Genomic DNA, 71,277 nt, shown 5'->3' with positions numbered 1-71,277 from the left:
GTCAGCAGCCAATCCGTCCTGAGGGGACATACCCTTGAGGATGCATTGGACAGCTGCAGTGTGTATCTGCTCAATACACAAGGAGGCGGTATTATTGTACTATGTCTCCACCAGAATAATGGGTGGAGACCTTGAGTGACAGCTAAGGGCTGGGGTACACCCTCAAAGGTCCTGATTGGCTGGCTGTCCTAGCAGTATGGGGAATGTAGTTATGGCTGGGATGGAGGGTTAGGGTTAGTTTCAGTGCATGTCTTACATTATTAGCTGTAAATACTTCCATGTGACAGCAGCTCCTCAGCAACTGAAACAAACCATAACAATCCATCTCAGCAAAACATCATCCCCCACGCTGCGAGTAGATTGTTGGCCGTCTAACAGCATTTCTGCCCCGGCCGCCATAAAGCTGTTACCGGCACCATGCAGAGAGCATCTCCCACTTCAGCTGCTATGAGCACCACGAGACGAGCCCCAGCCCTCCGGCGCAAAGCTCTTAACGGGCGCGTGGATCTCCATGCAGACAGCAGCAGCGCAGGACGATAAGGCCAGAGTGCTGAGCCAAGGATTGAAGGCAGGACAGACACTGCCAGGACCTAGCAGAGAGGCTGAGGACGATAGTGGCAGCGGAGAAGGCCGGAGTGGTGAGCCGAGGATTTGAACACCAACAGAGACCGGAGTGCTGAGTGCCAGGACCTAGCACTGCAGCCAATCGGGAACAGGGGGCATCACCTGACTGTCAAACAGCCTTACCCTTGGCAACACCCACCGCTTCCAGTGTCGACAAGATACACCAGTACCTAAGGCGGCAACCTATGGAGAACTTCCATTTCATATCAGTTTACTGTAGGATTTTGTTCTTTGTTATCAGCCATTTCAGGATAAAAAAAACAGCTTGTCTTACAAGATTTAAAGCAGACTTTAGGTTGAGACTTAAACAATCTGCTATGTCTCCTCTCTGATGTAGATTGTGACCTTGAATCCCACCATGTTCAGGGACAGCTGGCCTCGGACAACAAATGTGAGAAATGCTTTTAGAAGTCTAAGTTTAACCCTTCAAATACTAAAGAAAAGGGTCCTGGTCTGCAGGGGCATCCAAACTTTTCTCATTGAAGCTCAGTCACCTTGACAAGAGAGAACATGACCTTGGGTATAAGCAAGTGCAGAATATGAGGATGTTTCCTGAGGAGTTCGCAATATCTTATATAAGACATCCGGCACTTGAGTGTTCTCTTCTCATAGATTGGAGATGCCATAAATGTCTGATAGGTCTCACCTCTGCAATGGGGGTCCACTGAACCCACCCCAGTTCAGTTCAACAGCCACCAGTGCCAGGACTACAAAAACAGCTGAAATGACGGTTTCCGTAACATTTATTCACTGCTATGCAAATAAAGTCTATCTCCTATCTTGATAGTTTGTGACAATGTATCAGTTTTGGATAAAATGTATTAAGTGGGGACGCCCTGCTTGTCTTCTGCATCCTCCGCTGGCAGCACAAGGTGGTCGCTCATCTTGAGTGATCATCTTGGGCTGTAAATGACACAACGATTATTGCTAAAAAGTCGCTTAAGCAACAACTTTTGTGCTATAATCGTTGTGTCTAAATGGGCCTTAGAGAAACTTTTGATGATCAGATTGGGCTTCCCCCTTTCATACAGCATGCAAAGGAAGATTGATGGTTCCCCATCCTTATGAAACTGGTTTGGCCGTTGTGAAATCCTTCATTTATACATAAGGCCTCCTTCACCCCTGTGTTAAGGCCCTTTTACACGGGCCAATAAATCGTTCATCTGTGCATGCATTAGACGAAACAGCAATTGTTCTGATCGACGAATGAGAATTTGTTTGCTTCTCCTTCAGTTTATGCTTGCATAAAAACTGAAGGCCATTTGGCCCATGTAAACAGACATCTATGAATGACAGCCTGTTCATTGTGAATGGAAGCGGGCGGGCCAGAACGATCTCCGGCCCGCTCCACCTCCAGTCACACTGCGATGGTCACTCCTGTGTAAAAGCATTAATAATAATAATCTTTATTTGTATAGCGCCAACATATTCCGCAGCGCTTACATAGACAGGGGGAATACAGAAAGACAAAAGTACAAAAAATTATAGAACCACGGTTACATAGTAATCATTTGATGGAAACAGTAGGGGTGAGGGTCCTGCTCCAACGAGCTTACATACTACGGATAGTGGGCTGATACAGAAGGTAAAAGGGCTGGAGATGTGCACGGTATGGCGAAGTGGAGAGTGAGGGATGCTATACACATAGACAATGGTCAGACATTTCTCTGTGTGACGGCAGAAACGGTATGACTGCAGGAGCGGTTTATGATGGCTAGCAGGGATTGCAGTCAGTAGGTCAGGGAGCATGTTATCAGGCGGCGTACAAAGGGGTTTGTTTATGGAATGCGGTATTCCTCCCTGAAGAGGTGCGTTTTTAGAGCACGCCTGAAGTTCTGCGAGTCCTGGATTGGTCGCGTAGCCTTTGGTAATGCGTTCCAGAGGACTGGTGCTGCTCTGGAGAAGTCTTGGAGGCGGGAATGAGACGTTCGAATTAAAGGGGCGCTCAGTCTGATTTTGTCACCAGAGCGGAGAGACCGGGCTGGGTGATGGATTAAGATGAGGGAGGCAATATAGGGGCCGCTGCGCTGTGGAGGGCTTTGTAGATGAAGGTAGCGAGCTTAAATTGAATTCTGTATTTAACGGGCAGCCAGTGCAGTGACCGGCACAGGGCAGAGGCGTCCGAGTAGCGGCTGGACAGGAAGATGAGCCTGGCTGCTGCATTCAGGATGGATTGGAGAGAAGAGAGTCTGGTGTAAGGGAGGCCGATCAGCAACGAGGTGTAATAATCGAGCCGAGAGGATGAGGGCAACAGTAAGCGTTTTTAGCGCGTCCACAGTGAGAAAAGAGCGGATTCTTGCGATGTTCTTGAGGTGCAGCCGACATGTTCGGGCGAGAGATTGAATGTAGGGGGTAAATGATAGATCAGAGTCGAATATGACCCCAAGGCAGCGGGCATGTTGTGTAGGAGTTATGGTGGCACCACACACTGAGATGGAGATGTCAGGATGAGATCGGTTAGTGGAGGGCGGAAACACCAGTAAGTCAGTTTTAGAGAGGTTTAGTTTTAGGGACAGACAGTTGGTGATGTTTTGGAGGAAAGGTGCAGAGATGTCACGGGAAGAGGTGTATAGCTGGGTGTCATCAGCATAAGGTGGTATTGGTGGCCAAATCTCCTGATGTTTCGTCCAATAGGGGCTGTGTAAATAGAGAAAAGGAGGGGGCCGAGGACCGAGCCCTGGGGAACCCCAACAGCAAGGGGAAGAGGAGGGGAGGTAGAGCCAGCAAAGGAGACACTGAAAGAGCGGTCAGATAGGTAGGAGGAGAACCAGGAGAGAGCATTGAACAATCATCGCTGGGACGATCTGTTGGGCATCTATGCCCAACCGGTCATCTCATGTAAAAGGAAACCTCAGGGCTTTCCATCTGTCTATTCTGCTCTTGGAACAGAAAAGTAAAATAAGGCCAGTCTTACACATGCATTCAGAAAACGCCGTTTGAAATCGCAACATTTTTACTGCATTTATTGAGCTGCATTTTTTATACCAAGTCACAGCGTTTGACAGTGCTCTTTAACACACCCCATCATTGTGATGGGTGATGAGGTGCGGTAAAAGCGCTAAAACGCACGAAAATAGAACAGACAGTGCTCCAAAATCGCGTGTTCGAGTGCATGTCTGCGAGGCCCCATTGAAATCAATGGAGGCATTTTCCCGCAGTTAGCGGGGCGCTCAGGGCGGCGTGTCATTCTCAGTCACTTATACAGCGAATGTGAACTAACTGAACCATAAGTGAATGAGTCAACAACGATTTTCATGCTGCATAAAATGAACAGCGAACGAAAAGTGAGCGATTCCTGTTCGTTGTTTAGTCGATGGCTGGGTTCGCACTGAACGATTATTGTTCACTTTCACAAAATTGAATGATTTTTTGAATGATAATCATTCTGTGTAAATTTTGTGCTTTCAAACATGGCCGCTAGTCATTCAGTAAATGGAGATGGACCCCGCCAGAGATCTCTTCTGGCCACCATTTACTGCGAACAGGCAGCCATTCATAGATAAACAACTACCTGTTTATACTGCATGAGAACTCGCTCACTAGTTGCTTCATTCAATGAGCTGAAACACAGCAACTAGCGATTACTGGGCGATTTCTCGCTCTGCACCCTGTTGGGTCCTGGATTTACATGGAACAACTATTGCTGACAATCACTCATTTGGGCGATTTTTCGGCTGATCATTCTCCCGCAGGGTGCCCCTATAGATGTCAGATTGAGGCTACTTTCACACGACTGTATGCGTTTTTACGTTCGTGCCGTAAAATCGCATAAATGAAGAAGTCCCAATCTTAATTAGTGTATTTTTGGCCATTCACACGGGCGGCTGCAGCGTAATGGCAAAAAATACGAGATACCCCGAACGGCAGAAATCCCCCAAATAATTGCTAGTGCTTTAAATAGAGCAAGCTGTCTTCACTTTGGAGCGTCTTTTACATAAGATGTGAAGCGCTGAGCGGGACGTTAGCAGTGATCTGCCTGTCTAAACGTGCTGCATGAGCGTGAATAGCTAGCGGTGACGTCATCCGCTCATTTAGATGACACTCCTCCCGTGTAAACGTACTGTGATAGACATGATAATTATTTAGTATAAAATGTCTATCGCTATTTGTATATAACCCAAATGTATTTTGCTATTGTAATGACTTTTAGCTCAGGAGTTTAAAGGACACACACACAATCTAATCATAGTATTTGCTAGACAATGGATGTCTGATCTAATGTTAGTTAAGTACATAGAAGTTACACAAGTTGCACAACCAGTTTCTAAGAGTTAAAAGGCCATAGTGTGGGCAGAGAGGTGGGGGATTCTGTATGATCCGACAAATGAGAATCTTATATGTTACTGATGTAATCTGTTGCACGCCCATTGAAGGGCGGTTGTCATGTGTTATAATAAAAGGCTTGAGCCTCTACACATTGTAGAGACTCTCCCAGTTTTAGACCAACATTGGTGTCTGATTCTGGTTCGATGATGTGTGCACACGATACTCAATTTGGAAGCGACAAAATACCCCAAAAGCCTGCTGGAGAAATCATAATCCAGATCAGTGGCGTCCCTGGGTGGGCCGAGTTAAGAGATTTTGATTTCTTTCATTCTGGAAAAATACAGAGATCGGCAGACGGCACGCAGAACTCAGGGGCCCGAAAATCTACAGAACACGGTAAGATTGCTTTATGTAAATCTACCGATGTGATCTGGGTTCTGACTGCTTTTCTGCCTGTTCCTGATCCAGAGTGATAAATCAATGAAAGGCAGGTAATATAGTTCTTTCTTACTCGGAAAAAAGACCACCGTTTTAACCTGCTCAAGGGGTATTTTGTATGCTGTGTATATTATGTCTGAGACGGTTAAAAATTGTGTATGCAAGACCAAGAGACAAATTCTGTGAGGGTTAATGTGTCGGGAGGGCGGACTCGGCTGTTTAAGTCTGAGGGAACACGCCAGTGACACGTGCTCCTAGGTAAAACTAGTGTGAGGTTAGGAAGATTTATGATACGTATACTTAACTTTATGATTGAGCGTGTTATGTTCTCATATGTGGAAAGGTATATACGTATGAAGTATAGTCGTGCTTTGTGACGGCTGATTTCTCCAGAATATTATTGAGGTTTTGGTCATTGAAAATAATCGTCAGTCTCTGTGTATAGCTTAATGTCCTGTCTAGATCGTGTACAAGGAGTGCTCTTGGGGATTACTAGACGGTGGGTTGTTAAAAAAGGTAGATGAGATATATATATATACCTTGAGCCGTTGTGGGTATTCTCCAGTAATCCCGTCTGTCTGGTATTATAGAAAGAATGTGCAGTGTTTATTGTTGGGGGGAGGGCTGCTGATAAGAGTGAACAGAAAGCTTTTTCCAATTAACCCTTTCTGTTTACTTTGTCGTTCCCTGTGTTTTGTAGAATTAATGTGCATTATAATTCTGAGTGGGAAAGAGGTTATATGGGAAGGATTTGAAGAAAGCAGATTTTACAAGAGAAACAGTACTGTGTCCAGAAACTTAGAATAGAATAGAATAAGCAGGTAGCATAAAGTTGAGCAGATTGAGAAGGTTCAGGCATAGACGCAGGTTGTTTAGAGAATGGGGAGCAAAGTGAGCAAGGACAAAGGTCATAGAGCTTGTGATTTGGTTACTGAACAATGGGAAAGGATCAGGAAAAGTTGCAGAAAGAAATGCCAGGTTATAGACAGATAAGATAGATTGTAGAAAGTTTTCAGAAGATGAGCAGGAAGCCTAGCAGAAAGAAAGGTGTTTTTAGATTGCTAGGAGAAGGTATAATGTAGTTAAGAGATTGAAGAGGAGAAAGCATGTAGGGGGGTATGTGTATTGCTAATGAACAATGTAATGTCTTTGTGTTGACTACAGCCCCTCCCTGTAATGGCGGCCGTGCTTGCAATGTTTACAATCCAACATAGTGTGACTCTGCAGTAAATGTAGTGAGGCCTGCCCCCACCCTGAAGTTATTTCCCCCCATGTGCTCACTTTCAGGGTGTGTGATGTTACTTCCGGTCCCTCCCCATCCGGGGCAGGACCTGGCCCCGCCCCTTCCTCCTCCAGCGGCCATCTTGCCTCACCTGGAAGTGCTGCTACTCAGCAGCCATTTTGCCTCACCTGGGAGTGCTGCTGCCCCTGGCCCCGCCCGTTCCTCCGGCAGCCATTTTGCCTCACGTGGGAGATTTGTAGCCCCGCCCCTTTCTGCCTCTGGCGGCCATTTTGCTGCATTTGGGAGGTCTATATTCCCCAATGCCACTGTATCCAGTGCTAACATCATGATTGTCTGAAGTAAGGTTTTGTTTGACCAGACTTTGTTACACTCCAAGATGTGGCCACTTTGGATGTGTGATAAGTTCAGGGAAACAAACCTTTGTGGAGATGCAGCTTGGGACATAGTAGACGACTAAGCTGGTTTATAGTGCATGGAAGATTGGAGTTGATGCATGGGGGGCAGAGGCCGGGAATACATGACAGGGGACGCTCTCTCATGTTCCCAGGGGCTCTGTTTTCCACTGCCCGCTTCTCCAATGGATACTCAGACCGATGATGTTATGGAAGGCTCCTACAGATGGAATAATTTCCCTATAGTCACCCAGCAAACTTTTTCATGCAATTTGGTGAAGTAATTTTACTTTTAATGTGAAGAAAGAGGGACTGAATTGCCCAGAGTAGGATGTTAATTCATCCGTATTTTTTAGTTTTTCTTTAAGTCTTTTGTATATTCTAGTGTCAGTCTACACTGAAGCTATAATTATATTCCGACAGGAGAGTAAAAGCTAAACGCTGGCCATACCCTGAAATACTATTACACTGGGTGACGTAAAATTTTACTTGTGTTGCGCCCCCTTGTGTTAAAAAATGCTAACTGCGACCTGAAAAAAAAAAAAAAAAAAAAATTTTTTTAAGGAGATTTTCGCTCAGCCTTCGCTGCATACAATGTCACCTTGACCTACAAAGTGCTTGTTTTTGTGCCTCTTGGTTTACTAGTTTGAACGCAATGACTCTTTTTCCATTGAGTATTGCGGTTCAAAAGGGGGGAGGCATAGGTGATCTGGGTCATAGATGATCTAGGTGTTGTAGATCAGCTATTGGGTTTGAAAAAAAAAAAATAAAAATAAATGATTTTGTGCTACAAGATTCCGAGCCATGTGAAATAGAACATCAGCACGATTATTTAGTACTAATTCAGTAAGAAACTGCAGATATGCAAACAGTTACCAGGACCCCTGTTGATAATGCATATGTTGAGCTTTTTGCAGATGGTACCAGGGTGAGGATTGATGACTCCACATCGGATATGCAGTGGTCACACAACAAGATGTCCTAGAAGAGCTCTGCCTCCGCATGTCACAGTACAATAAGCGGAATTGAAGGCCCTCACTGAGGCGAGTAGAGTGGCGAGAGGTAAGACCGGCAACCCTTTACACTGACTCCTGGTATGCATTTGGCATAGCTCATGATTACGGCCCAATATGGAAGGCCAGACAGTTTTTTTACCTTAGCAGGACAACCAATTGAGAATGGTGCAACGGTACAGAGTCGCATGGAGGCCCTACTTCTACCTGACAAAGTTGAGAGTTTGCACCGATTCCTACACTGGAGAGGCGAGAGACGACACCCTCGCTGACAGCGCAGCAAAGGCAGCGGCCCTCAAGCCGTGGAAGAAAGAAGAAAGATACTGACAGCATGAGTCAGTGGTAAAAAAACTTTGGACATTGACAAAAATTTGGACTTTGATATGCTAAAGACTTTTACAGTTACCAGCCAGCAAGGAAGGAAAAAATAAATGGACTAATATGGGAGCAGCAGAAACAGGACAGCGTGTGGTGAACGGTCAACAGCACTTGCCCACCACAGTTCCTGTATCCCATGATGGCCCAGCTGATGGACGGAAAGACCCACCTAGTAAAGCAGTAATGACGACGACGCTTGAAAGAGGTTGGGCGACTTCTAGATTCTCTGTAGCTGCTGCATCATTTGTCCGGTTTAGCATGATCTATGCCATGGGTAAGTCAGGGCAGAAGTAAATTTGCCACACCACACTTGCCGGGACCACTCTACCCATTTCAGGGATTGCAAATTGACTACGTTCAGCTCCCCACTTGTTGGGAAGTATGACTACGTGCTTGTTGTTGTTGATGTCTTTGCAGGTTGGAGGCCGACCCTGTTACCAAGGTAAACAAGTAGGTAACCGCAAAGAAGCTCATGAACGAGGTAAACTGTGAATATGGGGTACCAGAGGTGATTCAGAGTCAGACAGAGGTATAAACTTCGCAGGTGAATGTAACATGTCATGTCTGCTCTGGGTGTATCCCAGGCCTTTTACATACTCTACCATCTTTAGAGTGGTGGAGAGACGTAGTGGCACGCTAAAAAGTAAGATACTTAAAAATGACGCCACTTTGGAAAGACTGTCATCCAATAGCCTTATACAGTGTTAGATATGAACCCAGGGGGGATTATACATTATCTCCCTACGAGATTGTTTGGGCTAGCCCCAAGGCTAGGTCTTTACTATCCTCAGTGGTTACAATTACAATCTGATGTGTTGACTGAGTATGTGATTTCCGTTGTTAAAGAACTAACCAAAGCCTATGCACAGGTGTTCTCTTCCAGACTCAGAGGCAGACACTGGGACACATATCTTGCAGCCTGGGGATTGGGTGTGCATCAAGAAGTTCCCCAGGAAGCACCCTCCTGAGCCCCGATTTGATGGCCCCTACCAGGTGCTTCTGACTACTGCCACAGCTGTGAAACTAGCCGAAAGACTTACATGGATCCATGCTTCATACTGTAAGAAAGCTTCAGATCCGGGAGACCAGTCTTAGTTGTGCCAAAGACGTTACTCTGGTTAGGGCTAGTGAGAGAGGAAGGTAGCAACTGGAATCCTTAGTCGGAAGAATATGGGGGTATGGTTACCTTCTAGTATAACTCGTCCAATGCTCAAGTAGCTGCATATTCCTTCAACTATTGTACTGTGGTCCCGTGTCTAGGCGCAAGATCCCACCGCAGGCCAGATTTAGCTCAGTCCAGCTGGTTATATGACTTATATACCCGGGGAATACAATATGTTTGCGCCACTGATAACGTCTGGGGAGAAGACTGCCGTTATTGGGGATTAGTGGGATGGAACGCAGGAACAGACTAGTCCTATAAACCGCGAAGTGCCTTAAATAAGAAAAATAGGAGCGGGAAATCCCTAATTAGTCGTATAACCCTCCTTGAGAATAATAAGGACAGCAGGTATTGGAAGGCTGAACTTAGTATGTTGCTTGGTTTTAATGTGGTTGTTACACTAACCATGGGAGATCCAAGCCCGGGGGACGGGGAGACTTATAGTCTGGGGACATACCGGTACGGGAGGACAGATCCCTTAGGGAAGTTTAAAATAAGGGATATGGTAGATGCAGCCGAATGGAAGCCTTTACTTAGTCCCGTGCCCATAATTAACCCCCTCCGCTGTAAGATAAAGACCTTGACGAACATGATGATCATAGCCGACCCTACCTTTTGAGGACACCTTGACAGTAGCGACTGGCTACTCTGACCAGAATCTCTGGTTGGAGTTGATGAGGTACAATGCTAACAGGAGCAACAAGTCTAACTGTTGCGTGTGCGGTAGTGCCCGACTACACTCGGGGATGGTCCCCCTAAATCTCCCTGTAGATGCTGAAGAGTGGTTTATTAGTCTCTTCACGAACATTTCCGCTAATTACACTGTCCGTGAGAAGTGGAAGAAGGAATACTCTATAACTACTTAAGTGTTTTGCACCGGAGAGAGTATTACTGACTACCCTGGAAACTACACCTGCCAGGTAATTAGGCAGGGTGGAGGGAGATTTTTGGGGAACTCACCAACGGGTATTGCTCCTCCTACAGTATGATAGGAGGGGAATAGATGCAGAATCAGGTCCAGTCCTTAGGAGACGTTTACTGGCTTTGTGGAGACATGAGGTAGAGGACCCGCCTGGAGGGTAATTGGACAGGGGAGTGTGCCTTAGTAAAGCCCTTATGCTCCTCCACATCCTGTCAGACACCAACGTTTCCCTTGTTTGAAAAAGATGAAGAGCCAGTTCCGATAATGCCAACCACATGCGCTACCAAAGAAAAAGGAGAAATGTACTAGTACTGTGCCTGCCCCGATCTCCTAAGATGGATTGTCAGTGGAATTCCCATTTGCCTAGGGATAGTGCAGAAGACCTTAGGTTCCGGCGAGGGCACACCCTGTGGGGTGTTAACTTGTACAGATAGAGGGTATGGATGCCCGGAAATGAGCCCAGGGAATCCATGGCCTCCCTCTGAGGTGAGGTAGGGATCCCCCCCTCCTAGGAGTAGGGACTTACGGGCAGTGGGAAAACCCTGACGCAAGGGTGAGGCGACTTGGACGTGTTCACCATTAGGACTATCTCCAGGAGGGACATTGGTGTGGGTGAAGATTAGGGAGTCCCACGCCGTGCGTACCTGTGTACGCTACTAGTATTGTAACATTATGCTAGAGCGAGAAGAGAGACCCCTGGTGGTAGTTTTGATCTACACGTGTACATTGACGTCATAGGATAGCCAAGGGGGGTACCTGACAAGTTTTAAAAATTAGAGACCAAGTTAAAACTAGATTCGAGTCCATTTTCCTGATCATTATGGTAAATAAACGTTGACTGGATTAATTATGTTTATTATAATTAGCAGTGGTTTATAAATTATACTAGAGACGCCTTATAGGGACTAGTCGACCAATAGGACCTGCCTCGACTATGACTTTTTTTAAAATAGAGTGGCCTTAGAGACGACTTTAGCTAAAAAGGGGAGTGTCTGAAAGATGATAGGGGAGACTTGTCATACCTACATCCTAGACGACACGTGACCTGCGGGTAAAGACGCAGTTGCTATTAAGAAGCTGACCACACTAACTAAAAAGAGCTAACTTTTGGGACCAGCACTCGCCATGGATGAGCGGGTGGTAAAGGATCCTGGCACAGACGGGCGTCGCTGTTGTATGTGAACTGATGGTTACCTTTTCTGTTCTAGTCTGCTGTGTTATCCCCTGTGTCAGAGAGACCTGTGAAACTGATGCTGGAAAAGCCGCTCCCACCATGAGTTTGCTGAATGCATCCCCAGAAGGAGTGGACAAGTCCTACACCCCCTTGAAGACCCTAAAACGAACCTTCAACGCGCTCCGGTTATAGGCTCATGCGCAGAAGACTGTGAAAATTAGATAAAGAATTAGAGGATAGACATTTTAAGGGGGGATTGTGATAGACATGATAATTATTTAGTATAAAATGTCTATCGCTATTTGTATATAACCCAAATGTATTTTGCTATTGTAATGACTTTTAGCTCAGGAGTTTAAAGGACACACACACAATCTAATCATAGTATTTGCTAGACAATGGATGTCTGATCTAATGTTAGTTAAGTACATAGAAGTTACACAAGTTGCACAACCAGTTTCTAAGAGTTAAAAGGCCATAGTGTCGTGTATATCCTGTGTTTAATACTGAGTGTTTGTCTAGCCCCCTTCCACTCCTCATCCTGAAGCTAGGTAAACAATGAGTCATCACTACACGGAGATGACTTCAGCTAGAGGACGAAGTCCATACCACCTCAACACTTGGAGGGGGTGGGCAGAGAGGTGGGGGATTCTGTATGATCCGACAAATGAGAATCTTATATGTTACTGATGTAATCTGTTGCACGCCCATTGAAGGGCGGTTGTCATGTGTTATAATAAAAGGCTTGAGCCTCTACACATTGTAGAGACTCTCCCAGTTTTAGACCAACATTGGTGTCTGATTCTGGTTCGATGATGTGTGCACACGATACTCAATTTGGAAGCGACAAAATACCCCAAAAGCCTGCTGGAGAAATCATAATCCAGATCAGTACCAGTAGCTGAGGGCAATGTTTTCCTATGTAGACCAGTGGATTAAATGGATGTAATAACAGAGCAGTAAGTCTGCCCCCCTCCCTGATGCAATAATCATAGGTAACACTGTAATACTAGCTGAGCCGGCCCCATTGCTGTGCTCTATATAGATAAGCAGTAGTAGTAGTCCTATCTTATACTATATAACCTCTCTATGTGCAAAAGTCACCCAATTGCTGCTGCTATCTTAAAGAAACAGTTCTAGGAAAACCGTGATGGCAGCTTTGACATAAACCTGGCAGGACCACCAGATAAGGCACGCTGCGGTTGTAAGCATAAAACGTGGCAACTATTAAATAACGCGCAGCAACAATATGGAAGTCAGAGCTGTGAAATGTGAGAAAAGGCGCAGAGTATGGGATCGCGTAAACGTGCAGCAAATTCGCAGTTGCAAGCATGTTCACTGCGTTTTTACGCATATCGGCAGCAGACAGTAGACAGAAAAATGGTAACATCACTTGAGCCTTCTTGCATATTTTTTCCATGGGTGAATTTAAAAAATGCAGTAAATAAGGCTAACTGCACAGGCGCGAGCGCGATATCGGGACGAGAAACGCAGACCGATATCGCGCTCGTCAACGTGTGTTTTACCGGCGGATGTAAGGGGATTTTCAGGCAAAAAAGCCTTGCATTGCTTCTGTGAAATTCATGCCCCATTAAGGCTGGGTTCACACGGGGCGGAATTGCCGCGGAAATTCCGTGTGGAATTGTGCCGCGACAAATCCGCATGTGGCCGCTAATCCCGGTATTAGCCAGCCATGTGGACGAGATTTCAAGGCAGAAATTTCATACGCCTGTGTGAATGAGCCCTAAGCGCTGATCTGTGACCTGTCTATAAAAACAACCTCTATAATCAGCGGCTCTGTATTGCACAATGTGCCAGATAAGCAGCTGGGTCCCTTTAAGAGTGAGGAGTGGGCGTGTCCTCAGCACATGCCTTCTTAAAGCGCCAGCTGCTGCAGTCAAAAGTCACAGGCAGCCTGCTCATCCTACAGGTACCAGGGGGCATCTCACCCTGCCAGTGCTCCCCTTCCCCGTCATGTACACCATCACCCGAGGACCCAGCAAGCTCACCACCCAGAGGAGAACAGGTAACCCTGTGTGTGCTGGCCCTCAAAATGTCACCCTTCATGTGTCTATTATCATGTTATTACACACTCTTGCAGTGATCAGAGGTGCAGCACCTTCTCCTTGAAGACTCCTCAGCATGCAGCTTAGTACCTCTCCCCTCTGTCTCATGTGTTACATAGTTGCTACTTTGTATTTGCAGTTTGTAATATTATATAATGTTACAATGTAAAGTTTTTCCATAATATTGCTCTTACTTTGTGTGCTTTCCAGGTCCTAAGCAGCAGATTGACTCTAAGCTGCAGGAACTGAAAGGCAAGCAGCAGCTGGTGATCCCCACCTTGTCCAACGGCTGGGAACCCCTTCCAAGGTCAGTATGTGTTTGGTTTTGGGACATTGCAATTTAGGGGTGACCTGAGGTGTCCCCAGCCTCCTCTTTAAACTGTGCACTCTGGAGAGGAAAGAGTTAACAGCGTATTTTACTAAGGATCCCATGTGGAAGAGCTGTGTTCCAGTCCTGTAAGATTTTCCGTGGATTAACCCCATCCTACACACAGCGCATGGCTCTTGTGGGATCGGAGTTGGCACCCATGCTACATTTACGTGGGGGTGAAAGGCAGCGGCGCTGCGTGACCTTGTGCAGAGGTTACCATGCGCACAGTGTCATTGTCACATGGTTTTACAGGGAGGCGGAGCTTTGAAGGTGGGAGAGACAGGGGCTGGGTTCTCTTAACCCTTCGCTCTCAATGCTGCTTGCAGGGTCACGTGTAGTAATAGAATACAGTTCTGGTAGTGAAGGAGGATCATGACTTTATACTGACACTGCCCAGGATCACATGACGATCCACTTCAGAGAATCCGGTCTCGTACGGGACAATTCCATAAAATTAAAGGAAAATCCAATGTTTCCATTGTTAAAGTATATAAATTGGCATGGGGGCCTTCTGTTATTAGGGGTACTCCAGAAACTAATGCCTTCTATCTTATTATGTTGGCACACAATGGCGGTATGGCGATAGAGTTTAAACCTTCTCGCCTATATCCGGTAAACCTTGTTGATGGTAGCAGAAGGGCGGTCTGACAAAACGGCATATGACATGGAGGTGCTGATAAAGCAAAAGTCTGTAATTGAATTCCTTCATGTGGAAAAAACTGCACCCACTGATATTCAGTGGTGCGTAGTGGGTGGCACATGGTGACAGGGACATGATTGACCTGCCACGTACCAGACGGCCATGCACAACTGTCATACCACGGAATGAAGAGCTTCTCGATCAGCTCATCCGCAAAAATCGGTGTACTAGGGAGTTCATTGGAAGCTCTTCACTTGGCGGTGTGACAGCTGTGCATGGCCGTCTGGAACGTGGCTTGTCTTTAATGCCACTATTGTAGCGTGACACCCACCGCCTCACTGTGCTAATTTTCCCTGTTTGGTATTGGTGAATGTGAGTGGGTGCTTCCCCCCCCCCCCCCCCCCCCCCCCCCCCCGGCACCCCCCGAATCTTTTTACCCGAGTACTGAAGTACTCGAAAATCGCAGTGCTCGATTGAGTAATTACTCGAAACGAGTAGGTTCGCTCATCTCTAACTGCTACCTCTTGTCTCACCTCTGTTGTTGCTTAGTTTACTACTGTATGTAATGTCTGGTCTTGTTTGTACATGTTCTGTGGGATATGTTGGCACTTTATAAATTACTTATTTCCATTTGCCTTCACTATCTGTTTGGCTCCTACTAAAAATAATTGGACACCTGAGCAAGAAAAAACAGTAGTATTTATTTCCATATGTTCATACTTAGTGGGCCTCCTTGGGCCCTAATGACATGGTATACCCTCCATGGCATACTTTCTACTAATGTACTTATAACAAGGAGCGTTGTCCTGTTGGAAGTATGGCCGACCCTTCCCAGAGTATTACCACATTGTCAGCAGCACATTATTGTCTAGTATGTCAGGGTCACCTCTGTGGTCATGGTTCTTGTCACTACAAACAACAGACCGAGACCATGCCACATAACACATCCCCAGAGTATAACGGAACCTCCACCTTAATTAACTGTTGGCATAACACACTCAGGCAGAAGCTATTCCCTAGGCTCCTCCACACTCCGGTACCTCCATCTGATGTGAAGATGGAGCATTCGCGATTTGTCACTATGGAATTTTCTTCCATTGCTCAACTGTCCTTGCACCATTTGTAGATGATCTAATGAATTGCGCTTCGTGCTGGACGGTTTCCGTGCAACAGTATAATCCATATATCCAATAGCGTGCAGTTCACAAACTATGTCTGACACCTCCAAGAGTCTGCATCCTATGTAGCATGGTTTAGGACAATAACTTAAAATGACTATTAATGAGAGCCTGTAATTAAAAAAAAAAAAAAAAACTATACGATTTTTGATTCCTAGTTTCTGCAGCTCTAAGCACTAACAATGGGGGAACGGCAGGGAAGGCCTGTATAAAACGACTCGGCGTGTCAGTTGCTTTGAGCCCATAAGCTTGGCTTATAGGGAGCTCACAGTAACTGACAGCCTTTTTAATTAACATCCACTTCTGAAAGCTTCCAGTTTATCTTGCTTTTCCAGAGATGACGTGTTCTGTGGGAAGGAATGCAGATGTTTCCGGCAGCAGTATTTCCTATCATTATACGATAGATATTTAATAACGTCTGATGCTGCGCAGTAGATCATGGAAAACGTTAGGGGAATGCCTTAACAATGCCAATACTCAAATACCTCACTAGACTATAGAGCTTTCATATCCTATGTTGTCCCCTTCCTAGAAGATACTGTCTGCATATGATATGTATTTTTTTTTTTTTTTTTCTTCTTGCAGTCCTTCTACTCCAAAGCTAGTTTTCAATCGTGTGAACGGCAAGCGTAGCGCATCCCTTAGCCCCACATCAGAAGAGGAAATCTACACACCGGCACACGAGGAGAACGTTCGCTTTGTATATCAGGGTAAGGCTAAGTGAAGTATAGGGTCTTGTTGGAAAAAGTATTTTCTCCTCTTCACAAAAACTCCACATTAAAGGGTTCTCCCAACTTTAGGGCTTATTTAGACGACCGTATATTGGCTGGGTTTTCACGCCGAGCCGATATACGGTGTCCTTGTCTGTAGGGGGGGGGGGGGAGGAGGGGGGAGGGAAGAGCCAGGAGTAGGAACTAAGGTTCTGCCCCCTGCCACTATTTGCAATAGGAGGGGGTGATATGGGGGCAGAGCTAAGTCCTGCTGCTTAGCTCCGCCCCCACCCCTCCCATTGCAAATAGTGGCGAGGGCGGGGAAGGGGCGGGAGCTCAGTTCCTGCACCTGGCTCTTCCATTTCTTACCCCTTTCCCTCTCAAGGTCTGCCTTTGATAGAAAGCTCAGACATACTCACTCACTCTCTAGATGTTGGCCTAATATAAACCTATTGTTGCTCTTTTTAGGTAATAAGCCTTCACAGAACTATGGAGTGTGAAAATGACCCATGTGATCACTCTGTACTAAATTTCATATGCAGATGGTATAAACTGCGTCTGCACATATATGTGTCAACATGACCACATCCAGCAATCCTAGAAAAAAAAAGAGAAACCGTTCGGTCTATTATGGCCAATGGAACACCTTTCCATTGGTCAGAACTGACCTCTTCACTAACCTATATATAACGATAATTATATAATTAACCTTCATTGTTAGAAATATGTGCACCCTCTGTTTAATGTGCCACACAGACGCTTAAGGATCAGTAAGTCCCAAATTCTGCTATTTGCATCAGAGAAGATGTGACTATGGGGTTCATCCACTGATTCTAATGTATACAGCCATCTGAACAGAAGCACTGGGAAATTTTTCATGAGCTCATACTAGTGACTCCAGGCAGTGGGGCTTCTGTGAGGAGAGGGGGCGGGGGAATCCTGTTTTTCAAGTTTTAGTGGGGGGGCTGTAGTCGGTGAGAAAAGTTTGTTAGTCCCGATTGTCTGCTACTACTGTACAGTTTTACCTTTTTGAGCCCTGAGCTGTATGGTTATGAGATCACAGCATGGCAAGCAATATTTCCATGGTCACAAAAAAAGTGGTGTCCAGTTTTTGTGACTGGCACATAACTGGCCGCTATGCAGAAGGGGTTCTTTCTAAAGATGCCCCTGTGCCAATGATGATTCGGAGACTAACTTCCAGTAGAATGGGGCTCACGTGCGTCGCACATAAGAAGCCGAGGATCTTGCTCCATTATGCATTTGCAGTGAAGTGGGGCATAATGTGCGCAGCTACAGATGCTCATGATGCGCCTGATGCTGCTGTCAGAGTTAGTTAGTTCTTTTTTTCTAGCTAATGATAAAACTGACGCTTTTCATGGGAGCGTCTTCCGAAAGGTAAACCCCAGCGGAATAATGTCATCGGTGGTGCTCGCAAATTCCACTTTTTCCTAATGTTAAACTTTTTTTGTGTGCCCTTTAGCCTGGCAGGAGGTGCAGCATCAGTTGGAGAAGCCAGAACTCAACGGTTGTCGACCCCAGCAATATCAAGATCACACGCCAAGTCCAACTCTTAAGAGTAAGAACCCAGAATGAATGTTTTCCTTACTTAGATGTAACTTAAAGGGGTATACTCCATGTTTTACTATGCATGACCTATCCTCAGGATAGGTAATCTATAGCAGATCCCATGCTGATCCTGCAGCAGGGCTGGCAGTGTAAAGGGTGGCTTAGCTTTACTCAAATTGATTTGACTGGGAGTTATCTATTATACTTCTGGCCCTAACCGTCATTGCGGACGTCTGGCGACCCTGGTCAGGACTAGAAGTGCAATGGATGCCTTCACTCCCATTAATTTTGATGGAAGTGAAGCCACCTATTACACTTCCAGCCCTGCTGCACTGACAGCAACTCGGATGATTGGAGGGGATCTCAAGCGGCGGGTCCCTATCAATGTAATATTGATGGCTTTCCTGAGGACAGGTCATCAATAGTAAAAACATGAGAAAACTCATATCATACATAAAGGAAGGCTTCTGATTGGTTGATCTAAAACCATCTCTTTGAAACCGCTACAAATGCAGATTTTTAATTCAAACCATAGGGGCTTTATAATAAATCTGGTAGTAAATAATAGTCTCCATACTGTCTGCACCTTTTTAAGGCTCATTTAGACGACCATATGCGTAAAATGCTGTGGCGGTCTCGCAGTACTTTACCAGTCTGTGTGATGCTGCGTATGGCAGCGAGCGCACTGCGCATGATCCTGAATCTTCACACAGGCGGTCATGCCCAGTATGAGCTTTTTTATTTTTTCTTCTTTAAATTCCCCACTCTGTTTCATAGTGGGGTCGCCTATGTATCGTCACCCATACGCAATGTATTGCATATGGACAGCACTGCATACGCTGCTCTTAGAAGAGAATAGGGGTCATGCTGCGTGGTATGTGAAGAAATCAAGCCTCCTGCAGTCTTTTTCTTGCGTGAACCTTCATGAAGTTTAATACGCTAATGTGAATGGCTCAATGAAAATCCATTTACTGTCATTGACTCCCTTCACCATGTATCACATGGCCTTATATCAGGTGCATAATACGCGATGCAAAAATACGGTCGTGTGAATGAGCCCTTATAGAAATGCTTTTGAAATAAGGTTTCATGTATAACCGGATTATCAAAATGGGATTGCATGTCTTTGGAAAGTTTCCTTAACGGGAAACAATCCTCTTGTCATAAAAGAGCTTAATGTGGCCCCTTCCTCCAGCTGCATGAAGAATACATCTATCAGCAAGTTGATAAGATGCTAATATAGGGTTTCTTCTCCATTCACATCCAAAGCTGAATTCAAAATCGCAGGTGATTTCCTGTTATAAAATAAGTCCATAGTTGTTTTTGGAGCTTCTGCAATCGCCTAAGCTATACGGTCCCATTGTCCGCTAGCAACCAGCGGAATCTTTATGTTCACCTTGGATGTGAATGGAGAATAAAGCTTGTAACGCCAATGCTAGTTCTTGCTAGCATCTCCTTTCCTTCAGAGCCATACGGTGACAGGCATCGGCTTAACAACACCTCTGACTGTCGTATACGAGCCTCCAGACATTCGCATGAATCCATCTAAATGGGAAGGAAGTGAATGTATTTGGTCTAAGCTGTGTAAGCCGATTAGTCATATGACGAAGAAACCTCCTGTAAATGGTCCGCCTAATCTGGAAAAGTGGCTCAGTCCTCAACATCCTGTCTCCCTTTACCACCCAGTCCCTCAACACCCTTGTTCACTGATCTTGGTAGCCATGACCACCAAAGGAAAGATGGCTGCACCACAGTGATGGCGGAGTACTATGCATTGAAATTATTAGCATCGTTTATACTAACTTATAGAATGCTGCATAGTAGAACCACGTAGAGATTTATTCTATGGCTCGCATTGGAGACCTAGAATGCTCCAAACACTGGTGGCTAGGGAAGTGCATGGGCTGCAGAAAAAGGCCCAAGTATTGTGAATGGCACAAAGGCCTTGTTACAGATTTCACACAAACTTCCAATGCAGGTTTGTTTCTTACGTTTATTCAATCACTGAAAGGGAACCTGTCATCAACTATGAGCGCCATAAGCTAAGTTATAGTGCTTACAGTTTATGAAGAGACCTCATGTCCCCTACTCACTTGATCCTCCTCCCCACTTCCCCCAATCCTTCCCCGCGGTTTCCCCCAACTTGACTTTTTTTCAGGAGGCTGTGTGCACTTTCTATAGAGATGAATGGGAGTGCATACAGTCTTCTAAGGCACACACAGATCTTCAATGCAGATATCCGCAGCGGGTGATCTTAGAAAAACATAATTTTTTAATGGCTTGTGGTTGATCGCGGATTGTGTGTTTTTTGATCGCGGATTGTGTGTTTATCTCCCATCAAGATGAATGGAGCCACATCTGCGTGGACTCTGCGATAAAATAGAGCATGCTGCAATTTTTAGATCCACACGGGGAATCCGCGAATCCTAAAAATCAGATCCGCAGGGTTTAATTCAGTTGCGGACGCCCCATTGTTTCCTATGGGAGGCTAGAGCTGCGGATAAAATCCACACGAGGACATTGGGCCCAAAAAGTCTCAATTTGCTCTGTACTGCCTTCGCCAGGAAACGCCACAGGAATGGGTGACCGGGTGAGTATGAAAAGGCTCATCGGGCTCCACATCACCTAAACTATAAGCACCATAACTTCGTTTATAGTCGATTTATACGTTTCTGTTAAAGAAAACTCCAGGTCTGTGAACTAGGACCACCAATTTATATGATGTTGGGGGTTTTCAATGCAGTGATAAACTGTGCTATGTTGGCATCAAACGTGCACACAGAGGAGATTGTAAAGAGGTGCATTATGTCTTCCATACTGCCTATCCTTATATACTCTGTACGCCGCCATACGGTGCCTCTACTAGAGGAGAATAGCTGTGTAATATGGTGCCTGATGGAGCGCATGTCAAACATTTGTTCATTTCAAGCGGAAAGCAACAGAAAGTCTCTGTATGAAATCGGATGCTTCCAGAGGTTCAGTAGGACCCCGTAGAATTCTATAGGTACCGCACTACAGCTCTGTACAAAGGCAGGCTTACATGAGCGTATTTAAATTGCGTTTTACATACGTATACTACGTGATACATCGCAGCCATTCTATGGCACTGCGTATATGCGGTGTTTATACGCAACGTTACTAAGTGACAAAGCGGGAAATAAAGAAAAATAAATGAATCCACGAAGACTACGCAGGACAGCGTACTTTACCAAACAATGGTAAAATGCCGCCTTATGCCACACGCTCGCATGAGCGCGGCCTTGGACCACCTTCACACTTGGCGTAAATGCTACGCACTTCTTGCAGCGGTTTTTGCTACAGAAATACCACAGCATATACAGTAAAGGCCACTTCGAGATTGCGCCCCCCCCCCCCCCCCATGAGACAGTCGTGCAGCAAGTACCAAGTGACATTGCATACTTGCTGCACACTGCCAATTGCCATGTACTATCGTGACGTGTATGTGCTTATAATACGTGTCAAGATAGAACATGCTGCAATCTTTATTGCACACAATGTTTGTGAGCAGCAATCTGGCAGGTTGCTACAGCGTATTATGCTTGCAAAACCCGCTGTCACCATACGTTCGTATGAAGGAGCCCTAAGGCGCATATATATATATATAATTCCAGTATGACGCTGCATTTGTAGTGAAGCACTGTATTCACCGGAGCGTGGCGTTACTCCTCACACACTTGTTTTGCTAGTTAACATGTAACCCTTTTTATTAATTAAACTGCCTTATACACATTTATCATGAAGGTGTTTTTGAGGATTCAGCAATGGTAAACTAGATTTTAGCTTCTTGTCCAAAGTCCATTAATCTGAGGCCGGAGGATGAGGCTCTTAAAGATGGGAACGAGCTGTAAGGCTGGTTTATTGGACATCGCTGTTTGGGTTTCTGTTCCTGCAGCTGTAATCGGTTCAATATTTTCTGTGCTCAAAACCTTTACGGTTTGTCTTGGGGCGGCGTGTCTGCAACAGATCCACAGCGCAACATCTATACGATTTGGTGCAGAATTCACCCCCTCATTTGAAGGGGAATCCGCACCAGAAATCCACTGCAGCTAATTGACATGCTGTGAATCTACATTTGCACTGTATCTCAATTTCTACACAGATTGCTTTTTTTTTTTTTTTTTTTGTGGATTTTCTCCACACTGTGTGAGCTTGAAAATCTCATTCACATTGCTGCCACGGTAAATACTGTGTTTTACTGTGCAAACAATAGGGCTGAGACTTCCAGAAATGTCATCCACACTCTGGGGGAAAAGTTTGTAACTTTAAATTGACCTGCGGTGCAGGATTGGATTTTTTTTTTGGTTAAATGGATTTTTACCCCTTCAAATCAGGGGGTGCAATCCTTAGTGAAGCCACTGCAGTGGAAAATGTCACTTCATGTGGACATGCCTTAAATACATATAGTTGTTGAAATTCCTCTGCATAGACAAAAGGATAATATTTTGGCTGCCTGCAGTCACCACTAGGGGGAGCTTACTGCATACTGAACTCAGTAAGACCGTATTCAGTAATATGCCCCTAGTGGTGACCTTAGAATGTTATCCTTAACAGTATGGAAGGGATTTGGAGCTCTGTTTCAGGAAACCAGAGTTCTTGATTACTATTGAGATTAATCAGTGCAGACTTGTAGGGAGAAACTTACGAATATAGTTTCCTGCAGCACACCCATTTATATATTCATTGCATCTTGCCTGCTCCATGCACAGACACAAATCTAAGATAGCTAGTGTAGATTTCTGGTATAATTTACACCAGTTTTCAAAGTAAATTATATATAAACGTGTTGGGCCAGAATAGCGACACCCTCTTCTAACAAGCCCTGCCCACTTTTAAAGAAAAGTAGCAAGGTTGACTCGGAAAACAGAAGTCCCAAATCTTGGGGCATGTGGGAGTTATGTCAAAATTTGTCACTCTTTCTACACCAGAATTCTGGAAGGCTCCATGAGATCTTCTATCAGAACATGGTGGCCCAGCAATAGAGCCACCATTCAAAAACATTGATTATGAGAAGTTCTGTATTTTGCATGGAGCCATCTTTTAAACTTTTGCTTTCTTGCCTCCTTTTACAGACTTTGTTCCCATCGACCTTGAGGACTGGTGGGCTGAACGGTTTCTGGCCAATATTGAGAACTGCGCTTGAAGACCCCCGAAGGAGGCGTCCCTATCTACAATACGCACAGTTTTTGCCCCTTGCAGTAGCATTCGATCAGTCTGTTCACACAATGGCGATGGATGCAGCAAGATGCTGTGCTGACTACGTGCCTTTCCTGGGACTGCATCTATGAGTTGTGCTCTACAAGGATTACAGTATTCAAGGTTACTTGAGAAAGCAAAGAACAACTAGATCCTGGCCTTGATGTCCTCCAAGTTTCATGGCTTACTATGGGAGGGGAGTATTATTAGACATACATGGCAAAATCCATCACTAAAGGGGAACAGAACACTAAGAAGGTGGTACTATGCACTACAGCAGTAACTGGCAGCCTGTGGCTCTTTACAACGTCCAGCAGGGGGATGCTGAGGGTTGTAGTTCCACAACAGCTGAAGAGCCACGGTCTATAACTGGAAAAGGCAATAGCGGTATAAACTTGACATTGAGTGATGCTCAGTCTGAACACGCACATTGATCCCCTCCCCAATTAACTCTGTTCGCAGCAAGCAATTCATTTCCCCTAATTGTTCTCCTGTTTGCGGCAATAGGGTACTGGGTCTCTTTCAGGAGTTGTGAACCGGTTTTGATACCCACAACTGGTCTCTCTCGTGTCTTGTCCTATTTTTTTGTATTAGAGGGATCTGTACAGAGCGGGAAATGTCTATTTTTCTAAATAAAGAATGTACTGTCTAAAATGTAAATTGGTGCAATTAAAATAAGAAATCTAAAGGACTTTCCTTTCCACGAATACTTCTCCCCAAGGGTCCCTGCTGTTAGCGTACAGTAACAAACTTTTGGCTGGTACTTATTACACTTACTCAGCATTAGCTCTAATATGGATCACTGAGCCTACAAGTCTATACATTACATACAATATATGTACATGCTACAACCATGTGCCCAATCCATTGTAACCCAGGGATGGGAGAGGTTCATTTTTTCTTTTTGCATGTAGATAAAAACATTTGGCGAGTTGCATGGTGCATCATCCTGCGTGATTTAAAATGAACGAACATACCTAAGTTTTGTTGTATTCATTTAAAATGCTGAGTGATATCCCAAATTATACTCCAGAGCTGCAGTCACTATTCTGCTGGTGGAGTCACTGTGTACATACATTACTTATCCTGTACTGATCCTGAGTTACAGCCTGTATTATACTCCAGAGCTGCAGTCACTATTCTGCTGGTGGAGTCACTGTGTACATACATTACTTATCCTGTACTGATCCTGAGTTACATCCTGTATTATACTCCAGAGCTGCACTCACTATTCTGGTGGAGTCACTTTGTACATACATTACTTATCCTGTATTGCTCCTGAGTTACATCCTGTATTATACTCTAGAGCTGCACTCACTATTCTGCTGGTGGAGTCACTGTGTACAGACATTACATAACCTGCACTGATTCTGAGTTACATCCTGTATTATACTGCAGAGCTGCACTCACTATTCAGCTGGTGGAGTCACTGTGTACATACATTTATCCTATACTGATCCTGAGTTACACCCTGTATTATACTCCAGAGCTGTACTTACTATTCTGCTGGTGGAGTCATTGTGTACATTACTGATCCCGAGTCACATCCTGTATTTTACTCTAGAGCTGCATTCACTATTCTGCTAGTTGATACTGGAAACAGTTGACAAATACTCCTAAAGGGACATTTCCCCGGAACAGTAAGGCCTCATGTCCACGGGGAAAATCAAATCTGCTCCGGATTTGTAACGCGGATTTGGGCCGCGGATGCAGTGCGGATGAGCTTAAAATAGTATTTTATTGCATGCGGATGACACGCGGATGCGTTTTTTTTCACGCGTGTATGCACGCGGATGGCATTTTTGCATCTGCGCGTGAAAAAAAATGCAAGGCCACTGAAAAAGAAGCCAAACTTGTAATCCGCATGCAGATTTCACGCACCCAAATAAATGGCATTTAACACCCGCAGCGGATTTCCCGCACCCCATAGAGATCAATGGGGCCATCCGGAGCGTGATCCGCACCTAAATGGAGCATGTCCATTTTTTTTCATGCTCCATGATTTTTCTAATTCACATTTATTGACCATCCGCGGGTATTTAGCTACCCGCGGGTGGTCAATGCATTCCTATGGGGCGCGGATCCGCGCGCGGGTGATCCGCTGCGGATTTTAATTATTATTTTCCCCGTGGACATGAGGCCTAATAGTTGCACCTAAATACAAAACTATAGTTTACTGATTATTGCCTTAACTAGCATTAAAAAAAACAAAACGCTGGATCGCTGACTTTTTGCTGAGTGTAAACAGTCCTGGCTCAGCGCCTCATGGGGGAGCAGTGAGCAGTAATCTGTCTCAATGCTCTGCACGAGTACGAACAACCCTAGCGGTGACGTCAGCGCTGGGGCAGTCGTTTAGCCGACAGTCGTGCCGTGTAAACCCAGCATAACACTGAAAAGAGGAGACTTCCCAGAATGCAAGCTCGATGCCGAAATAGGGGGAGCAAGGAATGCTGGGAACGATCAGCTCTGTACATTCAGCTATGGACAATATGGAAGCTCTCACACTAAAGCTATCTGCAATATTTTTTGCTACAGTACAGGCGCTGGTCTACCATGGACTAGGCAGAGGTTTTTTTCCCCCTCCTTTGCAATGAGTATCCTACACGAAAACCCCCAAAACATCCAATTGTTTTGTGTATACAGCTCTTCTGCAGACCTGTCTGTCGCCACAATTACAGACTACAAACAAACCCAAAATGTGGTCAGATCCACACAGTTACCCCTTCCCTCTGCTCAGGACTGACTACCAGGGGTTTTGTTTGTAGTCTGTAACCATAGAATCACATTAGTCTGCACCGACGTTGTATTCACAGAAACATAGGAGATTTTTGATCAAACCAATTGACCTCTAGGTGCTTCATCTTAATTTAAGAGCATTAATAGTTGCAAAAGTGTACGTACCCTTTAATACAACTTTATTTTCAGCCTGGAGCAAATGTGACCACTCACATTTTGCTAGTTAAAACTTGCTTGCCTGTCTCAATGGACTACAGCCAACATGTGAAGTGCCTGTCCTTGGCGTCAGGAACATCGGGATGGTCATGTTTATCCATAGAATAAAAGACAACGTCAGAGGCTTTCAAAACAGCAGCATAAATAAGATTTATTGAGTTTTTTACAATCAAATGTCTTGGAGCAGTCAAAATGTGTTCCAAGGACAAAAAGGGACCCGACGGAGCATCACACACATTGTTTCCCTGGCTGTTCACACACGAACAGAAGCTTTGGGGTTAGTTTTGCAACAAGTCATATCAGTGCCAACCATGCACAGCTGTCCATACAGAGCAAATACATTCACTTCAGCCTTCCGGTTTTCTGCTCCGAGGCTAAAGGGTGAAATGTTAAATATTACTCCCTAAGTTGAAGCCGACATTCCTTAAAGCTCCTGGTACCTCTGTCTGGGCACTCAGCGCTAGAAGGCACTGCAGGAGTAGAGCTACAAGTCCATATGATGTAATGTTAAGACAACAGTTGCAATGACAAGTCCGTTGTTTAGTACTCATAATTCCCTTTTCTATAGAACTCCCTTTTAAGTTGAAATGTCCAATTATTTATATAAAAGAAAATGCATTTTTTGAATCAAAGTAGTGTTCATCATAATCTCCATTCCAGCAATAAAACAATTAGGGCAATATTAAAATCGTCATGTAGTAGATCTGGCAGTGCCTCATATGTTTAGTGTGCAGTTGTCAGTGGTAGATTATGATTTCAGTGCAGTCACTCCCATGGTAGAATGACAGAAGTAATACCACGGACTATGGAGGGGTTGGTAGTGGGCATCAAAGTCCATACAGTGGACTTGTATGAAAGAAGGAGGCACTGGAGGAGATTGGTCATCGGCATAGAATAAGCTGAATACGTAGTCCAGCATTAGATGGGACCAGGACCGTGGACGGATTCTCACACTGAAATGGTTAGACAGACATGGACATGGATCTTCTACTAAGGAAGGTGCAAGTCTTGGCTAGACAGTAAAAGTAGAAGCAGAGGACGGAAAAACTGTTCACGAGGGCAAACCATAGAGGACACTGGACGAAGACGACGTCACTGTTGAGAATACATGGTCCATCTGCACTAAAGGCAGTGTCTGCAGTCCGTGGAGATATTTCACAGCACGCTGTGTGGTTCTTCTGGGAGACCCAAGTTCTTCTATACTACAGCCACCTCTGGTGGCTGTTGGAAATGACTGAAGCTCAGGAAGACTTGCTCTAGTGAGATTTGACTCACGCAGTAATCCTCAAGATCAAATTTCTCTTTGGCTTTTTCTAAAGTTCCAAACACCTGAGAAGAGAGGAAAAAACAGAAAAACTTCAGCAATCTGTAAACATGGACCAGATAACAAACACACCAAGGGGGTCTGAAGCTTGCAAACCACAAAGTCGTTAAAAGGTTCCATGTCTGTGACCTCAATGATGGCACACTGTGGCGATTCTGCAAACGCCATGGCTACACGTGGTTAACACTGGACTAATCGTGTGATAAGGAAGAGGACACAGAAGGTGATGAGCGCATAGGAATAGGAAATGTTTCATCTCTGAACTATGTCCAGAACGCAAGGGTCCAAAACCCTTTATAATCTGTCACTCTGGATCAAAACTAAAAATTCAGCTTTAAAACCAGAGTTCTGCTTGATCAAGGATGAAAGAGTTTGTCCAGGTCTGAACTACTGGTGACCTATTTTGAAGATAGGTTATCCACAATTCACTGGCGGATCCTCCGCTCTAGTGATCAGCTGTTCACTGAGCCAGAAGCTGCATGCTCCATATGCATTGCAGCAGCTCTGGTTAGTATTGCAGGCACAGTTTCCACTGAATTCAAAATGCTGATCACCGGGGATCCTGACCAGGGAACCCTGACGATCACCTATTGAAGACCCATCCTGAGGATAGGTCATCAATAGTTCAGACTTGAACAACCCCTTTAACTAATCTAAATAGACAACACAGGGGTCCAACTGCAAAGCACCCTGCTGGCCACATGACAGCCCTACGAAGTTATCAGGTCGCAATCACCAGCACGTGCTTCAGAAATGGTCTAATGGAGGGCAGCAGAGCATCTTGGAAATGAGACCATCAAGTAGGTGATAGCTCCACAAATCAGGCCAAAAGCTAATTTTTTTTTAACGTGGGTATGGAAGATTAAGAAAGTTCCTACCCAGCCTGCACCTTGTAACTGAAAGGAAGAAATTAGAGGCTAACAGGATGCAACATGTATTGTTAGATTATGCAGAGGGATATAGCAATAGACAGAAATATATGTGGTTTGCATATAGGAACAGAAGATATAATGGTCTTACCTGTGCCCAACTCAGGTCCTGGTTTGTTATATGGTAATGGACCATACCCTGGTGCTCGTGCTTTAGCTGGCTGCCTGTATGAGACAATAAATAAATACAACCACTGGTCACTAAATCATCTGTTATGGACAGGACTACCATGGCGGTCAGTACAGCAAGTACTCAGAGCCAAGTCCAAATGAGGGACCCACCTGCCAGCTCTCTGATGGGAGAAACAGCCATACAGCAAAGTGAGAAAAAAAACAACTAAGGCTACGATATTTCTGTCCGATTTCCTGAACAAACAAATGGGTGCGAAAATCAGACAGAACCAGCAGCCAATCATTTTAATGGTGTATGCACATGGGGCTTTTTTTTCTTACTAAAACGGATGGTCCGAGTAAAGAAAAAAAACAAAAGAAAAAGAAAAAAACGCACCATGTCCTATTTTTCTGATTCTTGGACAAAAATAGCACATATACACCTGCAGGGTCCTGTACATCGGGCACCACACGGACGAGACGTCCATGTGCGGTCTAATGCAAGTTACACCCAAGTATATCTTGCCTGCGTGCAAGAAGCCCGAGGCTGTATCCACACGGACAAATGCAATATTAGTCAGTGAAAAACTAAACTATTTTCCTTTTTATTGCTTGTTTTTCTCTATTCTACACTTCCTGATTCTATTTTTTCATGTGGTCCCCATAGTAAGCTCTGTTAAACACACATCACACTCTCATTAAAAAAACTTATGGCATGCAATGCTTTTTTTTTGTAAACCCTCCCATAGAAAATAATGGGCGATTCTTGAAGAATCACCACACAAAATTAGTCCAAATTGCAAAAGTTGCTGCATGTCCTATCGGTCTGAGAGAAAAATCTTGTGTGTGAATTAAGCCATTCAAATGAACAGATTTTCCAGTGCGAGTTCTATCCGTCTTGGAATTGGCCAGAATTTGCAGGTAGAAAAGATAAATAAATAAAATAAAAATCACCTGTGTGAATACACCCTGGAGGCAAAAGGCACATGGCTGTAATGTGAGCTGTGCCCCCGAGAATCCTGGGCACAACTTGCATCAGACGGGACGTAGACACCTCTGTATGCTGTACGATCTACACTGACCCTGCATACTGCATGTCCTATTCCCATCAGTGAAAACAATTGAGAATGGGGCATGCCATGATTTTTTTTTCTTACAAACCATGGGTTTGTATTAAAAATCACGCATGTGAATACCCTCATAGGCCATAATGTGGTCATGTGCTGTCCGTGAAATACATGTACAGGACATAACCCCAAAATATGGCCATGCACCTTTTGCCTAAGGAGACTCGCCATGTATGTTTTTAGCTTTGCAGGAGAGGTGTTCGACGTTGTACCCTATAAAACTTGCCCTTATGGTTATTATGACGATACTGTTCTATTACTAGATTGTATTTACTATGATTTTACTTTAATTCTGAAGACACTCACCTGGGAAGACTGTCTCCACGAAATCTTTAAAGGCAACCAGATCATCTCCACCTCTAGAAATCTTGGCTAGTAGTGTGTATCCACTACCAAATTTGCATTTCAGGTGCTGAGGGCTGCCGAGGCACTTGAGCTGACCATTCACCATAATAGCGAGTCGTGTGCAAAGAGCTTCACACTCCTCCATGCTGGAAAACATTAGGGGGTTAGAGAGAAGATTTCTTATTAAGAATTTCCCATTTCTTTCCATACTGTAGACATTCAGGTTTACCATACTGTCTCACCTATGTGAAGTGATAACTACAGCCTTTCCATTCTCTCTTGTTCTTGTCACTGCATCCCACAGTAATCTCCGGGCCACCGGGTCCATTCCAGTAGATGGTTCATCCATAAAAATGACTGGTGGCCCACCAATCAGAGCAATGCCAGCACTGAGCTTCCTCTTGTTTCCACCACTGGGATATGGGAGATAATGGATCATGATCCCAAAGGAGGAAATAAACAAAAATATACAAAAACTACCCAGCGGCCCCTCTGCTCACCTGTATGCCCTCACTAGTTTGTTTGCATGTGGTTCCAGGAGAAGACCCCGCAACATGTTCTCTACACAGCTGTTAATGTACATCTCAGGGACTCCTCGCAGACGGGCATACATGCACAGGGTTTCACGGCCAGTCATATGATCCAGTAAGGGGTCAAACTGCGGACAATAGCCAATCCGCTGCTGGGCCTGAAAAAAAACCATAAGGACATTTGCATAATATGTGGAGAAAGATGGCAAGATAGTATTCTTATGATGACAGAAAAACTACAGAAAAAATACAAGGTTTTGTCCATGCATCTCCCACTGACCTTCTTTGTGTTGTGCAGGATGCTGTACCCATCGATATAGGCATCCCCAGAGCTGACACTTTCATCTCCAGTCAGCATGCGGAATGTAGTCGTCTTACCAGCTCCATTAAAACCAAGTAGCCCGAAGCATTCTCCACGACCCACAGCCAGAGATATGCGGTCAACAGCAAGAAGTAGAGCACGGCGGCCGTAAACCTTCAAAATTAAAGATATGCAATTAAAAGGGGTATTCCTGCTAACGCTTAACTATCCACAACCATTTCAGAGAGTTGTATGCAGCAACAGTGTACATGCTTGACCTCCACTCCATACAACTACCTCCCTGGTGAGGAGGGATGGGGAATAGGGTTCTCAGTGTTTAAACTGCCCCTGATCTAAAGCTAGGTGTACACTTGCATTAAAAACAAAAAAATTGTGTTACATCTGCAAAAAGCTTCTTTTTTCATCCGTGTGCGGCTCCGTATGCCATCCATTTCTTAAAATAAAATCTATTACTAGGCTTAAGCTGACCTTTACCGCTCTGATAAACAATAAGGGTTTGTGCACATGTTGCAGATCTGCAGCAGATTTCACCCTTTCAATTTCAAACAGCAACGGGAACTGGAACTTGGACCAGAGATAGGGACCTAACCCATTCCAGTTTTAGGACCAGCAGCTATAACTGACCTTGCTGAGTTCCCGGATAACCAGAGGGCTACTAAGTGTTGAGAGCTGTTCCACTGGAGACTCGAACACCTTCTTCCTCTCATCGGCCACATCTCGGTCCTCTGTGGGAGTCACAGGAGACTCAGGGACTGACGACTGCAAAGATAGATGAAGGCAGCAGAGTTTATATACAAAGAAACTAATGACATACTCTCATATCAAACTGTGATGATAACTTCATACACATAATAAGCAGTTCATGAGATTTAGGACTAGTATTAATTGATCAGAAAAAAAACGCAATTTATAAATCACGGCTCTCATAATGTGTCATTTGTTCAACTCTATAATACCACCTCCAACCCTCCCCAAAATCCATACCCAGCGATGGCGTCTGAACCGGAAAAGTTGGCAGAGGACTTGACTCTCAATAATGAAGAGAAGGCAAAGGAAGACAAAGCCCTGAACAGCCATGGCTGTCAAGTAGCGCCCCACTCCCGGCGAGGAGAAAGAGTAATAGTTGGTTTGATAGGTGATATCTGGAAAGGATAAATATAATTAAATAACAGATGTACAACTTCCTCTTCTGTGAAAAAACATTTGGTAACGAGCAATTAAAAAATGACCAAAAAGGTCTAAGTGACAAAACATTTAGATGATAAGCAGCCAGCTCTGCCTGGCAGTACGATAAAGGCCCTTTTAACAGGGGTGAGTAACGGGCAAACGATACTCGACACTTATCCCCGTGTATACTCGCTCCCGTGCTGCTGCAGAGGAGCGACTATTGCTGGATCGCTGACGGCAGGGCGGCTGGAGGAGTTCTCTCCCTGCTCTTCCCCCGCCCCCCTCCATTCACTGTACTGAACAACTACTGTTTACACCGAACGATGGTCGTTCAGGATTTTAAGTCATTCAATTTCTGCATGCTTTTACATGGGATAATCATCATTCAAAACCCTGTGAAGCGCAGGGTTTTCGAACGTCCAGAACGATAATCATCCCATGTGAAAGGGCCTTATGTGACTGCATCATGATCCCATGTATTCATTATCAGCAAGGCTGGTTTTATGGCTACTGATTGTAGGTAATTCTGTGTGGCTATTACAATTGTGCTGAAACTACATTACTGTACAGGCGTTACAATGTGAAATATCTGCAAGGTGGCACCACTGAGTAGGTATTATGTGGCCCAAGTGTGGAGACAGTGAGGAGTGAGCATTAAAATTTGGAAAAAGTTAAAGGGGTTGTGACAAGATATAAAAGTTATCCTCTATTCACAGGATAGGGGATAACTTTATAATTTTCTGGATCCGAACACTGAGACCCCCTACCAATCCCGAGAACAGGAGTCCTGAAGGTCCCTGAACACATGCATGCATGACGCCACTCAATTCATTTAAATGAGAGCACTGGAGATTGCCAAGTGCTTGTACTTGACAATTTCGGGCAATCCCATTGAAATGGAGTCATGGCACCCATGCGCAACCTCCACTCCATTAACCCCTTGAGTGGCACGCCTGGAAATTTTCCGGGACAAGCTCCACTGCCGATAGTGATATAGCCCGGAAGATTTCCGGGCTATGTATCACTATCGGAGCTGCAGAGCACTATGCCACAAGCTGTGGCATTGTGCTCTGCCTGCACAGTCCCAGAGAGAACAAAGCAAGGGCTTTGAAAAACCAGCAGAAGATATTGCCGATCTGCCGGCAATCTCCTGCTTCTAAGTCTCCTGCTTTGTTTATAGGTTGCCATAGAGACCATCAGATTGTCAGAAGCAAGCCGATGGTCTCTGTGGCAGGGAGAGCTGGTGCTTGGCTGTCAGAGGACAGCTAGGTACCAGCTCTTACAGCAGAGATCAGAGAAAACCTCCGATCTCTGCTGTGTTAACCCTTTACATGCTGCAGTCTATGTGACTGCAGCATGTAAAGGGCTGTCACTGCAGCATGTAAAGGGAGATCAGCTGATTGGAAGTCTCGAGTGACAGACCTGATGGTCATCAATAGTACAAGGAATAAAAGTCCTGGAATACCCCTTTAAAACCTAATGCATGTAGTCATCCAATCTGAGCAAAAAAATGTAAATCCTCCCTCCACTGAAATAATCTGTAAATGACAACCTTCAGGGATCATTTGTGATGTAAAAGTGGTCATTGTATTCTATTCAAGAAAACTGGTGGTTACTTACTCAGTTTCTGGCAGATATATTCAGAAACCGAACCAAATGAAGTGCAGAATTCCAGAAAGTGATAGTTTTGGTAGAAGTCACTGAATGATCGTCCCAGGCAATAATTGGGAAGCACCAAAAATACGAGGTCCAGGGTGTGAGAAAGGTCCACTAAGCCCAAGGCTGCAGGAACAGAGACAGGTAAAAGGTGAGAAAGCACAAAAATTCCAACTCCTTCTCAAAAAGTCAGTCAATCCGAAAATCCGTTGATCATCACAGGTCTGACTGTTGAAGGGGATAAATAATATTACCTGGTGCCCACCAAATAGGTGACCATGTAATACACTGTCACCCCAAGACCACCAGAGGGGGAGACTTTCTATAGACTCTTTCCTAGGCCTAATAGATGAAGAACGAGGCAAGGGATCCCCTCTATGACATCCATTTGCCCAAGTGAGGCATATGGACAGGAGTTGTGAAGTTGGAGCAACTTATTTAAGCATGTCCAATAAGTATTGCAAGCAATGCACAACATTATGATTGGTTGTAAACATCTCCTGCATCATCTCCTATGTACATGAATATAACATGAACATATGAGGACAACAGCACGTATGAACATTTTCTAGAACTTGATTACAATGTCTCTGTTCTTACCTGGAATGCTCATGATAGTGACTGATAAGAAGCTGGCAGTGCCTGAGAAAATGTTGAAGATAGTGAGGCGGGTGTATGCGGTGGCAGTGGACGTGAAGAAAAAGCTGAACAAATACATAAGAGGAATGACGGCCCAGCCGTACAGGACTAACATCAGCATCACATCCACAAGGTGGTGACTATCCGTATATGCACGCACGCCAAAGACCTGGAACACCACCTGTAAGTATTAGAGCAGATATTACAATTACAGAGGTTATAGAAATATATGTCAAGAAGAGGAGGAAGGGGTGCAGATAAACAGGAAACACTTAAAGATGTTTTCCAGGACTAAAATATTAATGACTCATCTTCAGGATAGGTCATCAACAGCTGATCAGTGAGAGTGTGTCACTCGGGATCCCTGCCAATCAGCCAATTGAAGATGCTGCGGTGCTAGGATGAGCGCTGTGGCCTCTTATCGAGCATGTGATGCCATGTCCATTGGTCATATGACCAGAGTACAAATCAAGTGAATGCGACTGAGCTGCAATATCATGCACAGCTGCTGTACAATGTTCAGGGCTGTGCCTGGTATGGACTGGAGCGACAACGGCGCTCACATGCATGCACTTTAATCAGTTGATCAGTGGGGATTTCAAGCGGTGGACCCCCGCAAATTAACCATCGATGCCCTATCCTGAGAATAGTTTATCAATAGTGTAGTCCTGGAAGACCCCTTTATTTGCAACCACAAATTTTCAGATCCAGAATGTGGCACTGTATTTTGTTACTTTTCATAGGATCTAATGGAACATGATTGTATTGATGAGTAAGACATTTGTGTCCACTAACTCCTAAAAGGTGGGAGCGAAAATAATGTACTAGTTACATAGCGAACCCAATCTATCACTGAGCCCTCCCGTGCCAATTAAGAGGTTCTGCAGACTTGATAAAAGTAATAAAGTTCTTGAAAGAAGTCTGAAGTTATCACAACAGCCCTCCCGATTACGTGATAGGTTCAGTCAAGACACTGTAATGTGTACCTCTATTTTAAAAGGGCCATTTAGGGGCACAAATGCACGCACTAGCTTACTTTAAAGGCCCATTTAGACGCAACACTTATAGCTCAAAAGACATCTTTTGAGCGATAAGCGTGTGCATTTACACGGCAAGATGATCGCTCAAAATTCGCTCAAACGGTAGTTTGAGTGACTTTTTTGAACATTCACTTTGCATAAGTGTGTAAATGCAGGGCCGCTTGTCTTCTGTATACAGCTGTTTTCTTCTCTGAGCGCTCAGTTGGTGTACAACTGGTATCTGACTACTACAAGCATGCTAAAGAATTAATTGGCACAGAATTTTGGACCTGAAAATAAACCAAATGTTAAAAAAATGTTGCTTTACTTAGGTGTTTGGAGTGAAAATTAACACAAAAAGATACAAAATTCAGAAAAATTAAGGTGACAGTACACAGATCACTTACAAGCATAAGTGCACATGGAATTTGGAAGTTTAGCAGATCCCACGTCAGTGCAGACAGCCAATAACTGAAGGAAGATGCTCCGCTCACAAACTGCACATGTTTAGACTTTACCGCCCGCTCCCCAACGAGCAACAGGGAGAAGGTGCTAGCCAAAGATGCCATTCCATATAGAAGATTAATGGCAATGGCAAAACCAGTCTGACCCCTGTAAAAGATGACAGAAGTATTAAACTTAACACACTGCATATCTGAGAACAATACCTTTCTCTAATACAAAAGGTACTACGCTAATACTGGAGAGTCTTCCATACGGCCTCCCCCTTCATTAGCAAGAGCAGTACTATCATAGTAGCTAACCTGCAGATGCACCAAAGGGAAGCTCACTGCATGCAGATTTACACAGTTCTAGCTGTATATTTACATGTACACTTACTCTTCCTAGCAGTGGCTACATGCAAACAAAGTGACCAGGGAATTACGCATTTTAGATTTTTGCACATGGCAGCTACCTTCCAATAAATGGTGCTGTGGAGGCAATTTTCCATCCTCCATTTTCATACCCGTTTCCCAGAGTGCATTGCATTACCATACAATGCACCCTGGGAATGATATATGCAAACAGAAAGATGGAAAAATGCCTCCACAGAGCCACCTATTGGAACAATAACTTTCCAAATGACATAATGAGGTAATAGTGGAGTGTTTCTCACACAGCCCCCACTTTATTAGCAAAAGCAGCGCTGTAATAGTAGCTACCTGCAGCCACTACTTGGGGAAGCTCGGTGCATGCAGATATATACAGCTCCCACTCCGTACTAACTGCATATTTCCATAAGCTCCCCTTGCAGTGGTTGCATGCATATTCGCATAGGACAACTACCTTCAAATAGGTGGTGCTGCAGGGGGGCATTTTTCCCTAGTCTTCCATTGGCATAACATTTTTCCAGTGAGCATTGCATGGCATATCAGACTCCCTACGCCCACATAGCACTCAAAAAGTAAGTTAGATGCACCTTAAACATCTACTTACTCAAGGAGTTGATCCCGAGCAGTTTCAGTCGTGTTTCGTGGTTGAGGGTAGTTTGTTACTGAAATAGAAGCATTGGGACCAGCCACCAGTCTGAACAGAGTGTTATCAGCCAGTGCCAGTGCTGCAGCTACCGCGTGGTAGGCCTGGTTGTTGAAACGGGCTTTGACATTGTAACGTGAGCCGAAGCGTTGGATCTCTGCAGCACAGACGCAGTGTTCAGCAAACAGGGCACCTTCCTCATTTGCTTTAGCCAGAAGATAATCATCAAGGTCACCTGAAGGCACAGCAACAATACAATTAGTACAGAGGTAAGGCATTGACGTTTTTGTGGACTTGCTATGCAGCATCCGTTGGATTATAAAGATATTATTGGCAGGCTAATGAAACTGAACAAGCAAGAAAATGTGTGCCATGAGGTCTGAAGTTATACAGCTCTAGAGCAAGGTATGTGGTTTAAGAGACTGAGGACTTAGGAGTGAACTCATCCCCAAGGACCCTTCAAGCTGTAATAATACCTATCACTTCCTGGGGCTCAGCATATTTCTCATCCAGTTGGTCTCTGAAGTTCTCTGCCAGGGTCTGCAGTAGGAAGGAAGCATTAGGAGGCAGCGAGTATGGCACTGCTGTGTGTCCATAAGGTGCCAGGCTCAGTTTCAGCGGTGGGGAGTCTTGAGGTCCAGGGAATGTTTTCCCCACAACTAGAGCCAATGTGGTGAATACCAAGGGAACCAAGAACTGTCCAACAACGATCTTCCAGTTTCTCCAGCTATAAGAAGCTCGCTTTACAAAAAGTGCGTAGAACTGCTGGCACCAGAGGGAACACTAAGAGGGAAATAAGAAAAAAGAGAAAAGGTGTAAGGTAAATGATGATCTAAAGCAGGTTATATATTGTATTCAGTTAATAGCGAGATCAACAAAGATTTTTAGTTTTTATTTTAGCTAGTTATAAAATAAAGTTTCAGCTCCTATTCAACACCAAGAACGAGAGGAAGGCAATACCTTCTGCTGCACGTAGACAAGGAGCAGCTAAATGGATGGTTGAACACATTGATTTCAAAACGTGAGATTTGAAAGACTCTATACACGATTGTAACCAATTTTGCTCATTTGCAGTGTTTCTAAACTCCGGTCCTCACAACCTCCAACAGGTCAGGTTTTTAGGATTTCCTCAGGTGATGTAATTATTGCCGGTGCCTCGGACGTTGCCACAGGTGTTCTCTCACGTCGGATCGTAGGTCTAGGGGTAGGATCCTGGATGGCAACCTGCTATCCCCATGGTCTTAGGGGGTATGGCTCTGCCAAATGTTTAATTTAACTTGCGGTTGCGTTTTGGCAAGCGGTCTCATTAGCGCAGTAGGTAGGTGCTTCAGTGTCATAATCTGAAGGTCGTGCGTTCGATCCTAGTATGAATCCATTCTCATTTTGTAGAGGAGGGATTAGTTCAAATGGTAGAAGGCTCGCTTAGCGTGTGAGAAGTAGTGAGATCGATGCCTGCATCCTCCAAAACTTCTACTTGGCAATTCCTTCAAATGAAGGGGCAGTGTTCTTTTAGATGATTTAGTGAATCCTGCACTGAGCAGGGGGTTGGACCCGATGACCCTGGAGGTCCCTTCCAACTCTACGATATTCTCAAATGATGGTCTGTTGGGAAGGGGGGGGGGGGAAAGAAGATTTCCAAATCTGATTTTTTAAATCAAGACTAATTTGTCAAGTTGCTATATTTTTCATTTTAGTTGCATAGGTAATCTTGCATTTAAGCTTTGCATTGCACTAAGTCACACTGCATAATAATAAGTGATCTATCTCTGATCTAACCCTTTGTAAAGAAAAGGCATACAGTATACTCTATGCAATGCTTCCTCACATGAAAACATGGTTAGCTACTTTATTAAATGGGTTGCAGACTCTCTCGTCCGATTGGACATTTGCCATGGAGAGAGGCAACTGCAAGGTGGGCAGTTGAGTTGCAGAGGTAACCATCTGACATTAAGTGAGCATCATGCACCGATCCCATTAACTGCAATAGAACCCATGCAGAATAAACATTGAGCGTTGCACTGCTACTCTGGTAACTGTTCTGCCAAGAGTGTGGCATCTCTCCAGGCCTAATGTTGATCAGAGGTAAGTGTATGCCTGGACAGCGCTGTTAAAAACACCCAGTAAGCAATACAATCTTCTACTAACTCTACTTCTTACCCCTCCATTAAGCTTGATGTTGGAGCAATCCTCAGTAATCAGGACTCCGCTGTCCTCGGTGCAGTCGCTCATGGAGCAGGATTCCTCCGCCGACCAGTCATTTGCTCGGCGCTCATGCTGATACTGGAGAGCAGGTAGCTGAATAGCCTGTATGTCCAGACTGCTGTCTACTAATTTCCCCACTCTGCAAAGTAGAAAAAGGTCGAATCAGATATCTGACAGAATATGGGTACCAATGTATATGGAGACATGAAGATGTGGGGGAAAAAAATCCCTCACCGTAGAAATACTTCCTCCATAGTGGTGACCGATGCTCCATAACTGGCAATACCCAACTCATCACGACGAAGCTCCAGCTCAGAGAACAGTGGCTCAAACCTAAAAAATATGGGTGAGCAGAGGGTCAATGATATCATAAATTGAACAGCGTTCCGAATACCAGACCCTGGCTGAGTATCAGGGAGTGTGATACCAACTGGTCCCTTACATTAGTGGAAATAAAAGACTGGTGTACACTATGCTAGTAAAAGTATTTGGACACCCATATCAGTAGAATAGATCGTGTCTTATTAGCGTATCATGTGTCCTAAATAATGCTACATAGAATGCAGACCCTAGGAGGTGGCAGCCATAGTTTGTGATGGGAACTGAACTCTACTGGATATACGGGTTATGGCACTGGATACAAGCCGTCCATCACAAAGCGCAATGCATCGACTCGTCCACAACAGTGCAAAGCCATAGTTCCAACAAGACAATGCTTCCTTTTCACAAATCCAATGCAGTTTTATGTTGGTTTTAGGATATGGATGTTCCATAATTGGACCGGCTGAATAGAGTCTGACCTGAACCTACTGAAGATCTTTGGGATGAACCGAAATTTTGGGTCAGAAAATATGAACAGCAGCCATCTTCTTTGAGAGAACTGATCAGGTGTTTGCAGGATGAGTGGAGGAAAAATTCTATCTGAAGTGTATCAGACGTTAGTAAAAAGTATGCCATGGATAGCATTCAATGTCATTAGGGCTAAAGACCACCCCACTAAGTATTAACATACATAAATAAGTACTACTTTTTATTCTTACCCATGTATTCAATTACTTTTGGTAGGATATTGTATACAATAATGATAAATGTCCTTCAGGTGAGGCCTACCTGTGGGTACTCTCCTTAGGCAAGATGTAAGATAGTTCTGCACCAGCATTACTCTCCAAAGTGGCGTGGGGGACGTAGCTGGTAACAAGGGCTGTGATTTCTTCAACTTCACAGTGTTGCTGCTTCACCATCACCATATGGTACCCAGCACCTGCAGAACAATGTGGCAGGAATATGGGATGTGCAACTTTTTAACAGTGCCTAGCCATATTTCACGAGTAAGGTAGGTGAATATGAATATGCATACAAGCAGGCATTTCTCTGCTCTGCAGTTATTCAATGACATATATGCTAAATTATTTTCTATGGTGGTACCGGATAACCATCTAAAGTGTAGGTGGGGTGTCCCAACTCTCCCTTGACAGAAGAGGTCAGCAAAGAGAACAAGAATCGAGGGATGTGAATTTGAACATTTATGATGCTTTTTGGTTTTTTTGGGAGATAAGCTGCCGCCTGAGATGTCTGGCGGCATCCAAAGCTCATGTACACTTGTTTGGCCAACAGCCATATAAGCTGTATGGACACTTTTACACACTCAACATTACTCTGAACCCTCCCTCACCATATTTGCTTTTGAGGAAGAGAGGTGAACCGCAGCATTGTAGCTGTCCCTGAGCAAGGATGGCGACTCGATCTCCTAGAATATCGGCTTCGTCCATGAAATGCGTGGTGAGAAGGAGGGTGCGGTCATGTTTGTGCTGCTGTAAAAGTTCCCATGTGTCCCTGCGGGAGGCTGGGTCCATTCCTGAAGTAGGTTCATCCAGCATAACAACCTTCAATGGATCATATTATATACAGGTCAGGTAAATAACATACAATATGATTCATGGAATGCTACATACATTGTATACGGTTACTACCTTGGACCCTCCTATCAAGGCAATCCCAATGGATAACTTTCGGCAGGTTCCTCCTGACAACTGAGTGCTCACAGCTTTACGCTTCTCTTCAATTCTTAAAATTTGCAAAATCTTATCCACTTCTTCTGGGCATCGCCAACGGGGACATCCTTTCAGCTGTACACAGAGATGAGGGTCAGTAAGTTTTTGGCAAGAAGACGATATACGAAGCTACACTGCTTACTTATTGTTTCATATGATCCTTACAGCTGCATAAAAATAGAGGTGCTCCTCTACCGTAAGACCCTGGAACAAGACATCGTGTTGAGGGCAAAGCCCTAGATTGCGTCTGATAAGGGCGGTGTCTCGAGAGATCTCATACCCTCCAATGTAGCATTCACCAGATGAAGGGGGGAAAAGGCCTGAGTAAAAAAAAAAAAATAAAATCATGTAAACAACTAATGTAAAGAAACACAAAAACCATATATAAAATGGGCTGCTGGAGATTAGAAAATTGTGCATGTCTTTTTTCCATAAACAGCGCCCCTCATGTCCATGAGCTATGCCTCGCATTACAATTCACCACCATTCAAGTACTTCAATATCAGACAAAGCCCATGGTCAGGAGCAGCGCTGTGTCTGAAAAATGTTAAAAAGTAAATAACAAAAAATTATACACACACGCACACTATATATGTATATATATATATATATATAAAATTATGTGCCAGTGAATATGAGTAGAAAAGGCATCTCTAGCTTACATGACAAAGTTCAAAATTGGTGGCAGCTAAGGGAACGAATTCGAGTGAATGGCAAATGTGACCTTTCAAGGTGACATGGCGGGCTAACAATCCTACATACATGATTAATCAGCCGATTGTCAGGTGCTGCCGGACTAGTACGCTGGCCGGCCGTAGTAGTTGAACTAAATGGGGTAGCAGGGGTGAGAGAGATCTGCTGTAGACTCTGGCATGACCTGTTGGTGGATTTAACCCGTCATTTGGGGGATTTACACTAACAGCGGCTTTTAAAGAATTAACATCAAAGTCGCGGCAGCACTCCGCTGGATTCAACCACAAAAGCGGGAGATGGCAAAGAAAAATGCGCAAAAAGCTCACGTAGGAGGACCCGACTCCCTTGAGCCCTCAAAGACCATCAATACAAAAGAATAAAGTAGCGAGCAGCGCCAGAGATGGTTATTTGTTGCTAAAAATGCATCAATGGATGCTTCTTTATTGCATTTAAGAAATCCAGTAACGCACAACGTTTCAACCCAGCAAGGGTCTTTCTCAAGTGCATAAAAACTATACAAAACACATACAGAATTTATATTAACCTCCACCAATACACAAACACCATATAATTATAAAACCACCCACTTGCACCTGAAGATCATAGGCACACCGTCATGCTTCAGGTGCAAGTGGGTGGTTTTATAATTATATGGTGTTTGTGTATTGGTGGAGGTTAATATAAATTCTGTATGTGTTTTGTATAGTTTTTATGCACTTGAGAAAGACCCTTGCTGGGTTGAAACGTTGTGCGTTACTGGATTTCTTAAATGCAATAAAGAAGCATCCATTGATGCATTTTTAGCAACAAATAACCATCTCTGGCGCTGCTCGCTACTTTATTCTTTTGTATTGATGGTCTTTGAGGGCTCAAGGGAGTCGGGTCCTCCTACGTGAGCTTTTTGCGCATTTTTCTTTGCCATCTCCCGCTTTTGTGGTTGAATCCAGCGGAGTGCTGCCGCGACTTTGATGATTGGATGACGGATAATGGACTCCATGCAGCAGGCACCCACGGATCGAGTTGGACTACCATTAACGGCACGAGATGGGCCGGTTTATTCCAGTACTTTCACCTATACACAGGTAGAAGCTGATAAAATCTACTCTAATATGATTGTTGACGGATCTTTTTTGGATATACCTAATGCTAATGCATTACAGAAGAAATGGGAAGCACTTAACAAGCATTTGATTTCATATCAGTTGCATCTTGCGACCCTGCGGGAATATTATGGTGTGGGAAGGATCCCACGGGGACTTAGATCTCATATAAGACCAACTATGTTTGCTGATAATAAAGACTTTTGCTCCAAATTTATAGGAATTACCAACAAATATGCGTTTGATTTGATGCTTTTGAACATGGAGTTCCTACAGGCGGAGATTAAAACATCCCAAGAACAGCTGAAGGACTTTGAGGACGAACTCATGACGAGCATGAAACCGGACGATCTACAGCAGCTCAAGAATAAATGCGATGTTTTCCTTAAAAAATATAGGGAAGACACAGAGAGTGTAAAGAGGAATAAATGGTTCCGGGACACAGAGGACTACAAGAGCGGCCATATATTCAATTGGCAGTCTTCTGGGAAACAGAGACAGAACCCGCAGGCTCCGAAACGAATTCGGGGTCATAGGAACCCACGACGACCGAGGCCCCCACAAAGGTTTGGGTTTACATCCGCCAGTTCGGAATCCATGGATGAAAACCCCCCTGTGACTGACAATGCAAGGTTGGATTTTTTAGAGCAACGCCCTCCTCGTCAGAGGGCACACCTGGGAAGCGGCAGCGTAATAGGCGGGGCGGAAAGCGACATCAACGATGGAGGAAGACCAAGATTGGGGATCCAGACAAGATCGCACAGGAGACAGAGGAATTAGCCACGGATCAACTGTTGGTGGTAAATATATCCTCCAGAACATTAAATGATATGGAGACTAAGGTACTGTCCCGTGGGTTATCTTTTTGTGAGGTCCCACGTACTGATTGGTTTCAATTGGACATTGACTGCCGTCGTCTTTATAGATCGCTTAAGCTCAAGGCATATTTTGCTACTAATATTGAGAGTTTGTCTACCAATGTACATCATGAAACTAGTTTTTCAATGAGGCGATTAGGACTACGGAATAAAAGTTCCTTCCAACCACCAGGCACTTATGGCGGGGTTGAAGCCTTTGAAAAACTAGTTTCGCATGACCTGAATAAGCTAAAATGTGAGCAGTATAAATATGTCCATAGGAATAACATCAGTAAGAATGAGGCCCTAGCATTGAAGGGGCTAAGCAAAGATGCGTCGGTTACTATTAGAGCTGCGGACAAAGGGGGTGCAATTGTGATAATGGATACAGTCTATTACCATCATGAGATTATGTCACAATTAGGCGATGACACCACGTATGAGCGACTGGTGGGTAACCCAGTGTTTAAATTACAAAATGAACTACGATCAGTGTTGGATGAGGCCCATCGAGCGGGAATTATTGATAGAAAATTACACGATTTCCTATTTGTCCCATATCCGATTACCCCGGTGATCTATACGCTCCCCAAAATCCATAAAAACCTTCATCAACCCCCCGGCAGGCCTATTATTTCAGGTAGGGATTCCCTATATAGTAAAGCCTCTATTTTTTTGGATAAGGTGCTCAGGGAATTTTCGGTTAAAGCCAGGTCTTATATAAAAGATACTACAGATTTTCTGACGAAATTATGTAATATTGATATTTTGCCTACTTCCATCTTAGGATCCTTTGATGTTGTTGCACTGTACACCAATATTCAGCACGCAGCCGGACTTGAGGCGGTATGTTCCTTTTTGAATGAATCTGACCTGGACAATGCGAAGATGCAATTTATACTCACATTGTTAGAACTCATTTTGACCAACAATTGCTTCATGTACGGTGAGAGCTATTATAGACAGCGGCGGGGAACCGCAATGGGGACGAACGTGGCCCCGACATATGCTAACCTGTACATGACGCATTTCGAAGAAAAGAGTGTATATGCATCTGCGCATTGGCCCAAGGTGAGATTCTGGGCAAGGTACATTGACGACATTTTTTTGATTTGGGATGGCACTGAGGCGGAATTGCAGAGGTTTCACGATGAGTTGAATGGTGTTCACTCTGATCTTAAATTTACTCTTACCCATTCCAAAGAAAGGGTGCAATTCCTGGACGTGATGGTATACAAGGAGGGAGGGTCCCTTAAAACAGATCTATACACCAAGGAGACGGACAGGAATAGTCTGCTGCTATATAACAGTTGCCATCCCCCCAAAATGCGTGATTCGTTACCTTGGAGCCAACTACTGCGGGTACGCAGGATAGTGGTTGATGAGCATGTTGACCACAGGCTTGACGAAATGCACCGGAGATTCTATGCCAGAGGATATCCGGAGCGGATCGTCAAGCCTCTGGTCACCAAAGCAAGGGACATTAAACGCGAAACCCTTCTCTGCGTCAAGCAAAGAGAAAAGACGCTCACGCGTATTCCGTTTGTATCGACTTTTGGCCCCATGAGTGGACGTATAGCTAACACTCTGAGGAGACATTGGTCGATTTTGAACCAATGCCATCCTGAGGTGATAGAATTCAAACATTCACCCCTCATGTCCTATCGACGTGGGCCCAATTTCAAAGATAAGTTGGTGCACACAGTGAAAAAGACCCAGACACAAACACAGAGGCTACTTGCGCCACCTAAGTTGGGGAACTTTCCGTGCCTCAACTGTTCGTGTTGCAACAACATGACTAAAGGCAATTCGTTTATACACCCCCGGACGGGCAAGCGTTACCCAATTAGGTACAGGTTTACGTGTAACGGCTCTTACATCATCTATGTCATTACGTGCCCATGCGGTCTCATCTATGTAGGTGAGACTACAAAGGAATGTAAGACAAGAATCTCGAAACACAAAAGTACGATCCGTACAGAAAAATCCGATGTGCCGGTGGCTAAACATTTCGTAGATTCCCACCATGCCATAAGCCAATTGAAGTTTCAAATAATAGACTGTGAGCCATTGAACAGCAGAGGTGGTAACAGAGAGAAATGTCTGAAGCGTAGGGAAGCAAGGTGGATTTTTGAATTAGATGCATTACACCCAAATGGCTTGAATTTAGAATATGACCCCTTACCATTTCTTTGAAATTTGATCCGTCAGATCCTGTATTGATTTTAATTTGTCGTTTCTGTTTTTGTATCCTCAGATCATGCACCGCCTGCGTTGCTGTGTCCACAACCGTTTTGCTATTGCAACACTGTTCCTTCTGATTTTGGTTTATTCTGATGCGGCTTTATAGTAAGCATAGTATGACCACACAGATATAGAAAACTGATGTTCGACAGTTATTGAGTGTTAAAGGAGATGTCCCGCGCCGAAACGGGTTTTTTTTTTTTTAAACCCCCCCCCCCGTTCGGCGCGAGACAACCCCGATGCAGGGGTTAAAAAAACCACCCGCACAGCGCTTACCTGAATCCCGGCGGTCCGGTGACTTCAATACTTACCGCTGAAGATGGCCGCCGGGATCCTCTATCTTCGTGGACCGCAGCTCTTCTGTGCGGTCCACTGCCGATTCCAGCCTCCTGATTGGCTGGAATCGGCACGTGACGGGGCGGAGCTACACGGAGCTACACGGAGCCCCATAGAGAACAGCAGAAGACCCGGACTGCGCAAGCGCGGCTAATTTGGCCATCGGAGGCCAAAAATTAGTCGGCACCATGGAGACGAGGACGCCAGCAACGGAACAGGTAAGTATAAAACTTTTTATAACTTCTGTATGGCTCATAATTAATGCACAATGTATATTACAAAGTGCATTATTATGGCCATACAGAAGTGTATAACCCCACTTGCTGCCTCGGGACATCTCCTTTAATAAAGGATTTTTTGCAACTTTACACCATCTGGTATTTATCTATCTGTATGACAATATTCTTTATGAGACTGCTCCATTAGGGGTATTTTCCAGAATATGTACTGTATATAGGTTGAGGCTCTGTATTATGCTGCCTTTTTATGTTGCTGGATAGTTACCGGCACCTGTAATAGATAAAACCTGCTGTGATGACAACCACCGCTGTGAGCGGTAGGCTAATGGATCTATTTATAGAAACCACTGCGGAGCCTGTGCTCCGACGCTGCCATAGTAACGGAGGACTCCGTCGGCAGCTTTCCTGTATGACCCTGCTGTGAGCAGCGGGTTAATGAATCTATTTATAGTAACGATTGCGGGGCTGGTGCTCCGGTGCTGTCATAACAACAGAAGACTCCGTCGGCAGCTGTGCTGTATAACTCCGTTGTGCGATCGCGGAGTTTATGTTCCGACGCTGCCATAGCAACGGAAGACTCTGTCGGCAGCTCCGCTGGAAGATTCCGCACGCATGCGTAGTAATTGCATGCATTGTCAGAACATCGGATGACGAGTTTGAACAGCGCGGCGCCTGCTGATGACATCGGAAGCCGGCAATTATGGAAAGGAAGAGGAACGGGTTGTGGACCAGCATGCATGACGGTGTGCCTATGATCTTCAGGTGCAAGTGGGTGGTTTTATAATTATATGGTGTTTGTGTATTGGTGGAGGTTAATATAAATTCTGTATGTGTTTTGTATAGTTTTTATGCACTTGAGAAAGACCCTTGCTGGGTTGAAACGTTGTGCGTTACTGGATTTCTTAAATGCAATAAAGAAGCATCCATTGATGCATTTTTAGCAACAAATAACCATCTCTGGCGCTGCTCGCTACTTTATTCTTTTGTATTTAAAGAATTAACAGTCCCGATTGGCCGTGCGGCCGATTGGAGCTGTTGCCACTGGGTGTTGGCTGTAATAAACAGCCTGCACCCGCGATGTATGATGAGATAGTCGCGCGATCACTCTTCATACATAACCTGACCCCGCAGGGCGTAATTGTTCGTCCTATAGCGGGAAGGGGTTAATGAAATAGAACTGATGAAATTGATAAATTAAAAGTCCACTTTCTGCAGCAGGTATTAAATAAAGTGCATTTCTAATTTATCAATTTCATCAGTTCTGTTCGATCAATATTTGAAATCCACCAACAGGTCGCACCAGAGTCTAGATCTCTCTCACCTCTGCTACCCCAGCCATTATAGAAGCAGAATGCCCAACAACAAGAACTGCTGCACTTCAGCCTTTATTTACAGCGGTAAAACAAGAAAAATTACAAGACCGATGAGACGCACAGGCTATTAAATGAGAGTAAGTGGTCTCAAAAGTTAGGTACTCTTTAAAAGAAAAAGCTTCTTGAATATTTCCCATCACATACCTGTCAGCATAGATAAAGTTGTACTCTTGCCAGCTCCATTATGTCCCAATAGTACAGTAATCTGTCCTTCATACATGTTAAGTGTCAGATCTTGCACAGCAACTCGCCCTTTACCATTTACACGGAATGCCTGAGGAACAAAAAACAAAATGATGGGCTGGTGTTTATCATAATCAATATAATACTATGGTTAATTGTATAATAAATGTACTAAAACTAGTTTTATTAGGTAAAATGCAGCAGAAGAAATTATACATACGAGTCAGATGCTTAAACTAGAATATAACAAAGCAATACTTTTGCTTTATATACCTTTTCACATATCAGACACATCAGAAGATAAGGTCAGTAGGGATCAGTAGGAATCCCTAGTTTACTAAATAGGCCCTAGTGCAGTGGTAGCAAACCTGAGGCACGCAGAGCCCTCCCTGCTGCCATGCATGCCGGCGACTGCTCACCACGGTAGTGAATACAGGCAGGGGTGTCGCGGTTCCCTTGCCGGTATTCACTCAGTGGCGCTGCTAGCGGCGCTGATCCTAGCGCACACTGTGACCTCAATGTACACCCGGCATACTTCCTATAACATCGCTATAACCGCTGGGGCCGCTCCGTGGGCTGACGCTATAACCTCTGGGGCCGCTTCGTGGGCTGCCGCTATTACTGCTTGGGCCGCTCTGGGGGTCCCTATTACAGCTGGGGTATGTTTACACATGGAGGAAAAGATGCAGAATGTCCTCAACGGAAATTTCCGTGGCAAATTCCGCAGCATTTCCGCGTCCAAAAAGCTGTCAAAATCTGCACCCTGTCTATTTTGAAACAACCCTTTCCTTTTTATAACGACAGAGGTAAAATTATATGTCGTGGTAAGCCCCCTCCCCTGAAGTGTTGGCACTCTGCGGTAAATAAGTGGGTTTTGGGTTGCAGTTTGGGTACTCTGTCTCTAAAAGGTTCGCCATCACTGTACTAGTGCTATTGATCAGATCTCTGCTGCAGACCGAAACGCGTCCTTTCTGTGTGACTTATGTTTTGACACTTTAATAATAAAGGCTTTGAACCTTCAAACACAAGCAGCGTTTAACCTTTTTGAAAATTAGCTGGATGAACGGCCGTGGTGGACTGTGCGGTCAAGCTGCCTCTGGAAAGGAAAATCAAGCCAGACTTTGAAGCGGGGCCCTATGCAGTGAGGTGGTGAGCATACTAATTTTTCTTACATAGTCATTTTCCTGCCTTTCCACCTTGGACCGCACTCATAGCCATCCTGGGCCACATGTGGCCCACGGGTTAAACTCCCCTGATTTAAACAATAGGTACTACAACTTTAGTAAATCTATTAACAATGAGGAGTTACAGAGCGACATCTAGTGGACATGTAATAGAATTTCACCTTTGTTAAATGTTTAATACGAATGCCCGGTATCAGGTCCGCAGGTTCTTCTTCCAAGTATTCTCCTCTCAAGGCTTTTTCAGGATCTTCGTCATCTTCCTTTTCTATGAATTCTGCATCTCTGGGAGTCCCGCACCAATATGAAGGCTACAATGATACACATAAGTAGTAATGTAGACTTTTTACAACTCTAACTAATCAGAAGGGACAGCAGACCACAAATCACAATGTATTTCCAGTGTATTGTCTATGTTTAATTCTATTCAACACTTTGATATTTCCAATGTCAGACCACAATGGTTAAACACTGGGCAGACTGGGATATTGATGGTTTTTAGACATAAAAAGTCTGTTGTAAGAGGAAAATGAGGTACAGCTGAGAAATGGGTTCCTTACCAGAAAGCAGAAGTACCAAGGTTGTGGAACTCCATAGTCTCCTGGCATGATGGACTCCACATACCATCCGATGATTGCGTACACAACAGAATCAAGCAGCAGCATTCCCATGACTTGACCCAGAGTGAAGTTGTCATCCACACTGACTGGGGTTAGCAAGTTTGACCACTGAGCTCCTGTACCTAAAGAGGAACCAATGACATAAGACTCCTTGAAATCAATTGTTTAATCTATAAAAGCACATGAAACAAAGAAAAAGGAATTGTACAATAAATAAAGATGCCCTGGTACACACTGACCTTTGCCCTCAAACATTCCAATAAGTTGGGCACCCATGGCCATGCCCACATTGGAAATAAGACAAGAGACCAACTTCTCGCTATGAGTTATCCTGTCGTAACGAGGGGAGATGAAAAAGTAGGGAATGTAGGAGAAGAAATACAGGAACCCACCGGCTGCAGCTGCCACATTTGCTGTAGGAAATAAAAAAAAGACCATGTAAATGTCACTTTCAGTCCCTTCATTGTTATTCAGGGCATGTTCACATGTTGCAGTTTTTGCTGCGGACCCACAGCAGATTTTACCCTTTCAATTGAAAAGGTGAATTTTGCTGTGGATTTGCACTAAAATCGGCTCCAATTCCACTACGTGTCAATGCCCATCGACAGGATAGTTCATTAATAGTAAATTAGTGAGGGTCTGCCCCCCTGAGACCCACAATGATTAGCTGTTAACTGATCTAGTATGCTTGTCCACAGACTTGATTTCTTCAGGAAACAGCTCTGTTCCCACTGCAGTGGCTAGGCTTGGTATTACAGGCAAAGTTCCAATAAAAGTGAATGGCTTGTAATACCAAGCTCGGCCACTACAGTGAAAATGGAGCTACCTGCTTCCTGCAGAAATCAGTTCAGTACAGGAGCACGAAAGTCCAGAAAACACATGATAAGTGGGGGGGTCCTGGACAGCAAACCCCTGATGATCTTCTATTGATGGTCTATCCTAAGGACAGGCCATCAATAGTTTACAACCAGACAACCCCTTTAATGGATACAGAGATGGAGAGAGAATGTATTATTACCTCGTGAGAAAAAGCTGCTGATCATAAAACTGAAGGAGATTGTGGATACGGCAAAAATCAGCAGATAGGCAAAGACCACAGTGGGATCACTTTGAATGAGAACTGCCCCCTGCTCACTGGCCTGAAAGAAAAGGGAATAATGAACAGGCAAAGTCATACGAGACATTCAAGAATAAAAAGTGATGCTCAGTGAGTATTACCAGGACCCCCAGTATGTTATCACATGAAGTCATGGCATAGCCTTATATTTGGGGCACTCACTGATCCTGATCCCCTTAATGAAGGGGCAGAACCTCTCTATCTCTCTCCCAGTGCAGCAACACTCCTGTTCAAGTGAATACAACTGTGGTTCAGGTTGCTGCACTGTCAATACAGAGGAGTGCTGCTGCAAATCTGTGAAGGCAAAGCTATATTATTAAGTGCCGTGGCCCTTCATTCTGATGATGGGGGTCTAGGCAGTTGGACACCCACTAATCAAAAAAAGTAACGGCTTAACATAGCAATCTGCTAAACTTAAGTTTTACTAACCTGGATACAAAGAAGTAACGTGACGAAAAAGGTGGACACCAAGAGTAATAGGAAGAAATGGATGAACCAGGCAGTAGAGTGAAGCCAGGACTTCAGTCCCATCACACGCATGTACTCCTGTAAAATAAGTCACATATATGTCAATCAATAGGCTGTCACATACAAGCTTCTCATTCAGTTTACAACACGACTAGAGAACTGCCCTGATCAAAAGGAAACATTTCCCAAGTCTCGCAAGAGTGAGCTCTCTACGTTATCGGAGCCTTACCTTCAGCTTTCGCTCTTTCTCCATAACCAGAGCCCGCACAATGCTCAGGGAGGTGTAGGTGAAGCTGAGCATAAGAAGCAATGGCAGCTGATTCTGGATAGCCAGGATGAAGAGGTCATTGACGTAGGGTGGGAAGGGGAACCGTCTGATGGAGACATCAATATTATCCAGAAGGGCCCGTCCTGTTTCGTTGGCATGGTAGGAAATGATCGCCCGATCTACATGGTGCTGCACCGCCAGAAAGCACTCTCTATAGTATCCTGAAGGGTAGACAGAAGTGAAGGCGATGTGAATATATCAACTTAGAACCCTAAAAACAAGTAACGAGGGCTCTAATCCCATCTGTATGTTATACTGATAGTGGTGGGTTTTATTTTTACTTGGATCACAATTTCAGTCACCATATTTATCACTGTTTCCTCCCCTAGGCTTAGAAATCACACGACTGACAACCGTGTAGAGAACGGCGCGCTCCAGTTATGAACACAGCTGAACATTAAACGTTCGCTGCGTCTCCAGTCATCACTTATAAACTTCTGCCAGAAGATGCGGTGACATACATATAATTAGAGCGACTAACATACAGAAGACATTAATAGTACTGGAGAAAAGTGTCAGCATTAGCTACAATGTAGATAGAAACCAGGCTACGGGGGCGAAGGCGGGGAGCGCAACGGCTGCGGGGGCGAAGGCGGGGAGCGCAACGGCTGCTGGGGCGAAGGAGGGGAGCGCAACGGCTGCTGGGGCGAAGGCGGGGAGCGCGGGGGCGAAGGCGGGGAGCGCAAAGGCTGCGGGGGCGAAGGCGGGGAGCGCAAAGGCTGCGGGGGCGAAGGCGGGGAGCGCAAAGGCTGCGGGGGCGAAGGCGGGGAGCGCAAAGGCTGCGGGGGCGAAGGCGGGGAGCGCAAAGGCTGCGGGGGCGAAGGCGGGGAGCGCAAAGGCTGCGGGGGCGAAGGCGGGGAGCGCAAAGGCTGCGGGGGCGAAGGCGGGGAGCGCAAAGGCTGCGGGGGCGAAGGCGGGGAGCGCAAAGGCTGCGGGGGCGAAGGCGGGGAGCGCAAAGGCTGTGGGAGTGAATACGGGGAGCGCAAATACTGTAGGAGTGAATATGCGGAGCGCAAATACTGTGGGAGTGAATATGGGGAGCACAAATACTGTGGGAGTGAATACGGGGAGCGCAAAGCTGTCCGGTTCTGTTCTCTAGAAACCTTCATAGAAGTATTTTTTGACAGCAAAAACAAAAACAAAAAACCCCACTGTCTGCTACACTATTCCTGCCATCAAAAGGTAATGGAAAGCCAGTGGATCCCAAATACCCTTTGGCACAAAATGCAGTACATTAGGCTATGTTCACGCGGGGTGCGTTTGTGGCAGAATGTACACAGCAGACATTCTGCAGCAGATCCGCAGCTGAAAGTCTGCATCAAAACTGGTACCATTTGGTGCGGATTTTGACGCGGGTTTATACCACAAATTGTGGTGCAGAATTCACCCTTTCATTGAGAGGAAGTAAATGCTGCAAGCATAAAGCAGCGATACACTTTACAGGCTGCGGATTTAACTTCTGCTCTGCATGTCAATTTCCGCACGGCTTTTGTGCGGATTTTTCCAGCAGCATGCGGTCGAGATTTTCAAAACCTCATCCACTGCTGCTACTGTAAATGCTGAAGATTTTCTGTGTGAAGGATCTGCATGGAAAATCCGGGGACAATCTGCTCCGTGTAAAACATGGCCTAACAGTACTGGTGCTATGCTGTTATCAGCAAAGGGTCGTAAATGTATATTACAGCTGTAACTCTCCTGCAATGGCTGCAAATGGACATAACTCCAATCCCGGCCATGTGGTCTGATGGATGAAATAGTTAATAGTGATGACAACATTAAGAGGTTTGACAAAGGGAGGGGGCTCCTTCTGGCACCCAATCAGTGCCGACATGTTGCCACAGTTGCTGGGGACTTAAAGAACGCCCTTAGATCTACCATGTATGTATGCCAATTAAATCCTGCCAGAGACAGTAATGACCAATTAGGATAAATTTAACGGGATTTACAAGACCCTAAATTTACATGTGAAAACCAGAACCCCCAAAAACAAATAGCAGATTTGTTTCAGATCCCCCCCCCCCCCCCAGAAATGATTTTATAAAAATTTTTCAATACGCGTTATGTATCCAAACGACTCATTCCCAAAAAAACAAGCCCCTATACACAATGCATGAGGGAGGAGTCTGTCAATCCTGTTCTACTTCCCTTTAAATCCAAAGCCTGTACAAATAGAGCCACAAAAGCAGAAGAAAATCCAACCTCACCTGGTGTGCCTCCTGCTGCATCACCTGGCTCCCGAGGCCCTGGAAGTTGGAAGAGTGGATATAAGTATCTTGTGTGCCAGTTTCGATCCACATTTGGGTTAAGTCCAGATTGCTCAACGAGTGGAGCATTGCGAGGGCTGTATTTAAACCGCAACTTGTAGTGGACCTGTGCAAAATAATATAGAGCAGACAAGAGTCTTACGCTATTCTATACATGCATATACGTGTTTTTAGGCAACTTTCCAGAGGCTTGGGATGGCATATAAATCTGCATGGCTATGAAATGTAATTGCATTAAAAGTCCATACAATGCACCAGGACAGGCTGTTAGAAATGGCTACAGCATCTATAGGAGAAGGGCTGTATACAAAAGGAATACTGTTGCACAACTACTTCTGCTGCTCCTATGAAATTGCTCGACACGCGAGAGCCGTGCAATTTATTTAAGATCCCATTGAAATCAATGGGCGATGCATTCCGAGGAACACGAGACACAATAGAACATATCACAATTTTTTCCTCACTGCATCGCTGTGCGGGAAAACATCACTTAAGTGTCTGACTACATTCAAAAGAACGGAGTTCATATTCGCACGAGTCTTGCCAGTCTTACAATGCACAAAACTCGCACGAGATTCCTGCATGCGAGAAACTAGCCTTATTTCCTCCTTCCCCTCCCATATTACCTGTATCAGACTCCAAGTCCTCACCTGTAGTGGTAACGGATCATCGCTGCTATTGAAAGTATGATCGAAGACTAAAGCTGCCAGCACGTTGCCCGACTGATTGTCATGCCTTACGAACTTCTCAAAATCTCCTTCTGTGGGAAATCCCCGGGCTGCGGGCAAAGGCGAGAGTCAAATACAGGAACATAACAAGACGCCTGTGTACTGAACCCAACACATACTGATCACTTCCACGGGATATGACCGATGACATAACTTGATTAGTTTTATTATATTTTTAAATAAAGATTATCTGCAAAGTTGCTTAAATGGATCCAGCGCTGTTGTCCCGCCATCCTCCCAGTGGTGGTTGTTGCAGGAAGTCAGCTGACTGCTGGGGCATCACTGTTCTGAACTCCTGGCATCATGGCACCTAGGATGTCAGCGCCATGATGCCAGGAGAACAGGTAGTGACACTGCAGCGACTTCCTGTGACGACATCTTTCACAACAATCACCGGGAGGACAGTGGGGACAGCACTAGATCCCCGCGGCAGAGAACAGGCAAGTACTGATCTCTCTTACTTTAAGGCTGCTTGCACACGAACGGGTCGTATTCCACATGCGGGAGCACACAGCGGAATCCGACCCTTTGCCCGACTGGCGAACCTGTCTTTTGCCGTCTCGATCTGTGCTGTGGATGGACCCGACGGCTCGCCTTCAGACATACACAGAACAGATTTATTTTTTTTAAAAAAGTTTATTTTTCCCACACTGTCGCTAAGCGATGATGTGGAATCCACGACCTGTCCGCGATGTCAATAACAGACAGGCTGCAGGTTAAACGGCTTCCATTGACTTCAATGGAAGCGGTCCGTGTGGAACAAAAATAGAGCATGCTGCGATTTTTCCTCCGCTCACGGAAATCGCAATTTGTTACTGCAAGTGTGCAGGAAGAAGCGATTTCCCATGGCATGTTATGAACGTATCTGCTGCGGAACTGCACTAATCTGTGTGCAGGCGGCCTAAGACAGTTGGAGCTATGGCAGAAATGTTGTCCGGTAAACTAACCGCCCCCTTAAGGCTAATGCCACGTTTATGGTTCATAAAATTGTTCAAACAAGTGAAACTAAACGATAAATCATTCACTTTAAATGCAGCCAATGACGAACGAAAATCGCGTGCTTCTCGTTCATCGTTCAGTTTTAGCCGGCATAAAAATCTGCAGCGCTTTCAAAAAGTTTATTTATTACCCCTCACCAAGCTGGGTACTTATTTTATCGACCTCGGAAGGATGTAAGTCTGCATCAACCTTGAGCCGGCTACCTGAACCAAGTGGAGATTGAACTCGCAACCTTCAGGTCGTGAGCGAGAGCTTAGGATTGCATTTCTGCTGACTTAGCACTCTGCTCCAGATGGGGCGCCATAAGCTGAAATCCATAGTTTGAGTTCTTACCGTGATCCGCGTGGATCATGCTTGAAGTGCTTTCCATAGGTTAACTATGGAAAGCGCAGCCCGACGTACACGAGCAGAAAATCTATTGCAATTTTCCACTCGTGTCTAAAAATTATGGCATGCCGCGATTTTCCGCGATTAACCTATTGTAATGATAGGTTCATCGCGGTGACTTTAAATGATCTACTGCGTCGGAAATCCTCTTGCGAGGATCCGCCCCGCCCGTGCACGGAGCGGCCTTAGATGTATTGGAGCAACGCAAATTGTTGTAGCAAAACAGCAGCACACATTTACTACTAGAAACACTACCGAAGCAATCCGGAGCAGAGAAGCTGAGGAGACTCATAAGCCGTGACTTCAGAGAGTACATTTAAAGAAACGGGTTAAACAAGAGTGAGTTGTCTTACCTCGGATATCAATAGCTAGCTTCTTCTCCACCGCTTCCACAATGTCCCGCACAACATTACTATTGGATGGAACATACGCTAGCTCCCAAGGTCCAGTATATTTAAAGATATTCGGCAAGTTGAGAAAGTCCACGTTTAAGAAGCGTGTAACATCGGTGTGGTTCTCCGACTTTACCCTATGCCTCAACGCAATAAGGATGACCGAAAACAGGAGCGGTAGCACCAGTTCAATCACCGTCACCAGCACCTGACGTTTCTATGGGGACAAGATACAAAGTTATAATACTTTACTACAAAACTAACAGATTATTCCCTTCTCGGCAGGTTATCCCTTTTCCACAGGATGGGGAATAATGTGCTGTTTGGTGGGGGTTCCCCAGCTGGGACACCCCCGCAGATTTCAGCTCTAACATATGGGCAAAGGAAGCTGCACATGCGCACCTTTGGCTTCATTCACTACAATTGGAGCGCCCATGAAAAATATCCAAGCTTTCAGCTTCGATATTTCTGGGAGACCCATTGAAGTGCATAGAGTAGAGATATGCATGTATGGCTCTTTTGCCGACACTTCGGGATTCAACAGGGCTGGAATCTCTAGTTGGCCCGCAACTAATCAGCAAGTCATGCTCCATCCTGTGGATGTGGGGAAACTCACCTAGATGGGAAAAACCCTTTAAAAGGAACAGGTAATGGCTTGTACATCCAAAATGTGAAGTGGTGGATCACCTTTAGCTGATCTAGAGGAACCTACCTATATTCAGATACAAGCCCACTTTCCTTCTGGTTGCCCTACATATATACAGTAACACATATCACACATATACCCTCCCTCCTCCAATCCAGGAATCACTGCCTACCAATAGCACCTTCATACCCTGCCCTGCAATAATCTGGCTTCTTACCTGCAAGACATAGTTCTTCCACAAAAGGAGCCGCAGCTGCCGTAGCACAACCATTGTAGATCACTCCAGCGGACCCAGAAGCTGTGAAGAATAAGTAGAAAGTGAGCCAAGGAGAAAATCCTGAAATCCCTTCCTGGTTAGAGACCCTTTTCTTACATTATCCCATCGGCCCCCTTTAGCACCTATCCTACAGTATATAACAGACCGACGGGGACTTCTGCATTGGACGTGGACACTTAAGCTGCACCTGTAGATTTCTTTCTTGAAATCCTGTATTGTGTAATGTACTTGAAGGAGGCCATTCCTCCACGATTGAGTCCAAAAAATCCTACAGGTGCCTTCTCTATGAACACGCAGCACTTGTCGCTTTTAAGTGCCCTACACTTTCACCTATTAGGAAGAGTGGAACACTTTTGCAAAAGAAAGTGAGTGCTCAATGAGGCGGAATATTGCAACACGGGCATAACCTGGCGCAATGCTATGTAAAGTCTGCACACCTCAAGTTGGGCACTTTGATGTCGAATTCCTGAATGTAGCAATGCTCTGCAGATCCCTGGTGCGACGCTGTGCAGAACTGGCCTCTGTTGCAGTATTACAATGTTCTCCATATCACAAGGCTGGCTAATCTCTTGCGCAATACTCATATATATCCCAAGTTGTTCTCGGTAAGAACACTAAAACCGGTATGTCGGCCGTAAAATAGGACTTGCAGGGCGGCTTTCCAACTGCTGTGTGTTTAGATGGTAGAGAACACTATAATTAAGCTTGTTCTAGGTTTGTCCTGTTGTCCCGCCATGTGATCCTCAGCTTGGTGTCACTTCTTTTATTTCTGTTTACACAGATGTGTCTTCTTTGTTTTGTTTCCTCTATTTATATATTTTTAGAGCAAACTGACATATGTACACCATTACACTCTGACTGTTTGTTGCCTTTTCAATACTTGCTGTGTTAAAAGTTGTATCAAGTTAAAAAAGTTATTTCTTATCCACAGTATATGGGATAACTTTATGATCAGTGGAGGTCCAACCGCTGGGACCCCCACTGATCCCGAGAATGGGGCCTCTTTGCTTGCCAAGCGAATGGAGGTCAACGCAGGTGAGCGACTGCTCCCTTCACTTTAATGATAGTGCCGGAAATTGCCGAAGCACTTGAATCAGCCATCTCCAGCGCGGCCATTGAAGTGATATTAGTGGCAGTGCACATGTGTAACCTGCTCGCCATTCTTTCAGGTTCAGACCAGACCCCCCCTTCTCTGGATCGGCGAGGTTCCCAGCAGTCGGACCCTCACCAATTAAAGTTATTCCCCATCCTGTGAATTTGGAACAAACTCATTTCTGTCGATAATTTCTGCTAGGAAAAAAAAAAAACAGCTCTTCGAAATGCCGCATTGCTAGCCGGAAATCAAACGGACCTCATTATAGTCAACGGAGGACTATAGGAAAACAGAAATCGCTAATGCCGATGTGAACGAGCCCCAAGATACCTTGTTACAGGAAGTCATCACCCACCGCTGGATTCACTTTTCCTACAGCTATATTCAACCATCATCTCATACCCACCCACCCAGGGGGCGCACTGCATCATTTCCCAGAAGATTGTAAATACTCCTTGCAGTATTTTTGAGGAATATTTTTAATCACGGTGTAGTAGATAATTTGCAGAAATTCTAATTAACAATACACAGACATAAAAAAGGGAAACATAACGTCTCACAAGGCTTCCTGCACAAATAGAGATGTTTGGGAATTCTAAACCCATTTTACACCATACACCGAGCGAGAGGCTGCGATGTCACCCAACTTATCAAAAAGATTTACGAAGTTACACAGGTGACTGGTGAATGCAGAGTAAAGGAGTAGTCACAGCGGGCAGCAGAACAACCACCAATCAGGTAACTGCATGCATTCTGCAACTTGATTTAGGAAAATGCATTAAGTAACAATGCCGCCCCCGCGCAGCCACACCGCTGCCCCCCCCCCACTCTGGCCACCGCGCAGCCACACCACCATCCCCCCCCCCCCTCTGGCCCCACGCAGTGACATCGTCGCCCCCCCCCCCGGGCCCCACGCAGTAACATCGTCGCCCCCCTCTGCCCGCACGCAGTAGTACTCACTCCTTTTCTACCCCATTAGTAAAAATGTCCGCTTTGACTGGGTAACAAATTATGCACACTCTTCTCATTTGCTCCGACTCCGGCACTCCAGTCCTTCCTCCCTCTAGGTAGCCGAGACATGCGACCACTTCGGCCAATTCGTGGCTTCAGACACTAGCATGTGATTATTCTAACTGGAAAAACCAAACCGAAAGAGGGGTATATATCTAATTTTTATAATCTTCGTCACACCCCTGCTGTGTTCAGCCTCAGGCACACAAATACACGGGGGGTTTCAAACTGTAAATTTACCGGTACAGGCGTTACGGTGACCTCAGCACCCATCCCTCTCCTATGCCTCCTACATCCCCTTGGATCCTTTTCATGGCCAGAAAACATCATTATGGTTGCCAATCCATAGCAGACAAACCAGTAGACATAAATCACCACTCCATGTAATTAGGCAGGTTTTCCAGATTTTATTTCCCGTCATCCTTACGACGCCAACATGTTCGGCAGCAGAGTACATAGACTATCACCCCTCACATCCTTCCCTTCATCTTACATATACTCCCAGTAAGGTCAAAGTCCCAAGACGCCCATTAATCAAAGACCTCAGTGCTCATGTAGGGGACATGGAGAAGATCAAACAGAAATGCCCTTCTCATGTTTCTGAAAAAGTACCCTCCTTCTCAGGAAGTCGCCATCCCTCCTAAGATAAAGTGACCGCATATAATAATAGTGATAGCTCTTCAAATTATTACATGGGGAAATTAACGTTTATAGTATATAGGAAGCTACCATCAACCATTCTGCCTACTGGAGAGGAAAAGGCCCGACAGCTGCTTGGGCATCCCCAAACATCTCATTAGGGTATGTAACCCAAAAAGACACAAAAAATGAGCCCTCAAAACTCAAAAACCCTGAAAGATTGAGTTATGGTGGTTAGAGGATGGCGCCAAAAAAAGAAAAAATAAGAATTTTAAAGGAAAAAAAAACTATTTAAATTTGGTATTGTTGAAATTGTACTGACCCACAGAATAAGGTTATCATGTCATTTTTGCGGCAGTACGTAAAATCCCGTAAAAAAATGGCTGAAATGCATTTTTTTCCATTTCGCTCCCTGTAGAACTTTTTAAGAGTTTTTCAGTACATTATACGGTATAATAAATAGTACCGTTGAAATATACAACTATATCCCACAAAACAAGCCCTCAAACAGCTATTGGATGTCGATAGAAAAATAATAAAGTTACGAGTGAGGAGAAACCAAAAACATATTTTTTTAAAAATGGCCACGTTCTTAAGGGGTTAAAATGTCCAGGTCTTAAGGCAGCAAGCAAAGTAGCAACCGTAAAACTCGCAAACGTATAAATCAGGAAGGCAAAGATTAAGTTCACAGACATTGTGCCTTTTATTACTGCGCCTTGCAGCAGTACGTTGCCAGGGGCAACCGGCCGTAAACACTTCCCCTGAGTCAGTAGATCAGCGGTGCTAATTGCACATGTGTGATCATCCTGCTGGCCTTCATCCCACGGGACGACGCTGGAATACGTGAGGGAACAAAGAGCGAATACGAAACCTTCAACAGAACGCAAAACTACCCGGCGACAGTGAGATCAGACAGCGCAAAAGCTTCTTGTCACAATATACTGAGAGTTGTAGTCCTACAGCTGGGATACGACTACTGCCCATATAATAATAACCGGGCAGATATTTAGGATATCGCAACAAGACAACCCCAGTCCATATGGCTCATTAGTGCATAAGGACATCATAGAGGGGGCATCGGGACCCCCTGTCTTATGAGCCAGAGTATATGGTTACTAGCAAGCAGCAGTTCTCGTAGACCCTGGCCGTCTATATATTACATGGCCAACCACTTATCTGCATTTCCGTACAGACATTTCTGACAAAGTCTGTCCGGCTGCAGTTTCCTTTAAAATCGGCTGCTTCCTGTAGATTCCCACACCCGGACCAATGCGGCAGCGGCCATATACATAGAGATTTCTATCATGAAAGAACCCCTTTAAGACTAACGGCGCTTCCTATATGCCCATCTCATAAAGTGGCCTATTACTAGGATATGATCAGTGCGAGTCCGACTTCCAGGACCTCCAATGATCCTAAACATGAAGGGGCAGCAGTGCCAGTATAGATTTTCCCATTTGGGTGGCCAGGAGCGCACCAGCGCCTTTATTCTACGGATCAGAGAAGACCCCCATGATCACAGTAATAGCATATCCCAGTTATATTATGGGGATATCCCATTTAACATGCTGTATCTGCAATAGTGGGTGCTTGATGCATGACGCCACTCTCTGCCAGTGGGTGAGATTACAGCCCGCACCCATGTGGCATCATCAGTTAGGTTGCTTCTAATAGGATGGCTCCTGGACTGTTCAGAGACGAAGTATGCATTGAGCAGCTGCACCCACGAGCGGCCAATGCGATGATATACCCGTGATGGGTGATCCAAAGCAAGAGTGCCCAGCCGTACATATTATATCTAGTAAACAGTGCTATTAACCCCTAATGTATGTTATGAACACAATACATAGATACCCCTTTACAATGTGTAACCCTGCTACTATCAGTGAATACATGGGCCACCTGGCCACCAGCCAGACAACCTGGCCACCTGGCCAGCTGCCGGACAGCTATGTCTGATCACTAGCACCCCATCCCCCTACTTGCAGAACTATATCAACAGACAGTGGCCAAGGACAACCTACCAAGAGTACTTACATGGACTTGTTCAGAACGGCACCCAGTTATGAGCCCTTATTTTGGCTCCTATGCAAACGTCCCATCATATTTCCCCTGACAGATAAGGTTGACGGAAAGAAGGATCAGGAACGATAAATCTCAGTGTCCGATCCTACTGTTCCGAGGGATAAAGCGCTGCCAGAGCTGGCTGGGGCAGCTTACCTTCCGCTGAGCGGACTAGTTGTGTGTATAGGGGAGCGGGGGGAGACAGCGGATAGTTGTCCAAGGTATGTGGGCACCTTAGGGCCAAATGCAATAGATTTACTGCGCAAAATGTCCAAAGCAAATCCACACCGGCCTATCTGGATTCACATATGGATTTGCTTCTGCGGATTCAAACAGCTGATCATATAAAATGAGAAAAAAGAACACAATCTATTCATTTTACCAATCCCCTGCTGCTCCTGTGCCGATGCTTCCCTGCTCCCCGGCTGGACTCTGCTCATCTGACTCCAGCGATGATGTCAGCACACAACCGCTGCAGCCAATCAGCCACAATAGTCATATGTCGGCCCGTCACTGCTGCAGCCTAGTGAGCATAGATGGGGATCCGGGAAGCATCGGCATGAGCACATCCAGTGATTGGAAAAGTGAAATATATATATCAAGATACTAACTGCGACCTGTCCGTCTGTGTGTGTGTGAGTCACTTACATGCTTCGCCTGTGATCACATGACGGCAACATCATCACGGGTCCTGTACGCACATGGCTGCTGTATGGCTAGGTGTTCGTTAGTATTGCATAGCAACGGAGGCTGCAGGGGGTTTGTAGTCCGCCCATAATCTGCACAACGATGCAGGATCTATGATTACGTTACCGTCATGTGATCAGGGGTGGAGCACGCAAGTCATGCACCTTTGATGACGGCACCGTCATGTGATCAGGGGTGGAGCACGCAAGTCATGCACCTTTGATGACGTCACCGTTATGTGATCAGGGGTGGAGCACACAAGTCATGAACCTTTGATGACGTCACCGTTATGTGATCAGGGGTGGAGCACACAAGTCATGAACCTTTGATGACGTCACCGTTATGTGATCAGGGGTGGAGCACGCAAGTCATGCACTCGGGAGGAGTGTCACCGTCATGCGATCAGGGTCGGAACACGGCGGTGACGTCATCACAGGTCCTTCATTTCCAGCGCTGTGCTGCTTCTGATCCCTGTTGTATGGGATGAACAATGTATGTAGCAGAGCTGTGTGACGTGCATGTAGCAGAGCTGTGTGGTGCATTGTGCCACCAGAAACACTGGTACCATAATTTCCTAATAATTACTAGTAAATATATAATTATATGATATATTTACTTTAGATGATTATGCGCTGCTGCGGATTTTACTGTGGATAATCTGTAGCAGAACCAGAACCAGCGGATTCCACTAGGGATTTTCACTTTCCCATTAAAAGTCAATGGGGAGATTTGCAACACAATCTGCACCATTTGGTTCGGATTTTGACCCAGATAAACATCAGGTTTCAACTGAAGGGGTGACATCTGTATCAAATGTGCATCAAAATCTGCACCAGTGATGCAAAATTTGATGCACATATTCTTCTGTGGAAAACCCACCCCAGTTCCCCTACGTCTGCACATAGGCTTCGGGGTGTGTTCACACGGCGCCGATTAGCTGCACATCTGGTCGCAGATTTTGGTGTAGAACTGCAGCAAATTTCATTCCTTCAATCTGAATTCAAATGAAAGGGTGAAATTTGCACCAAATCATCAACATGTGAACACAACCTTAAAAAGGGGTTTGTAGGCAAAAAGCACTAGGGAGCAATCCTCAGGATCTCTGCTGATCAGGGGATGAAAACGCTGTCCGCAGTACAATGCCGCGGTTGGTAGGAGAGCCCCCTCTCATTCATTTCAATGGGGGAGAGGTACACTATGGACAATGCCTTGAGAGTTCTAGCTGTCTAGCTCCTTCTCATCAGCTGATTGGTAAGGGGTCCAGGGTGGAGGACCCCCACGGATCTGCTATCCCAAGTACAGATCACCAATTAGTTTTTTTGCCCAGAAAACCCAATATACAATGTAATCCAATAAGACCCTGTGCACATTACTATTGTGGCCTCCAACAGGAAGCATTGCACAGAGTTGGATCCATTGCAAGATGGTCTCATGTGGCAATCAACAGGCCACCAGCTTAGCTGCCCCCCAACATTGCAATGGGTGATGCAGGGAGTCAAAATGTGCAATGGCTAATGTGTATGACCCCACTCAACAGAATGGGGGTTGTATTCATGCAAGATTTGTGCGTCTCGCAACGCACGAATCTCGGCCAGGTGAAATCAGCCTACAAGAACGCCCGTGTGAGAGCGGCCTAAGAATCCCTTAGCCTTAGATAACACGCCGGCTGCCATAAAGCCGCTTATCTCCGCTGACGGACTGCAGGACACGAGGTTCTTCCCCAACCACTGTATTATCCAACTGCTCAGGCACGAAAAAAAAAAGCAGCGCTGCATCAGCGACAGCGAGCGTCACCTCCAGTTACTGAAACGGAGATTAGACTTTATGTGATACAAGGTTGACGATTACGCCGCGATACCATGTGACCCGTTACACGTCTGCCGGGTTCCTACCTTCACGGAACAATTATCCTTCAAACTAGTGAAAAAGCGTTCAGCGTAAACACGGGCAACGGACGACACTTGTTCGCCGTTCATTTCCTGCCGTCATAAAAATCATCACGAATCGTTCGGCGTAAACGGCGCTCGTTCCGTCCTTCTCATTCTCTCAGGCTCCTACACGCTGGCGATAAAATCGTTCGATTTTCGCATGATGCGAGAGTGAGTGAAAACGCAGAGTTATGAAACTAATGATTTTAAATGGTTTCATTCATGCGTCACACGAAAAAAAAAAATGGCGGCATATCCTTTCTTTCTCTGATTTTTTTGTAATAGAGCCTCCCTTTTTATGGCATCGCAATGCACAAACTTGCGATTTTCGTGCGGTGTGTTTTAAACATTAGAAACTCCTACTGACTTTTGCGCCAAAAAAAAAAAAAACGCAGACGGCAGCGATGCGATTCACAATTTTTAACAAGAAAAAGCATCGCTGACACTCAAAAATTGATTGAACAACGCTGCAAATTTGCCGCAATTTTTTTCGCGGTGACGTAAAGGAGCGCTTATACAGCAAACGTGCAAGGCTGAAAACGCCAAAGATCTATCGGCCTGTATAGATCGTTATTGCAGCGCCCTCATCATCAATGGAGGTAGACTCATCTACACAACAATAGAGTGACCTAAAGCAGGACACATACGTAAGGTGCGCTCCGCACTGGCGGTCAAACTCCCGCTCTCTATTTTTTATTCTTTCTAGAAGGCGAGAATAGCGCGGTCTGGACCAGGACGCACATTAACGGATCGGTAATGGTAGCCATGCCCGTATTATAAATCCATGTTTACATCCACATGGAAGGCTTTGTAAGGGTACGTAGCGCAATTGTTGAGGATTTTCCAGGTAGCGCAATTGTTGAGGATTTTCTGCAGCAGAAAATCGGCAGCAAAAACCTCATCAAAATCCACGCCAAAAAAACGGCACCGTTGATGTGAATTTTAATACGAATCCGCAGCAGGCTCCGCCTCCACAACTGCAAGGGTGAAATCTGACGCATCAAAAAATGCATCTAAATCTGCACCAAGCGTTGCGGATCGGCTCCAAAATCTGCTACGTGTAAACGCGCCTGCCACAGATCTAGTCCAGCAGGCCGGACAAAATAGCGCAGCGCGCTAGGATATCTGGTCTAAAAAAACGTCTGGACGACATGACAGCAACCCGATGAACTCCACTGCGGTCCGCCATGCGCCATTCATCTCTGTGATGTTCCGGAATTTCCGCGATTTTCTTGTGCAGTTCCTATGACAGAGCCCAACAGCGAAAATCAAAGCACAGATGTTAGCCGAGGCTTAGTGGGGGCCTTAATGCCAACGCGAACAGATGCTTAGTGGGGGTCTGCGTGACATCTGGGGGTCTCTGTGACACGGCAATCCCCTGAACGACGGCGGTGCCAGCAGCTAATCCTTCTCCTCGCAGCAAGCAGAGGGAAATCCTGTTTGCACTGCAGACATGTAAATACCTTGGGGGGGTAAACAAGCCTTGTCAGCGATCAGCAGATATACGGGGGGCTGGACTGAAGGGGTCTTTATAAACAGTGCTAGAACAGGCGGGTACCATCTGGTTTTTGGGACTTAATGCCTGCCCTGACACACTGCAACGAGCCCTGCAGCTGCGTGGTCACAATCAGTGCCAATTTTCAGCCTCCGGATGTCAACAATGAATATTTCCTTTCACTGACAGCAAGCAGAGAACGAAGAAACGGCGAGAAAATGAAAACGTATATTAGAAAGCGCCCTTCTACACGGAACGGTTATCGTCCTTATAGTCATCGAATGGCGCAAACATGAACAACGATCATTTAATGTAAACGTGGCGAACGATAACTTGTGCGCTGCTCACTCCGCACCGGCATTAAAAGCGTTTCGTGTAAAAGGCGATCCGCGGATCATTCCCAGATTCTGCTGATAGACCAACGACAGTCTGAACGAGGAATGGCGAAAAAACGTAAATGGTTATCTTCGCTCGTACCAACAATTGCTCAGCGCAAAAAGATCCAAATTAGCGTAATGCGGAATCGCGTGCGTTCACTGACCGCCAAAACGCAACATTCTGCAGCGCTACTCGTAAACCAACACATCCCCACCTATACGGCTCACAGACGCCGGAATTTGCAAAAGGGCTCGGAAGATGATGGGGGGTATTATATAATATAATTTACGACAGCGCGCCAATTGTCTCTGCGGCGGTATATATGGCAGGGGGGTATAGGGCATGTCAGGGCTGGGTGCAGCTCACCTCTCAGGGCTGGCTCCTCGCCACCATGGCCTCTCCAGGTGACAATGATGTGGCTGCTCAGCTGATTGCTGTCTTTGTGTAAGCTGAGGCCTCAGGCATGGAGGCTGACCCTGCGCTCAGGCTGGCAGGGCTCCGGCCATGGCTCGGTGTAGGCACAGTGTCAGGCAGCTGGCGGCACAGCTGCTTCTGTCTCTGTAGGAAGCAGCCAGGCGGTGACGTCACTGTCTTCCTCAGCAACAAAAAGCAAACACCAGCCCCAGCCGCTTCCGGGTGAGGTCACATGACCCGGCGCTCGTCACGTGATCCGAGAAGGGGACTGCGGAAGTGGAGGAGCCGGCTGCTTCAACCTGATTGGTTGTTAGGGCAGAAGTGCTGCAGAAATTGATAATGTGCCCGCCGCAGGCCTCAGCGTCACGTGACTTATGGCTTCTCTGTGTCCCTTCATGAAGGGATCTTTTGTTTTGCTCGTCTGTCTTTTGTTACTTGAGTAATAATTAAATTTAGTTTCCTGCAAGCTGGGCAAAAAAAAAATTAGCAAAAAGGCAAAAGAGGAAGATTTACGAAACTGCCTAATGAAATGCTGCCATTGTTAACTGCAGCAACTCTTCAGAGCGCGGCTTCCATTTTGCCAGCGCAGTTTAAGAAATGGTTTCCATCGCAGATCTGCGGCAGCTTTAACCCTTCGGCCTCATGTCCACGGACGTTATTTTCCCACCGTGTATTACGCGTGCGTTGCACCGTCGCAGGATACGCGGTGAATGGAGTCAATTAAAGTCAATGGATTTTTGTTGATTGACGCACATGTGCGAGTCGACACTGTGTATCGATACGAGGGAGAAAAAACATGCTCTAATTTACCGCGTATTATGTGCGTACGGCGCTATTGAGCTCTATGGCTGCGTGCAAAACGCATGTTGCTAGGATACGTGTAATGAAGTGAGACAATATCCACAAAGTTGTTGCTTTTTTTTTTTTTTTTTGCACGCGTATTGAAACGCCGTGCATACGCAAAAATATACACATTCGCAATCATACACAGGGAAAAAGAGATTGAATAAGCAGCTTATTACACGCAGCGTTTTACGCATACCCCCGCGGATACGAGGCCTTTCAATTGAATTGAAATGGAATGAGTGAAATCTGTGCCAAAATCTACAGTAAATCAGCTACGTGTAAACGCACCCGAAGGGCTCCTTCACACGGGCATATGCGGTTTTGCGCACACCTCGGTCCACCTATTTGCGCTATGTACTAGGCTTTCTTGTGTGCGTATTCTACTGTACACAGAGGCCATGTTCATTTGGGCGCTGCAGACAAATATGCCCGATTTAAATGGCTATTTAGTAGAGATGAGCGAACACGTTCGGCCCCGCCCCTTTTTCGCCCGAACACCGAACTTTGCGAACACCTCGGTGTTCGGGCGAAAAAGTTCGGGGGCCGCCGTGGCAGCGCGGGGGGGGGGGGGGGGGTGCGGCGGGGAGTGGGGGGGAGAGGGAGAGAGAGAGGGCTCCCCCCTGTTCCCCGCTACTGCCGCCCGCGCCGCCGCACATCTCCCCGCCCCCCGGCGGCACCCGGACACTTACGCGCGAACACTGCAGTGTTCGCTAAAGCCGGTGTCCGGGTGCGGATGTGTCCGTAACGGACACGTTCGCTCATCTCTACTATTTAGCCTAATGAAATCCACGAGTTGTTTTTTTTTTTTTTATGGAATTGCGCAGCACAATCGTATTTATGTGCGCTCTGGACGAGTATTCGCTTATTTTTTTCATTCCCCTTCTGTTTTCATTTTCTTTTTTTGCGCACTCAAAAAAGGAAATCAAAATGAAGGCATTGAAATCAGTGGGTTCTATTCTCTGCGTATGGCGCGTGTAAACTGCCGTACGAAGGCGCCCTCAGAGCGTTTCATGGATGTTTATTCTGATGGATAAGTAAATCCGTCTAAACATTAAAATATCCGTCTCTACGGGTCGCAGTTTGGCATCCATTTTACGAGAACCATATTTTAGTGTAAATTATCTTTTTTTTCTACTTTCCTTTTGAGCATACACTGAAGAAAAACGGATGCGTAACATGAAACAACTTTCGGATACATACCTAGGGGGCGCACACGGGCTGCGTATTACGCACATAATACGCAGTACACAACAAGTACGCATGTGGCTCCGGGCTCACACGGACGTATCTCGCAGCGTGCGGTGCAGTTTGGGTTATCTGAGATAAACGTAGAGCCCTAAAAACCCAGTTGAAATCATTGGTGAAATAAAGGTAAAGAGAAGAACGGAATCCCGAAACACAGATATGAATGGAGCCTTAGTAGGTCACATGGCTACACTGTGATCTTTGGCTGTACACTCTGTGCTGCTGCCAAAATCTCCATGTTACCCTAACCTAAAACCACAATTACACATTGTGGTGACTGCCATGCCACTGTTTACATGGTACAAAAGAGATCTACCATTACTAGCGGAGTATTTAACCCCTTAGTGACAAAGCCTGTTTGCACCTTAATGACCAGGCCAAATTTTGGAAATCTGACATGTCACTTTAACATAAAATAACTCCGTAAAGGTTTTGCATATCCAGGTGATTCCGACATTGTTTTTTCACCACATGTTGTACTTCATTTAGGCGCTAAAAATAGACCAATAGAATTTGTGTACATTTATTGAAAGCCCCAAAATTGGTAAAATGTTGAAAAAAAACGGGAATTTTTTCTTACCGATAATTCCCTTTCTTGAAGACATCATGACAGCATACGCTGGAGGTTGCTCACCTGCTGACCTGAAGGGACAGGAAGAGGCAGAGTATAAAAAGCACCTCCCCTCCACCAACACCAGTGCGTTCCAAATGACCACAGTGACCAGCTATTTAACCAGAAGGTGTGTTTTTATTGACATCACACACCTCAGAAAACAAAGTTAAAGCATACACATTACCTCATGTGTTGGACAAACTAGGGTAACCATGTTGGTAAGGGGGGGAAAAAAGCCCGTATGCTGTCATGATGTCTTCCAGAAAGGGAATTATCGGTAAGAAAAAATTCCCGTTTTCCCCATGACAGCATACGCTGGAGGAATACCAAATAAGTGGCATGGGCTTTTTAGGGAGGGATTACGGCTTGGAGCACCTTCCTACCGAAGGATGCGTCCTGACTATATTTAAAGTCCAGCCTATAATGTTTGATGAAAGTATGGCCTGAAGTCCATGTGGCTGCGTTACAGATTTGCTCAATCGACGCGTGCGCTCTCTCCGCCCAAGAGGATGCCACCGCTCTCGTTGAGTGGGCCTTCAATCCTTCTGGAGGGGGGATGCCCTTGGCCTTGTAAGCCTCCTGGATGGCTCTCCTGAGCCACCTGGCGATCGCATCTTTAGAAGCGGCCTTTCCTTTGGCCTGCCCCTGAAATTGAACGAAAAGTTTGTCAGACTTCCTAAAACTTTCTGTTGCCTCAAGGTACGCTAGTACCGCTCTTTTGACGTCTATATTATGGAGCTTTTGTTCTTTTGCATTTATGAAATTTTGGCAAAAGGCTGGAATAACTATTGGTTGGCCCCTGTGGAAATCTGACAATACTTTAGGCTGGAAGGATGGGTCTAAAGAAAAAACTATTTTGTCCGGGTGGATAGTCATATATGGGGCCCTTCGTGAGAGGGCCTGGATTTCCCCCACGCGTCTGGCTGACGTAACTGCCACAAGCAGGGCTACCTTGTATGTCAGCCAGGCGATGGATAGATCCGTAATCGTTTCAAATGGGGGGTCGCATAAGGCCTGAAGGACTATGGTTAGATCCCAGGGTGGTGCCGTGGCCCGTGTGAATGGATGTAATCTGCTCGCCCCTCTAAGAAATCTCCTAATCCACCTGTGGTCCGCCAGCGCGAGATCGAAGAATGCCCCCAAGGCCGCAATTTGGACTTTGAGTGTATTCGGACTCAAACCTTTATCCAGGCCCGCCTGGAGAAAATCTAAGATTTTCCGGACGT

General features: G+C 45.3%; 2 protein-coding genes across 2 annotated transcripts; one reads left to right on the top strand and one right to left on the bottom strand.

Moving 5' to 3' along the window:
• The first annotated feature begins 13,494 nt into the window (after positions 1–13,494).
• On the top strand, positions 13,495–24,044 carry MCRIP2 (MAPK regulated corepressor interacting protein 2). The gene is made up of 5 exons (XM_066576450.1): positions 13,495–13,638; positions 13,889–13,985; positions 16,452–16,576; positions 18,057–18,152; positions 23,233–24,044. The coding sequence occupies exons 1-5, from the start codon at positions 13,587–13,589 to the stop codon at positions 23,301–23,303; spliced, it is 441 nt and encodes a 146-aa protein (XP_066432547.1). The 5' UTR covers positions 13,495–13,586; the 3' UTR covers positions 23,304–24,044.
• A 2,389-nt stretch (positions 24,045–26,433) lies between these two features.
• On the bottom strand, positions 26,434–67,529 carry ABCA3 (ATP binding cassette subfamily A member 3). Its single transcript, XM_066576449.1, has 31 exons — positions 67,300–67,529; positions 57,579–57,659; positions 56,677–56,932; positions 54,860–54,987; positions 54,150–54,315; positions 51,847–52,106; positions 51,579–51,695; positions 51,051–51,171; positions 50,272–50,445; positions 49,973–50,154; positions 49,577–49,723; positions 48,193–48,322; positions 41,372–41,526; positions 41,126–41,281; positions 40,828–41,038; positions 40,266–40,416; positions 39,390–39,488; positions 39,111–39,294; positions 37,430–37,736; positions 36,915–37,188; positions 35,885–36,089; positions 34,420–34,639; positions 33,784–33,945; positions 31,981–32,138; positions 31,621–31,755; positions 30,955–31,149; positions 30,645–30,832; positions 30,387–30,557; positions 30,106–30,290; positions 28,653–28,726; positions 26,434–27,637 (listed from the first exon to the last, which is right to left on the bottom strand). Exons 2-31 carry the CDS (start codon positions 57,630–57,632, stop codon positions 27,506–27,508), a joined length of 5,097 nt encoding a protein of 1,698 aa, XP_066432546.1. The 5' UTR covers positions 57,633–57,659; positions 67,300–67,529; the 3' UTR covers positions 26,434–27,505.
• Between the last annotated feature and the right edge of the window lie 3,748 nt (positions 67,530–71,277).

This window comes from Eleutherodactylus coqui, chromosome 8 (genome assembly GCF_035609145.1).
Source record: "Eleutherodactylus coqui strain aEleCoq1 chromosome 8, aEleCoq1.hap1, whole genome shotgun sequence".
In the NCBI taxonomy this organism is placed as follows: domain Eukaryota; kingdom Metazoa; phylum Chordata; class Amphibia; order Anura; family Eleutherodactylidae; genus Eleutherodactylus; species Eleutherodactylus coqui.
The sequence above is the reverse complement of the archived record's forward strand: the minus strand, read 5'-3'. Positions and strand labels throughout refer to the sequence as shown.

Bases quoted from the DNA above. Each gene is read 5' to 3' on its own strand.
- MCRIP2 (XM_066576450.1), top strand. From the start codon at position 13,587: ATGTACACCATCACCCGAGGACCCAGCAAGCTCACCACCCAGAGGAGA. The intron at 16,577-18,056 runs GTAAGGCTAAGT...TGTGCCCTTTAG, and splicing joins CGTTCGCTTTGTATATCAGG to CCTGGCAGGAGGTGCAGCAT. The intron at 18,153-23,232 runs GTAAGAACCCAG...CTCCTTTTACAG, and splicing joins GCCAAGTCCAACTCTTAAGA to ACTTTGTTCCCATCGACCTT.
- ABCA3 (XM_066576449.1), bottom strand. From the start codon at position 57,632: ATGGTTGTGCTACGGCAGCTGCGGCTCCTTTTGTGGAAGAACTATGTC. The intron at 40,417-40,827 runs GTGAGGGAGGGT...ATTGTTCTGCAG, and splicing joins CTTCCTCAAAAGCAAATATG to GTGCTGGGTACCATATGGTG. The intron at 37,189-37,429 runs GTATTATTACAG...CTGTGCCTTCAG, and splicing joins TGAGCCCCAGGAAGTGATAG to GTGACCTTGATGATTATCTT.